The 72,089-nt window shown below is 45.9% G+C and overlaps 1 protein-coding gene and 1 pseudogene across 1 annotated transcript; both read left to right on the top strand.

Moving 5' to 3' along the window:
- Positions 29,386–30,584, top strand: Gm12033 (predicted gene 12033; annotated as a pseudogene).
- On the top strand, positions 32,704–63,237 carry Slc1a4 (solute carrier family 1 (glutamate/neutral amino acid transporter), member 4). Its single transcript, NM_018861.3, has 8 exons — positions 32,704–33,471; positions 45,183–45,225; positions 46,695–46,757; positions 51,335–51,501; positions 56,780–57,013; positions 57,331–57,525; positions 58,817–58,951; positions 60,917–63,237. Exons 1-8 carry the CDS (start codon positions 32,945–32,947, stop codon positions 61,149–61,151), a joined length of 1,599 nt encoding a protein of 532 aa, NP_061349.3. The 5' UTR covers positions 32,704–32,944; the 3' UTR covers positions 61,152–63,237.
- The last annotated feature ends 8,852 nt before the right edge of the window (positions 63,238–72,089 follow it).

Genomic DNA, 72,089 nt, shown 5'->3' with positions numbered 1-72,089 from the left:
GCAGGCACAGAGACCAGGCTGCAGGCACAGAGACCAGGCTGCAGGCACAGAGACCAGGCTGCAGGCACAGAGACCAGGCTGCAGGCACAGAGACCAGGCTGCAGGCACAGAGACCAGGCTGCAGGCACAGAGATCAGGCTGCAGGCACTGAGACCAGGATGCAGGCACAGAGACCAGGCTGCAGGCACAGAGACCAGGCTACAGGCACAGAGACCAGGCTGCAGGCAGAATGAGAAGGAAGTAGAATTGCAGAGACAGGCAGAGACCAGGAAGCATAAACATGGCCTTCAAGTCCCTGATGCTGGTCCTTTCTGAGACCTCTGATCATTCCTGCCCTGGGGTTCTGGGGGACACACCCCAGAATCTTTAAATTTGTCCACTTTTGTTACAAGGAGCTCCCACTGGTAATTTGCAACCGGCAAGTGTTCATTATACACAAGTAATTATACACTTGTAATGACACACTCAGAATCAACAAAGCAAGTGACTCACCGTATTCTTCCACATGTGGTAAAGTGAGCACACCCCAAAACTTAACGTTTTCACCACTGTAAGTGCTCAGCATCGTAACGTTCAGCATTCACACTGCTGTGATCAAAACATCCACAGACCACCTCGCCCGTTCTCCCTCTCATCCTCCAGGCTGATGGTCAGCAGCGCTGGATAGCTCCAGCCTCGTTTAGCTTATGTTTAGTCCTAATGTGAACTTAGTCTTCACAACTTGCTTCTTTCTCACAGTATTTGAGTTAGGCACATATCATGGTCACTCGAAGGTTCCTGTTAACCCAGTGCCCAGGATGAAGTATTTGGTTCTCGTCTCATAAACTGTTGCTTTGATTTAATATTCGTTTACAAATCCCCACAAACAGCTTTATTCCCGGATCTACAACCCTAGGTCCCCATTTTACATTTTTAATGATTTTTCAAATTCATTTTATATGTAAGGGTGTTTTGGCTGCACGAATGTCTGTGCACCACTTACATGCAGTGTCCACAAAAACCAAAAGAGGGCATCAGATCCCTGGGACTGGAGGTTCAAAAGACTGTGAGCTATCACGTGGGTGCTGAGAACTGAACCCAGGTCCTCTGTAAGAGCAGCCAATGCTCTGAACCACTGATCCTCCCTATTTTACATTTGACAAGAAAACAAAACAAAACAAAACACAATTAGGCATTTATCTGTCTAAGCAAAGAGAAGTTTCTTTCAAGATTACATGGCCCTACATCCTAAATGGCCTATCAGGAGGCTTTAGTCAGGTAAGTTGTAATGTAGTCATTCACATATCCCCAGTCTGGGCGACTTAAATCAAAGGTTTATTTCACAAGTATCCTCCTGTTCCTCAGGGCCAGTTCAACTCTGTGACAGTCACCTGACTCAAGCAGTTTGTATCTGAACATTGCCATCTCAAAGCCATGGGAAAAAGATGGGGTGAGAGAGAAGTCCCCTTCCAAAGGTATAAATCACTTCCACCCACTTATTGGCTGAAGGATGTCACATTCAGGGTATCCAATTGGGTGTCCCGTCTGTTGGCCTTCAGACTTACACTGCAGATGTTGGACCCTTGAGCTGCCACATCTCAGCAAGGCAACTCCTTAGGCTAAATCTCTGCTGTTCTCTCCGTTATTGTACACAGCCATTGGTCTGTTTCTCTGGGGAGCCCTGAGGGGTACACCACTTTGTGCTTTGCCCTTGTGCTTTTCTTCACAAACACAAAAATCAGCTGCCATTTGAGACATCCAAGTCTCACCCCCTCCACCCCGATCCAGCACACATGAGGATTCCATATCTACCTCAACTGGAGTAACTGGAAAGAGAACTCACGGCCATGCTCCTGCCTCGGCTTCCAAGTGCTAGGATGTGCACAATCATGACCACATGTGTTATGGGACCAAGATGAACATTTTTATTTTCTAGCTTAAGTGTTGGCAAGGTGGCACAGCAGGTGCCTGCCACTAAACCCAACAGCCTGAGTTCAATTCCCAGAACCCATGGAAAGGAAGGAAGAGACCAAGTTCCACAAAGTTGTCCTTTGACTTTGCATGTGCACACACACACACACACACACACACACACACACACACACGTACACACACACACAGAGCATATATGTATATGTATATGCATATATACATACACACATATGTATATATAAAACAAGATAACAATAAATTGAAGTTTAAAGTTTTTTTCTACAAATGTAATAAAATACATCAGTGGTAAAAGTGGCACAATTGTATCACAGGGAGGTGGCTGGCAAGCGCTTCTGCTGTGCCCTAGCAGGAAGTTTTGTCAGCTCATTCTTGGAAAATGGCACTCATTTTAGCATATCAGCTTAGAACATGCAAAAGAATTTGGAATGGTATTATCTACTTAAATTATTATCATTCTTATTCTTAGTTAGGGTTCCTATTGGTAAAAATACCATGACCAAAAGCAACGTGGGGAGGAAAGGGTTCATTTGACTTACTGGTGACTACATTATCACAAGGCAGGAACTCAAGGTGGGAACCTGGAGACAGGAACTGAAGCAGAGACCATGGAGGAGTGTTTGCTCCTCCTGCCTTGCTCATCCTGCTTTCCTATACAACTCAAGACCATGTGCCCAAGGATGGCAGCACCCATAGTGATCTGAGCCATTCCACAACAATCATTAACCAAGAAAACCTCCCACAGACTTGCCTATAGGCCAATCAGATAGGGGCATATTCTCAATTGAGGTTCCCTCTACCCATGTGACCCTGCCTTGTGTCAAGGTGACATCAAACCTAGCTAGCACATTATTATCATATTTTCAGTAGTAAGAATGAAAGCTGGGGACTTACACATACAGATAAGCAAGGCACTCTACCCATGAGCTAGGTTAAAGCCATGTATGAGATTCAATGTGAGTGCTAGGATTGAACCCATGACTTCTGAAAGAGTAGTCAGTGCTCTTAACCTGAGCCACCTCTCTAGCCCTACTGGGCTTTTTTTTTTTTTTTTTAGAAACCCAGTCATCACAATCAAAGACGATCTATGACATGTGATAGAGAGGGGCAGTAAGTATACAGAGAACTTGGAAGCTAGACTCAATAAGTGTCTGAGAAAGTGCAGAGAGGGTCCTAGGTGCCTGGAGCCCATGTCTGCTCTCAGAGAAGAGTATCAAGGAGGGAAATTGGTCTGGGTCTAAAGGGTTAGAAAAAATATTTGAAGCATAGATAAGACTTCTAGAGCATTCTCAAGTCAAAGACATCACATGCTCTTTCCCTCCCCCAAGTTTTAAATCAACAAGAACTCTAAAAGCTGGAAACTAAAATCTTGACCATTGTCTATAAAGCTGTACAGGAACAAGCCCACAGCCAGGCGTGGTTGTTGCACGCATTTAATCCCAGCACTCAGGAGGCAGAGGCAGGCGGATTTCTGAGTTCAGGGCCAGCCTGGTCTACAAAGTGAGTTCCAAGACAGCCAGAGCTATACAGAGAAACCCTGTCTCAAAGCAAAACAAAACAAAACAAAACAAACAAAAAACAAAAAACAAAAAACAAGCCCAAGGCCTGTAGCCAAGTGGGCTTCTAGAGCCCATCTTCTGACTTGGATGTTTTCTGGTTCAAGCTCTGTTGGGTAAATGATTTACTCTACACAGTAGTGATATCAGAGGCTCTCTGACCAGAACACAGGACATTCCCAAAGGTGAGCTGGGTGTTACCTGCTTGGCCTCTCTGACTAGCCTGCCAGATGCCAGAAGAAGGGCTGGGGGAGGGGCAGAGGGGAGGGCGACAGGTGACGCTTTCACATGAAACCCTAGGATAAGAACAATTGTGTCCTGTAACAGATCCCATCTCTTTGTTCTCCCATTGAATTAGATTTCTCTGCAAACTATGGAAGAGATGGCAAACAGCCTAGAGGGTGTGGCTCCTCCTTCTAAAAACAGGTTTCCTCTGGAGCTACTTCTAGCCTGTATAAACTTTAGCCCAAGAAGTGACATAGGTGACCCCAAGAATTAGTAAATCACATGACAACATTAAATCATTTTGTTCCCTCCCGAGAGAGAGAGAGAGAGAGAGAGAGAGAGAGAGAGAGAGAGAGAGAGAGAGAGAGAAAGATACTAGATTCTCTATTTGGAGTAGCCTGTGGTCTGGAGCCTGTGATCTTGCTACTCTGTAAATAATTTTTCCTAGTAAGACCTTGGATCAGCCAACATCCAACCCAGAGAGAATAACAATCTATTATTATTTTTGCTCTCAGTCTGGGCTTGCCTGGGCTCAGTTTGTAGCTTGCCCTTGGCATCTCTTCACTCTGGCTCTGGCACTGGCTACTTGGACTCACATCTGGCAACTAAAGCCAGGCTCCCAGGCAGCCCCCTCCACCTCTCTCTGAGAGCTCTCTCTACCTGGCCTTCCTAATGTGTCTTTGCCAGAGCTCAGGGGTCTCTAGGTGCACATTGTGATGAGGGCAGAGCCAGCCAGTCTGCATTTTCCTTCTGCCTGAGTCTCAAAATTCACAGCACATTCACTCTGTCCTCTATAGGAACAGAAACTTCAGCTCTTGATGAGACAGTAGCAAGGCTTGGAAGAGCATATGGGACTGGGGATAGTGGTTTGGGGCCACCCCTTGCTACCTTCTTATTGTAGTATATTTTTAACATGAGCTAGGAGTGGTAGCACACACCTGCAGTCCCAGCACTTGAAATGTAAGAGGATTGCTGTGAGTTGAAGGCCAACCTGCGCAGCATAGCAGGTGATACATAGAGAGAACTTGCCTCAAAACTCAGTGTGGGGAGAGGGCTCAATGGGCAAAGTGTTTGCAGTGCCGATTCAAGGGTAAGGGGCACAGGGCTGGAGAGATAGCTCCGTGGATAAGAGCACTAACTGCTCTTCCAAAGAAACACAGTTCAACCCCCAGCACCTACATGGTGGCTCACAACTGTCCATGATTCCAGTTCTAAGGGGACCTGACACCTTTTCTAGCTCCTGTGGACACTGCACAGACATGGTACCTAGACACAGTACAAAGGTATCCATGCAGCCAAAACACCCAAGTACATCAAATAAAAATAAATATTTTGTAAAAATGGGAGAGAGTGACTAAGAAAGACACTAAATGTTGACCTAAACACACAAGCACATGCACACGCGTGCACACACATATACACACACATACACAAGCACATTACAGACACATGCACACAAGCTAAAAACTTAAAAATTACCATTGAGCCATTTTGCTTGCTTTTGCAATAGGGTCTTGTTTATCTCAGCCCCAAATGGCAGGAATTACAGTAGGTACCACAGTGCACAAACAAATCATAACTCCTTTTAGGTGTGCCCTTCAGTACCATCAGAACCTTCCCCTCTCACTCATACTCTGTGCCCACTAAGCAGGAATTCCCAGTTCTCTCCTCCTCAGCCTGGCAGCCCCACTGCCTTCTGTCCGAGTCTGACTAGTTTATGTAGTTCATAAACTCAGCAGCTGTTCTTTGGGGGCTGATTTTATGAAACACAATGGCCACATTGCAAGGTCAAGGTCAGACAAAGCTAATTCTATTTCCCATCTAAAATCACATTCAGCTACATTCAAAGCATGCTGACTAACAGAGACCACAACTTGTTTCTCCAAACAACTAGACGATAAGATACTCTAGCAATAAAATTCTAACAGAAAGGAGGGAGGGGGAGGGGGGGAAGGGGAGGGGGAGGGAGAGGGAGAGGGAGAGGGGGAGGGGGAGGGGGAGGGAGAGGGAGAGAGGAAGAAGTCAATACCTAAAGGAATTAAAGCCTGAAATGAAATGATCTGGGCCAGGAGTTTGTCTGGTTTGTAGAACCAGAGCTTGAACTTGGCTCCTTGTACATGCTGGCTCATCCTCATACAACTGAGCTGAACCTAAGACCTCTATCTTGCTTTTTATTTCAAGCCGGTCTCAAAGTTGCCTTGAATCTATTCTGTAGCCTAGGCAGTCCTCAGCCTTTCGATCATCTTGCCTCAGCCTCATGAGCAGCTTCAATTACAAGCTGCTCTGTCAGGCCTGGCTTACCCTATCAGTTAATATTTAATCTGCTAAGTCTTAGCATGATGATACACACTTCTAATCCCAGCACTTGGGAGGCAGAGGCAGGAGGATCAAGAGCTCAAGGCTAGCCTCAGCTACATATTGAGTTAGAGGCAGTTACCCAGAGAGAGCCCTCAGGGCCTGCGTAAGGCCGGGGTCCTTTCTTGAATAGTTCAGGCTCAGACGTGCCCTCTAGGACCTTGGGAATCAACCAGAAGCAGAAGACAATTTTAGTACCGCCTATGCCTATGAACACTTTTGACTTGTATAAAGAAAACCAGCTTTGAGACCACATAGACTCTCTAGAACCCCAAATTTTGTAGAATGGGTTTGGACCCATTTGTCAGAGCCCAGTGTTGTTCTGAAAAGGGCAGATAACCAAGAAAAGCTTTTGGAGGATCAGCTGTTTGAGAACGACAGTCTACACCGTGGTGGGATGAGCTGTCTTTGAATTGAAACTCAAGTGAGAGAAACCTTCCACTAAGAAAGACCTTACAGTTCAGAAACATTGAATGGTTCTAAAGGAGCAAAAATCTCCCAAGAATACATCTAGATTTTCTAGAGTTGGCTTTTTGTTGAATTAGGTTTACAGGCATGAATTTTTCAGAGGTAAAGTAGGATCTGACATTGCGTGGCAATATAATTCTGGCAAGATAGTTCTGGAAACCACTAATAAACCAGTAATAATGTGCTTTAAGCACCGGTCACGGTCACCGGTGAGCAAGTGTTTGGTGCTGTGAATGATCATCAGGGAAACACAGAGAACCTGCTTCTCTCTTGGTGGAGAACGGAGGGGAAGTAATGGTGATCTTGGCTTTTCAGCTCAAGGTCAGTATCAGGAACTTGGAAGTTTGGAGGACAGCCCTCATAGCAGCTCTGGGCCCATGTAGCCACAGGAAATAACATCCAAAGGCTGATCCTGGGACGAACTATGGTGTAAATCCAATTAGCCACAGTGAAGTGCATCTTTTGTTCAAGTTTGAGTACTGGTCCAGGAGTGGGGCTCTGAGAACGGGGTGAGGATATAACAGCAAGATTTCAATAAAGCAGGGGGGCGGGGCGTGTAACCCCACAACTTTGGGGCACCCTGCCAGTAGAAGCTGCCTTCCACCATCTCAGGTTAGTTCTCCGACTGTCTGGAAATCACATAATGATCCTCTAAAGCCCCTACCCTACCCTCTCCTTCCGAGCTCTGTAACTCAACCCAAGCCCTCAAAGCCCCAAGGGGCACGAACACCTGAGATGTTGTACACATCGAGCAAGTTACAGTTTGCCAAGTCATACCTGCCCATTTTTGCCAGGTCAGTGTATGCAGGCAGTCTTTGGAGGAGTGACTCATGGCCACTGGGGTAAATAGCCTGGCAATGGGAAGGGTCTGAGGGTGTTACCTTGTCAGCATGATTCAGCTCCAGAAACATCCAGATTCCTGCCTCTCATACAACCTGGGCTATCACCAAAGGTCACTTCATTCCCTAGACTGGAGGAAACTTGCTTAGTCACCAACTCCTGGAGTGGGATATTACATCTCAGGGCTCAACAGCTGCCAGAAGTCAAGTATACAAGCCTCTGTGCTGATCAGCAGGCGCCAGAGAGCATCAGGAGGCGTGGCTACTGGCTGTCTAGGCAACTGAGTGCAGAGGACCAGGGGGCAGAGGGATGTGAGGCTGATTGCAGCTGTTTCCACTGGATGGTGGGAAGGCAAGCTATAGCCTACATCTCAGTTTATTGAGATGAACTAGCTCCAGGTTGGTTCTGATGCTGGCAGGCTGCTGCTTGTATCTGCAATCACGCGGCTTCATTGTCTGATTGGGAGAAATTACCGAACTTCTTCAACGCTCCATTTTTCTCATTCACAAAACTGTTTTATTTTTTAAATTGTATGTATCGTATTGTATGTGTGTGTGAGTATACTTGTTCACATGTGTGTGGGCACATGTGTGAAGGCCAAAATTTGACGCTAGTGTTTCCCCTGACGGCTTCCTGCTGTATATCAGAGGCAGAGTCCCTTCCTGAACCCAGAGTTCACAGAATCAGCAAGTCTATCCAGACAGCTTGTCCGAGGGATCTTCCGTCTCCACCTCCCACACTCTGGGATGGCTGTGAGCTGCCATGTGAGCTGGCTTTTATGTGGGCTCTGGGAATCTGAACTCCCTCCTCCCTCATGCTTCCACGGCATACAGATCCCCTGACTCTACAAAACTATCGGGTTCTCAATAGTGTTTTAGATTTATCTATAATTTCTTTATTTTTATTTTATGCATATGAATATTGTGCCTGTGTGTATATCTCTATACCATATACAGTGTCTGCAGAAGCCAGAAAAGAACATCAGATCTCCAGGAACTTGAGCTATAGACAGTTGTGAGCTGCCATGTGGGTGCTGGGAATCGAACCTAGGTTCTCTGGAAGTCCCCCAAACTACTGAGCCATCTCTTCAGGCCCCAGAAAAAAAAAATCTCTTAAAAGGTATATGTTATCTAACATTTCTGGGGAAGCTAAGTCATGTAGAAATTGCCTTCCACACAGCGAAGTCCTGTGTAAAAGCTAATCATGGTTGGCTTTGATAATAAATGAGCCCTTCTAGAAGTTCCTTAGGGGTTTGCTGTCCCAGGGGAAAGTGTCCACAGTGAATGATGGATGTGGTCAGGTAAGGAAATAACGTGACAACACGGCTCAACAGCTCCTTATTCAAATCCTCTTAATTCTAATGGACAGTCACGGGATAACAGTCGAAAAGGCTTACAGATGGTCTTGTAGAGAGACTCCTTAGAGGGGCTGGAAACCAAAATATCAACAGCAAAACACAGAAACTTAATGGAAAAGAGCCCGTTGGTGTAGTGTGTGACTTCTAAAACCCCATTTTAAGCTCTGGCCTGCCCAGGCTCCCTTGGATCCTCGGATGAAAGCCACACACATTAGCTGATTTAGAATACGCTTTAGCTCAATGGCTGGACTCTTCCTCAGCTAGCATGCTCTTCCCTTCATTCCCAGCCTGCACCTCTAACTCTGCCCTCAGCGTCAGTTGCTCAGTTACCTTTAGTCCTAGCTCAACACCCCAAATCTGCCCTCAGCTTAGTCTGCCAATGGCTACTCCACCTGAGGTCTCACATGGCTGGTGGCCCTTTCTCTCCAAAGCATGGTAAATCTCTTTCCTCCTGCATCTGCGGGAACCTGGAAGTTCTGCCTCTTCTACCCAGCCATTGGCTGCTAGCATCTTTACTGATCAATCAAGAACCAATCCCCCACTAAAGCATCAGAACCACTCCCTACACATTGACATGCTAGAATTGCTAAGTAAGAACACAAGGTCTACTTAACCTCACTCTAGGAATCACATCCAATTACTAAAGAAGTGTCTTGTTATTATTTCTATTACAGGGCCTCACTGCTGTAGGATGGGCTCTCATTCGGTGGCCCAGGCAGACTTTGAACTTGCAAAATTCATGTCTTAGTCTCCTGAGTTCTGGAATTATAGGTATGTACCATGCCAAGCATTATTGATATTAAGAGTAAATTTTGTATTAAGGCAACAAAATAAGGGTTGTTTTGTTTTGTTTTGTATTTTTTACAAAAAGTCCCATACCACCACACAGGGCTCTGTCTCCCTGGGTCAGTAGCTGGTGTTTGGAAGTCTCCAGAGTACTGAGACTAAAACAAAGAGGGACCAAACCTGGGCTCTGAGCCAGACTGAACCAGTTTCACTGAGGGTTCTCTAGAAGTATAGAACCAAGGGATATATATATATATATATATATATATATATATATATATATATATATATATATATATATCACGTATTGTGTGTGTGTGTGTTTGTGTGTACTTTAAAATAGCAATAACAGCAGAATCTCATTCAAGAGCTGAGAATCTAGTAGTTATTTGATCCTTGAGGTTGTCCCACAATAGCTGACTCTCAATGGGAAGCAACAATCTATACTTATTCAGTCTACAAGGTGGGATGCTTCAGTGAAACCAATCTGGCACCTGAGACATGGGAGGTTCTGGAAGTGCTACTTATATCTGGTGCATGATGAAAATTTGGAAAGGCTGGTTCTGCTATCATTGACGTCATCATCATCGTCACCATCATCGACATCATCATCATCCTCTTCAGCGGCAGCAGCAGCAGGAGGAGGAGGAACAGGGCAAATCAAGTTCTTTCTGCCAAATCCTTTGATATGTGAAGGACCCCCACAATTGGGGTGGGCTTTACCACATCAATCAAGGCAATCAGGACAGTTCTTCAGGTGGGACTCCCTACGCAGGGGATCTCATTTGAGGCCAACTGACATTAAAGCCAGCCATAGTTACCACTGATATCCAGAGCTACAACACTGCTGTGCTTCATTTCTTTCTCATTTGGGAAGCAGATGTGATATGAAATATAAAAGAAACAAATAAAAAATCAGTAAAACAGGGCAAACAAATAAATCCAAAACAAAAAAATTAAATTAAAAAAACAAAACACTCTGACCAAAAGCAACTTAAGGAAGGCAAGACCTTAGACATCCTCTGTTTTTCAAAATAGGAGGAAGAGATGGCCAATGCCCTTGAGAGTCACATTGTTGGGAGTAAGAGCCCATAGAGAGAGAGGACCTCACAGATGCAAACTGGACAGCCTATGGCAGCTTCCAGCTCGAGAGAATGACCCCTATGAATTGGCAGGTCGCCGTGGGTGGGCAGTAAGGCGCTCATCACATAGAAAGCTTCCAAGCAAGCAGTGGTGACGATGTCCTTGGAATTGATGCTGGGAAGGAGAATGGAAGGGATCCCTGGGTCTTCAACACGGTTGAAGGACGAGACACATCCCCACTTCTTATCCTTCCTTACGTCTCTCATCACAGATCGAGTCTCAGATCCATGGTCTCCTGGGCTCGATTTCACCCCGATAAAAGCTCTGCCAAATCATTTGAGCTCTGCGATATTTGTCTTTCTGTTTGGCAAAGTTTAATGTGTCAGGGCACCTGAGACTCGTAAATGCCATTTTTGCCTGGGCTGAAATCACATTCTTTTTCTATTCTGTGGCTGCTATTGCAGATCACCGCTAACTTAGTGGCTACAACAACAGTTCTGGATGCCAGAAGCCAAATGAGCCTCACTGGGTGAAAATCAAAGTGTGGGCAAGACTGCACTCCTTCTGGAGGCCCTGGGGGAGAACAGTTCCCCACCTTTGGTGGTTTTCAATGGTGCTGCCATTTCTTGGTGTATGGATCTCTTCCAGCTATGAAGTCAGAACTATGGCCTTTAAGTTGCAGACGAGGGGCCAAAGCCTCAGGGTCACAGGGATATGCTGTTCTGAAGACTCCACTCTGGAGATTACATACTCTGTGCAGGTTAAAACAAGCTAACCAGTGATCCGAATTCATCTCCAGTCTCTAGTCTGCTCTTAATAGAAGGGCTTGGGAGTCAAACATATTTGGGGTACTGTTATTTAGCCCACAATAGTTACACTTTAAGTGTAACACTTCTGAGCATGATTTTTTATTTGTTTATTTTTGAGACAGGGTTTCTCTGGCTGTCCAAGACCTTGCTCTGTAGACCAGGTGTTGTAACCCCTGTTGTGTTGTGTACAGTTTGCCTCTGCATCCCCCACCCCACCCCACCAGAAGCTCCCATCATTCCTCCAGCCCTCAGCAAACACAATAGGCAGACAGCTGGTTTCTGTGCTTCATCCTCCTGCAGCAGCCCGGGGCTCCCTCCCCCTTAATGAGGACATTCTAAAGAGACAGCAAGAGACATTCTCCCCTCCCTGCCTTTGTGTCTCCAAAAACCAACACTCCTGCTGATAACTCTCCAGGTGCCTGTCCTTGAGACCTTAGAGAAATAACAAGCTCAAGGGAGACCATGGAAAAAGTAAACAGAGGTCAGGACAGACAGTTAAGACTGGGTATAAAATTAGTCCTTGAACAGACACCCATTAATGCCCCCCCCCCCCCGCCCACCTGCTTCAGTACTATTCCACACCTCTGGTCCCCTTTTCTGTAGATGCACACTCTTCCTAACTATACTGTATATAAACCCAATGTTTTCAGGACTCAGGTTTGCTTGCCACCATTCACGCAGTAGGCGAACTGAGTTCAAACTTGAAACAATAAAAGAGTTGCGGGGGACTTTGCAATTCTTGGGCTCATCTGGGTTTCCGTGATCTCAGCGCACAACACAGGTTGGCCTTGAACTCAGAGATCTGCCTGCCTCTGTCTCCTGAGATTAAAAGTGGGTATTACCACCTCCCAGCCATCTTTTAGTTCTAAGACACAGCCATACATGGTGGTGTGTATCTGTAATTATAGCACTGAGGAAACTAAGGCAGGAGAATCAAGGGTTCAAGGCCTTGTCTGACCCCCAGTTTCTAAATTTTGGAAAAGAGAGCACAGGCCTATCGTTTAGGAGGCCGAGGAAGTAGGATTTTGAGTCCTAAGCCAGCCTGGGCTACATAAAAAGCAGAGGGTCATGTCACGGAACTCTGCTCAGGCCAAGGATGCACTTGTTCTTTTAGACGTCTGGGAAATGGCGTGGGTTCCCATGATGTATGCTCTCAATCCTTTCAGAGTGAACCTTAAAGAAACAAGATGTTGGTCGTCCACTTGAACACTTTCTGACTTGCTATTTCTACCTAATCTTTGTACTCAAATGTTAGGAAACCAGAAAGACTTATCTTGGAATTGCATCGAAACTTAGAATGACAAATATTTACATGTACTCACTAAGTACCAGGCCCTGTTCCAAGCCCCCTCTGCATCACTCTCAGTCTTCCAAGAAATGTTGTTGGAAGGTTGCTTGGCGTCACTGAGAGTGACATAAAGAAACACATTTGCTACCAGCACACAGGGCCATAACTTGCATCTTAGTTTCCCTCAGACCCTCAGAAGGAAATAATACAATAGAAATTGCTATAAAAAAAAAAAAGAAAGAAAGAAAGAAAGTGGACATACTTATAGTTTGGCCAAAGTGTGGAAAGAAAATCTGCTCTTCTCTTCCCTGAGACTATAGTGGTCTTACAGGTTATAGACAGCAGACGATCTGTAGTTAGCTGTGAGACAGTTTAGAAAGTTCTCTCTTGGGCACGGGGCCTTGGCTCCTTTGCTGCCTCCACTCTCCAAACCAGTGTCTCTTTAGACTATCTCCTCTGCCTTCCACTCACTGAGGGATCTCCACTATGTGTGCAGTCCAGATAGGAAGGTGCTGGCTGACAGCTCTGTGGACCAATAAGTTTATGGGGAGGGGGTGTTTATTTACAGGTGCATTAATGATGGGCAGCTGTGCTATAAAATCTTACATGCAAAGAGATAAAAAGAAATGAGACATTGATGTTTATAAAATTCTTCTTTAAAACCAATGGAGAATGGTCTAGAGAGATCATTCAGTGGCTCAGAGGTCCTGAGTTCAATTCCCAGCACACACATGGTGACTGACAACTACCTGAAGTGGAATCTGATTCCCTCTTCTGGTGTGCATGAAAACAGAACAATCCTGTACATAAAATAATTAATAAATCTTTTAAAATGGGAAACAATGTAGCTGTCAGAAAGCATAGACTAGATTAATTAAATGTATATCAGAGAGGGCCACTGAGATGGCTCAATGGGTGAAGGCATTTGCTGCATATTACTGGTGAACCAACTCCACAAACTCTTGTCTTCTGCCCTATTCATGGGCTCCATGACACTTGCACCCACACTCACACACATCGTGCACACGTGTGTTGTGCCATTAACACATTTGTGAACCCAAAAGACCACCAAGGAGCTGATTCCAATGTAATCACACTAGGGTCTCTTTATTCAAGCTTGAGCTTGGACCACACCACCATCTCTGATGCAGGAGAATGGGAGGGGGCATTGAGCTCAGTTTCAGTCAAGCATTTATAGAGGCAAGAAGTAGGTATCTAGCCTGGTACACATCTGACTGGGGAGCCATTATGGCTCATATTGGGAGCCAAACCATAAACTTAACTTCTGTTTTCCTCCGGATTCCTCTGTTATTAGGAAGTGAAGTGTCAGGGGCAGGCTTGTAACCTGGGGGTGCAGATTTGTTGGGGAATAGCCTGGAAACTGGTGCTAGGTACCGGCCTGTTAGTTAACTTGAATTTAACCTTAGGTCAGGTTCTCTAAGATGGAGTCTGAACACAAAAGATTTGGTCTCTGACTTGCATGCACACATATTAATAAATGAAAAATTTAAACCTGTACTAGTGAGATGACTCAGCCAAAGAAATTATTATTGCAAATCAGCAAAATATAAGCCCTTATATGTTAATATGGGAAGATATGAAAGATAAACTAAGTGACTGATATTGCAGAAGACCTGTGGTAGGCATGTCTAGGGGCATGCCTAGGGATGGAAGAGTTATGGAATTGTCATGACAGGAGAAGAGAAATTATAAACAAGATATTTGTGTTAGCAGACTTTTGAAATAATGGCTCCCAAATCATTAAAATTAGGGAAATCTCATTCTGGGGGAAGGGAAAAGCAGAAGCCTTGTGCCAGGGAAAGAAGGAAAGGGAAGGAACAAGTCTCTCTGGGAGTTCTAACAATTTATCAGACCACCTCACTGGAGAGAGTTAAGGATCAGTGACAGGCAGGACCACATCATGGCCCGAACTACTTAGTAATGCACGCCTCTCACCCTTTATTAACAGGATAGAGTTTAACAATCTTACTACCCTTTTTTTCCTCCCTCACTCATTCATTCACTCATTATTGTGTGTCCTGTGTATGTGGACGCCCGACTGGCCAGCAAGGAAGACGCCACAACAGGATTCTTCTGCACACGTTTATTGGAAGAGCTTGATAGCGAAGGCGAAAGACCCCGAGCCCCAAAACTGGTACTGCTTATATAGGCCTAGGAGTGGCGTGTCTATACCTGATTGGTTGTGCTTTCAGTGCCTCATTTACATTCCCCGGGATGGGCTGTGACTTGGTGGGAAACCCTTATGCACATGCGCACATTGGTTGTTTACCCAAACTTACGGGCGGTGGCCAGCGGTAGCCAGCGCCATCTTGTAATGGCCTATGTGGCTTCCCACATGTGTATACATGTATAATGTTTGTGTGGATGTATGACACGTATGTTTGTGAGTGCTAGCCCACCATGACAACTTTGAGGAGTCTGTTTTCTCCTTCCACAGTGGGTTCTGGGGACTGAACTCAGGTCCTCAGGCTTGAGTCATCTCCTTGACCCTTGCCCTTTATTTAAACTTAAACCTCAGGCCAGTAACCCACAGATGATCTTAGTGGGTATAGGGGGTGAGTCATGTACCAAGTGAATGTGTATTGTCTGACATAGGCCAGCCATGTTGAGGAGTCCTGTAGAGAGAATCTCTTATAAACATCACCTGTTAATTAAAAAGCTGAAGGCCTATGAGCTGAGGCAGGAAATAGGAGGTGGGACACTGGCAGGAAGAGAGAAGGTTCTGGGAAATAGTCAAAGATAAAAGAGAGATGCGAGAGAAACAGACTAAGAGATGGAATGAGGAGATGGGTGTAAACCAGCAGGAAGATGAACTTAGAGAGACACTGATGGAGATGCTGAGGAGAGAAGGAAGAAGCGGCAGGGACAAAGGGAGGGGTAACTAGTCAAGTGGTATACATAAAATAGTTCTAATGGGTTAAACAAGTTACAAGCTAGTCAGGGAATGGCTAAAGCTCATGGCCTAGGCATTTATTAATAAATATTTAGTCTCAGAGTCGTCATTCTGGGAGCAGGACTGGGAAAGGAAAAATGGTTTCTTAATTTTTATAAACAACCCAGTACCTCAGACCCATGGGAAAGCTTTTTCCCATTATTATTTTGTATATAATGAATATACTGAGCTTCTGGGGTGCTGTGGCTTCTCCCCCTGGGAGCCCAGACTCCTGATCCACCCCAGTTATGTTGATCCCTGGAGCCTTCCCGTAGCACATGATAAGGGGTCACAGGGCCTGTTTATTTGTTTCTTTTCCCAATGAGGCTGCATTGATAAATCTCCATTCTCTGTTTCTAGATATTGTTTGCCTTTTTAATTGGCAAATTGGTATGGGTAGGCAAATCCAATGTGCTACAATAGCTATAACCCTAACATTCACCCATCCTGGAGTGTTCAGTTTTAGGAACTGGAAATCTCCGTTCAAAAAGGAGCAAAGCAATCAACCTAGGAAATGAGATTCAACTTCAAATACAACAGCCAAACACACACACACACACACACACACACACACACACACACGAGAGAGAGAGAGAGAGAGAGAGAGAGAGAGAGAGAGAGAGAGAGAGAGAGAGAGGGAGAGGGAGAGGGAGAGGGAGAGAGAGAGAGAGAGGAGTCTCAGCTGCAGAACTGAGAAAACTGCTGCTTATTGACAAGAACAAACCATCTCCAACCATGTCCTTAAACAGAAGTCTGTGATCTACAAGTCAGCTAGTTTCCCATATGTCTTAATTAGGGTTTCATTGGTATGAAGAGATACCATGACCAAGGCAAGTCTTATAAAGTCAAACATTTAATTGGGGCTGGCTTACGAGTTCAGAGGTTCCATCCATTATCATCAAGGCAGGAAGCGTGGCAGCATTCCAGGCAGGCATGGTGCAGGAGGAGCTGAGAGTTGTACATCTTGCTTTGAAGGCAAACTAGAGGAAACTCTATCTTCCAGGCAGCTAGGAGGAGGGTATCAAAGCCCATCCCCACAGTGACACACCTGCTCCAACAAGAACATACCTCCTAATAGTGTCACTCCCTGGGCCACAGCCAAATATAGTGGAAGCATTCCTACCACTTCCTGCAGGGCTGAGCCTGTCTTTTCCAGTTCTGTCCCACACCCAGTAGGGGCTCAGTGGGTCAGCTCTCAACCCTTACCTCTTTTCTGCTCCCAGAGACAACCACAGTCAGTGGGCCAAGGTGCTGCACTGTCGATTTCTCCTGCATAGTTTTGAAAATAAGCATTTCTTCTTTAGGATGTTTTTGGATTCATTAAACATTTGCCAAAACAATACAAAGAATCACCACACACGCACAGCCATTTCCCTGTCACCAGCTCTATCTCCTCAGGTCCCCTTTAGCTATAGCAGTTTCTCAGGCTTTCCATGGTTTTGGTGTCTTTGGGCACTGATTTTGCATTTTGTAAAATGCACCTCTTCTGGGATATGTCTGCTGTTGAACTCATGATGCCACAGGAGATATATAGGTTTAAAGAGGAAACTATGGGAGGAAAGGCCATCCTTAGCATAGTGGATTAAGGATACACATTATCACCATGACTCCACATTACTCATGCGGAGTTTCACTCCTATTTAGATGTATTGCTCTTTGCATACTGCCAAATGAGTTCCCTGGACTTTCCATGTCCACATAAGGATCTGGGGGCCTGGGTGTGGCCCTTCATTTGAGGCTCAACAAATATACCACCCATCATCTGTGTACATGCATACATATATGCATGAATAGAAACAAGGATTTTGTTTCTGTTCATAATAGAATCTTAGTCAGTGTGCCTTTGGAAGTCTAAACGTGACAGTGATTCAAAAGAGAAACGTGACCTTCATGCCAGCTATGGGTGTGGGCGGAGGATGTAAGGTAGAGAGAAATCAAGAGAACTTGCCTATTTCTGCCACATGCCAAAATCACAAGGGATGCTTGCCAGGGGCCAAGGTCAGCTGCCAATTGGGCTACATGCCCAGTCCTCTTTCTGCTGAACATCAATAGCCGTCCACGATGCAGCTTGAATTTTTGAGCTCCTGTCTCCTGCAAGTGTCTGCCTGTGCCCGGTGACTCATATCTGGCAGTGAGAGTTCAGGAAGGCTCAGCTAGAACACAAGGGATTAGACAAAGAAAACACACACAGACTGGATCTGAAAATTTCCCCATTACATAGTAAAGCTTGCTTGGATTCTTTCTTGCCTTATTCAAATGTATTGTGAACCAGAATTCAAATTAGCTTTCCTTGAATAGAATCAGGATATTGACTCCCCCAACTCCTTATGTTGGCATATCAGCCAATTTGAAGTAACTCAAATAGACCACACACAATAATAATAATAATAATAATAATAATAATAATAATAATATTAATATTAATATTAATATTAATATTATATATAATTGTTTGTTATTTATTAAGCATTTTACAATGCTATAGAAACATTGCCTGGGGCTGGAGAGATGGGATGGCTCACTGACTGTTCTTTCGAAGGTCCTGAGTTCAAATACCAGCAATCACATGATGGCTCACAACTATCAGTAATGAGATCTGATACCCTCTTCAAGGGTGTCTGAAGTCAGCTTCAGTGTACTTACAAATAAATAAATCTTTGGGCCAGAGCAAGCAGGGTTGGAGAGACAAGAAAAAGTGTCTGAAGACAGCTACAGTGTACTTACATATAATAAATAAATAAATCTGAAGAAGAAGAAGAAGAAGAAGAAGGAGGAGGAGGAGGAGGAGGAGGAGGAGAAGAAGAAGAAGAAGAAGAAGAAGAAGAAGAAGAAGAAGAAGAAGAAGAAGAAGAAGAAGAAGAAGAAGAAGAAGAAGAAGAAGAAGAAGAAGAAGAAGAAGAAGAAGAAGCATTACCTGAGGCTATCCTGGACCATGTAGCTACTCAGCCAGACCACAACAAGACCCTGGTTCATAAGAAGAAAAGTATGGTAATAGTTTGTGTGCCTGCCTCAACAATACCATGAGGTAGAAGATAAAACAAAGCACCCAATGATTAAGTGAGCCGACAAAGATCACAGAGCACAGCTATAACACAAAGGAACAAACACATCTCCATGCTTACTCAAGACTGCTGCACCGTTCAAAACCCAGCTCCACAGGTCAGTAAACCACCACACACCCTCTAGGTACACAAGCTACCATGGTCACCACACTATTTGTACAGAGGGTGGGACAGGAAGCATTACTCAGCACTGCTCCACTGCCCAATCATATAGTAGAGTCAAGTATGCTCCCAAAAGCTTTGCTAAGTGCTGAGAACTGGAGGGTGGACAGCTCAGGGTCCCAGCAAAAGGACTCACTGTTGGCTCACTGGTCCCCAGAAGGATGGGGATTCAGGTCTCACTTGAATGTGAACAGACTGAGGGCTACTGGGAGAACACTGTTAAAAGAAGGCCTCTCTGACAAAGGTCATAATCGCCTCAAATGAATGGTGATTTGAAGCTAAGGACACAGCATGGAGAATGACCATGATCCCAAATAACCAATAGTATTCAAAATGCTTAATTAGTTCCATCTCAGTTCATCAGGAAAAGGTCTGCCATCATGACGACAGACAGGCCTATAGGAACAGTGACTGACAAGCGAGAGGAGTTGAACAGCAACTCAGAGCTAGTCCCCGAGGTAGAGTAGCAAGGGCCCAAGGGCCACAGGGTTGGCTAGGTGCTCTTCTAAAGCTATCATGGTGGGGACAGAGGCACTGGGCGAACTTTCAGGATCCATGGAGTGCTCTCCATAGAGGAGAAAACTGGACACATTCAACCTACAGAGTTTATTTACTTATAGACCTAGTAATGTCTTGTGCTAAAATAAAACACACTTCTACTTTATTTTTAGCTTACTTTTTTATTGGTTATTTTATTTATTTACATTTCAAATGTTACCCCCTTCCCGATTTCCCCTCTGCAAAACCCCTATCCCATTCGCCCTCCCCCTCACCTCTATGAGGATGCTCCCCCACCCATCCACCCATTCCCACCTCACTGCCCTAGCATTCCCCTACACTGGGGCATCCAGCCTTTACAGGGCCAGGTAAGACAGTCCTCTGCTACACATATGGCTCCAGCTATGGGTTCCTCCATGTGCACTCTTCAGTTGATGATTTAGTCCTTGGGAGCTCTAGGGGGTCTGGTTGATTGATATTGTTGTTCTTATGGGGTTGAAAACCCCTTCACCTCCTTCAGTCCTTCCCCTAACTCTTCCATTGGCAGTCCGATGGTTGGCTGCAAGCATCGACATCTGTACTGGTCAGGCTCTGGCAGAGGCTTTCAGGAGACAGCTATATCAGGCTCCTGTCAGCAAGCAGTTCTTGGCATCAGTGGTTTATTCTTTGTTGTTGTTGTTGTTGTTATTTTGTTTTGTTTTGTTTTTTGAGATAGGGTTTCTCTATGTAGCCCTGGCTGTCCTGGAACTCACTCTGTAGACCAGGCTGGCCTCGAACTCAGAAATCTGCCGGCCTCTGCCTCCCGAGTGCTGGGATTAAAGGCGTGCACCACCACTGCCTGGCCCAGTGGTTTATTCCTGATAAGCTTAGATATTTGGTAGATTGTGTTTCTAAAACATTCAACACATTTACAAGCTTGGTTAAATTCCTTTAGCAATTTCAAACCACAGGAACAATATAACATAACTGAGGTCTCTGAAGAACTTCAAACATCAAAAGCAGACTTCTATATATAGTGAGAAAAACTTTGTGAATCTAGGAAAGCGGATTTACAAATTGTAGAAGTAAATCAGGTTATCTTAATAATTTAAAGCACTATTTAAAAAAACAACTAAGAACTGGAAAAGTGGGTCAGTGGTTAAGAGCACTTGCCATGAAACTGTGCAGACCTGGTTCAGATCTCAGTACCTACATAACAAAGGCATATGGTCTTTCACAACCCTATATCCACAGAGCTGTGGGGAGCAGACAGGCTTGCCAGCTGCCAGCTTAGCAAAACCCACGAGAGATCCTGCTTCAAATGAACAGGGTGGAGAGTAACAGAGGATGCCCAGTATCCCTTCCCTGGCTTCTGCACATACACAGAAACACATGCCTGTGCACACACATGTATGTGTGTACCATGAAGCAGAGCTCTGTATGAAAACACAAGGATTAAAATGTTATACGCACACAGTTTGTCAGTGGTTTTGGCTCATTACTCCATTCTAGAGTTATGATCATTTGTGTAACCAAGGGAAACAGAATGCTTATTTTAAGCTTGTCATGTCAACTGAATTGAGGAACGCTAGATATCAACATTCCTAGGCCCTCTGTCCTTGAACTTCCTATCGTGTCTACACTTCCCGGTCATTCCCACCAGTCCCACAGCTTTAAGCTTTTTGTGCTGGTGATTCACTATCATATATCTCCATATCCAGTAGGTGTTAGTGTTGTTCAGCCATATTTCTGGTCCTTCTTTCCCAAACACCTAACAGGACAACCCTTTCTCACCCTCTTGAAATGCACCTTGACCAAGTGACTGACTTTGACTAAGAAATGTTATTTTATTGCCCGTGTGAGACTCCACCTCTTTTCTTCTTCTTGCTGTAGCAAAGTCCAGGTAATCAAACCTATTCGTCCACCTCCTAGAGGGGAATCACCACAAAGCAGGACCTACTATGAGAAGCAGTTGATCCAGTGAGACCCAGGTGTAGCATGTAGTTTTGTCTACACTGTTCTGTGTTCCTAGCTGGTTGCACACACATACCTGCCCAGAAGCTATCTCGGGTCCTCGGATAAAAGACACACTGCATTAACTCATTTTTAAACTGGCTTATTGGCTCTGTGACTGAGCTCTTCTAACCTTCCCCGGCTAGCCTGCCCTTACCTTCACTCCTTGCTTAACACCTCTAACTCTGCCCTCACCTTAGTTGCTCAGTTACCTTTACTCCTAGCTCAACACTTCCAAATATGCCCTCAACTTAGTTGCCCAGTTACCTTCTGTGAAGTTCATGGAATGCTTTCCCTTGCTGCCTACGTTTTGTAAGCCCTCCTCTGCAGCTCCAAGTATGTTCTGACACTGCCCCACCTCCCAGCCCCCCAGTATCTCAATTCTCTTCCTCTCCTAGCCTTTGGGAACCTGGAAGTCCTGCCTCTTTCTTTTCACCCAGCCATTGGCCACTGACATCTTTATTGATAGATCAAAAACCAATTGGGGGTGAGGACCTTCAGTGTCAGTCCACACAGATTCCTATTAAACCAAAGCATCAGAACCGCCCCTCTACACCCAGTGAAGACCTTCTTCCTCTCTCTAGAAAGACTTCAAGTGCTGGCTCACCATTTCTAGCAAGATGACTAGGTCGACAGTTTAGATCTAATAAATTCATACCTCAATTTCTATTTTCTTCTCCCACCCTCCAAAAATTCCTACACCACCTAGCCTCCCTGCATCATCTAGCTGTTGTGTCCATCCTTCTAAGGGCCATGTTCCCAACCCTTATCACTGGACTTTCACTCACATCCGATATCCAACCTTTTAGCAAGTCCTGGTGGCTCTAACTCACAAGTACAGTCTGCAGTGAATTGAGTGTCACTGTGTTCTATGCTCCACCCTAACCCTGGGCTCCTCTCTCTTTGATCACAATGGCTTCCTGGCAGGTTTCCCTGTTTCTACTCTCATGTCTCTTGTAGTGTAGGTCTTCAAGATCAACCAAAAAGACCCCAAACTCTCAAGTAGATCTCTATTTCACAGTAAAAATCAGAGTTCTTTTGAGACTTCTGAAGTCCTATCCATAGATTTCTGACCACAGACATTTCCAAAATGCCTCCTAGAAGGCAAAACTCCCCATATGAAAAGTGGTCGCTGTATTATAAGTAGACATGTTCCCATATGTTGAACAGCATTGCTCTCTGAGATTAAAGATTAATAGAAGTTTAAGGCACAGAATGTTAAGGGGGAAGTGAAACATTGCATCCTTACAGGAAACTCACTAAGATCAAGAGGTAAATAACTCTGTGGTTTCAGGAAGACCCTAAAACTGACCAAATTCATTAGGCTCCTCCCTCCCAACCGTATATGAACAGTAAGGACTGTGGAGAGACATTCTCAGACAAACTGAGCTGTGTAGAAAAGGCTCAGACCAACTAGGCCACCAGGAAAGAACACTTTTCAACCTGTTGAGCTGCCTGTAGGCTGTTCAGTAAGCTTCAGGCTTCCAGCTTTTGCTTTCATCCATGCTGGTTGGGGTGGGCTTTGGTGATGCAGCTGTCTTTGAGTCAGTCATTCTTGCTCCTATGAGTAACCCCCACTCATATTCCTGTAAGTAACCCCAATAAAACCTGTTGGGTATTGATGGTATCCATCCTTTGGTCTGTCATCAGCGCACTCTCTGGGGTGAGGAGACATTTGTTTGTGTTCTCCCAGGAATAGTGTCACATGATACCATGCCAGTGAAACCTTACCTCAGAAATGCTATCAACTACAGCTACCTCAAGAAAGTCAGTTAAGCTGACCAAGTAATGTCTCTGAGATCCACTGTCATGTGTGTGCTACCACCATGCTTCCCACAAGCTACACTTAATCAATAGCTAAGCAAGAAGGTGCTAAGTCTATGTGGCAGGTACCTTCATGTTGTGTAACCAAAATACCTGATGGAAACAAGTGAAGAAAGAAGAGAGTTATTCTCTTTTTTTTTTAGATTAAAAAATATATGTGTGTGGAAGGGGTGGTGAGGGTAAAGAGGGAGGGGAGTGTATATATGTGTGTATAGGTGTCCCTAGAGGCCAGAAGAGGGCATCAGATCCCTTAGAGCTAGAGTTGCAGGTAGATGTGAGCTGCCCAATGTGGGTACTGGGAACCAACTCTGGCCCCCTGAAAGAACAACAAGCACTCCCAACTGCTGAGCCATCTCTCCAACCCTGGGGAGGATTTTTCTTGACTAATGGTTTCAGGTTTCACTTCACCACTTTGAGGAAGCATGGTGAGGTAGCTCAGAGCAGTTCCTGGCAAGTGTGGTGGAGGCTGTTCATATCACAGCCTCCAGGGAGGCAGAAAGCAAGGGCAAAACCAGAGGCAGGAAGAACCTTCAAAGGCCTGCTTGTAGCATCCTGCTTCTAACAAATAGGCATCACCTCAAATGGTCCACAGCCACGAGAGATGGGAGGAGCAGGGGGAGTAGGCAGCTTTGCCGATCTCAGCATTCTTGCCCCACATCTGGGGGACAGGGGTGGACTGACTGACATCTGGCCTAGGAGGATCCATACTATAATGACTGGGGAACTTGTGTTCCATGTGAGCAGGTGAGCCCAAGTCTGGTCTCATGGAATTGGCAAGGACTCAGAGTGCAGGCAATGTATAAACCTATCGGAGACTTCTGCCTCTCTCAAGTGAACTCTACTCATGGTTTGAAAAAAAAAATCTTGTGGCTGGGATCAGATACAAAACTGGATTTAGGAAAAACCATAACCACATATCACATCATGCCATCATTGACTCATTGTTTCATAGCATCTGAAATTACCAAAAGACTGAATCACACACCATTTAAACCAGGAAGGATTTCCATCATATTTGCTCATGAGTGAAAGCCAGTTTTTACCTCTGTATAGTGACCCAGGACCCTGGCTGCCCATGGCAAAGATTAGATGTGTTACAGACAACAAAGAGTCTATATTTCATTGGTATATCAAAATTATTTCTTGACTCTTCAAAACCATTCCACACAAGATTTAGGACACTCATATTTTAAAAAGATCCAAATGGATTCAGTCACCCTAGATAACGTCACTTATTTTCAGGCTAACATTCTTTAGTAAGGGCAAGGTCCATCAGCTGTGTTTCAGGTTGGTAGCCAGGAATTGTCCTGTCTGCAACCACCTGTGGCTGGGAGAACTGTGGACAAGCCTCAGTTTTCACACCCAGCCTAGCAGAGGAGAGGTGGAAAGGCATTTAGAAGCAGCAGTGACCTCTCTACAGTTGTAATTTGTGTCTCTCTGCTAAGGATCAAGCCTGAAGCCTACCACTGCATCTGTTGTTGTTGTTGTTGTTGTTGTTGTTGTTGTTGTTGTTGCTGCTGCTGCTGGTTTTGATTTTTGTCGTTCAAGACAGGGTTTCTTTGTGTAGCCTTGGCTGTCCTAAAAGTCGCTCTGTAGACCAGGTTGGCCTCGAACTCACAGAGACCCACTTGCCTCTGCCTCCCAAGTGCTGGGAAGCCACCATAGCCAGGCTCATTTGTTCTTTCTTATAAACTACTATTTCATAAGTTTGAAAGTTTTTAATGTACAGACAAGTTTCCAAAATAAAGTAGTGGCCATCTACACACTTGTAAGCTAGTTTCATAGATTTTTAACACTTGTCTTTCCAACCCAGCTCTCGACACGTACCACTCCTTGCTAAACATCTGGGACTGGTGGGCATATGCCTTGAACTTCACCCCCAATGACCCCTCCAGCTTCTCAAGAGCAAGGCCACTGCTCTGCTCTCTGGAGCACTGCCAGCACATCTGAGACTTCACTTGAATTCATATCTAGTCCATAAAGTTTCCCAACGGTGTCATGACTATGCTCTTGTTGCAGGATTTTCCCTGTCCAATCACATTAGGGCAGTGGGAGGCCTGTGACTGGACAGGGAAAAGGGAGGCAGAGCTAAGAGTTGCAGAGAGACAGAGAACATCTCAGGGGAGAGGAGAGGATGATGGCTGCAGATGTCAGCCACGTGGTGTTACCAGTCACAAGTAGTTGTGGTATCATAAGGTTAGATTATTGGGATAAAGCTTTTATCATTATCAATTGGCTCTGAAATTATTGTATTGGCATCTTGTAAATTTTGATATTGATGATACATAAATCTGATTGGTTAATTAAACTTTAAGAGTCTTGATTCTACTGGGTAATTAGGTGTTGAGATGGCTGGCCATAGGGTATGGGGGGCATTGCATGGTAGCAAGAGGAACTTGCCCCCCCCACACACACACACCCCATACCCTGCTGGAGAGATGGCCTGGCAAGAGCTCTGTGGTTCATTGTGGCCAGAGAGTTGATGGGCCAGCAGGGATGTGGGAGTATGGTCTGGCCCCACAGAAAGTTGGTGAGTTCACTTATAATATTTTCCACAACATGTTTAGTTTCCCTTCAGTTAGATTCCACTGCCTTTGACTATTATAGCTCATTCATCTATTAAATGAAAGACTATGAGCATGTAGATGCAAGTAATTGCAGGGCTACTGATAGCACAAGACCATGTTGGCCAAAATCCTTGCATAAATGGGATAGATCTCACGGCCTTGCCCTTATAGAGAAGCTATGGACAGTTAATAGTTTTGGGAAAAGAATTATTCCTTGTAGGAGGTGTCGCCAACGATAGAATTCCCATGCTCCAGTAGATGCTCTTATACCATGTATGTACCATGTATGTATGGGCAGCACTAGCTGGATTTAATGATTATTTTTTTTTAAATGTGAGATTTACTGTGGGACATGTTGGGGGATATACAAAGGAAGTTGTAGGAAATGAGGAGTATATATAATCACATTTCACTGTAGACATGTATGAAATTCTTAGAAATAAAGATTACATTTACTTACTGATTTTATGCATATGGATGTTCTGTGTGCACGTCTGTCTGTGCATCATACTGACAGTGTGAACACGTATGATTGTTCACAAAGGATTGAAGATACTCCAGCCTGAAGGACTGCTGCCTAAGGAGACCTCCTTCCTAGACTGGCCAACTCTTCTGCCTGTGCTGTACAGACACACTGGGGTTCTAGGCTGCTTCACAGCCAGCCCAGCTCCATGACACTGTGCACAGCCCACCTGGTCTCAGCTCTTCTGTGCTTGCTTGTTCTTTCTTCATTCCTTCCGTTTTCTTAGGTCACGTCTCAGTCAAGCAGGGCAAGGTCAGAAGCCAGTGCTCTAACCTGCTGAGTCATCTCTCCAGCCCCAAGCAGGGGAAAATGAGAAGAAAAAGTGGTTGGGTCCTATGGCAGAATCACACAAATATTGATAACATTTGCTTTTCAGGTTGTTTTTAAACAGGCTCTCATAAAGCCTAGGCTGGCCACCTTAGGCTTGCAGTGTAGCTAACGCTAGCCTTGAACTCCTGATTCTCCTGCCTCCATCTCCCAAGTGCTGGGAATACAGGTGTGCAGTACTATACCTGCCTTTCTTCATTTGTAATCTGTCCTTTTCAAATTCTGCAGTCAGGTTGGGGACCATAGGTTGTAGCTGGTTAAAGGTATCCATGCATATCTCTCCCACTAGAGTTTAATCTACTTCAATGAATTATTGTGCCAAAATTCTAATAAGATCTTTGATACTCTCTAATAGAAATTCTCTACTTTTCTACTCTATCTCCCCAAGCTTCTCCCCTTGTAGCCTTGCACTTAGAAAGAAGGACTCAAAGAGAGAGAGAGAGAGAGAGAGAGAGAGAGAGAGAGAGAGAGAGAGAGAGAGAGAGAGAGAAGAGAGACAGACAGACAGACAGACAGACAGACAGACAGACAGACTCGATTAACAGGCTTTGTACAGCTAGTGCTAAATCTTACCTGGGGCTTTACCTTAATTCTGAGTTGTTAACTCACAACCCTTATACATACGTCATAATTAAATAATGGAATGTGGAGGGAGGAAAGGGTCCTTTGCTGAGATTTAGACCCCTCAACTGTTCTAGCCTCAGGAATATGCATCTTAGGTAACCATGGAAACCATCTTCACCACCACTCCCTGTAGGTGGGAGGTAGAGGCAAGGTCTTCCCCCATAGGCCAAGCAAACCTGGCACTCTGAATATCCAGGCTGCCCTCAAACCCTCAGTCCCTTGTCTTAGCCTCCCAAGTCTTGGCTCACAGATCTGAGCCATTATGCCCTACTCCAATTAAAAGGTGTGTAGGGGGGCGGTGGGGGGCAGTTTGTTGGCTCTGTTGTTCTGGATTTTGGCTTGGCTTGTGGTTTTGAGACAGGGTCTCACTCTGTAGAGAAGGCTAGACCAGAACTTACTGTGTAAGTTCAGTTGGCCTTGAACTTAGTATCTAGCCCAGCCTGCTGTTGAACATTCCTCCTGCCTCAGACTCCTGAATGCTGGGATTTCGGGCATGAGCCACTATGCTTAGCTTTAACTCTTCCTCTCTCCCTCTATGGGCCTTGCACAGGGATTTGCTCTCAGTATCTCTTTAAACATCTGACATATCATCAAATGAAATCTCCAACTCAAAGTTTCTCCCCACGAGTCCTAGAAACCAGATTACTTACGTCCCCGCTGGCCAGCTCATCTCTCCAATACTTCTGCTTCACCAGTCTTCTTGAAGAAAAAGAAAATTTCTGCTGACATACTTTAGCTGTTTCCTAAAACTAGGGACAAGTCTTCTGTTTCTGTCTCATCCTGCCTCTTGCTCCATCCTGGCCAAATTCTTAGCCTCTGAATCATGCTTTTAAAAAACAAAAAACAAAACAAAACAAAAAAAACCTGCATATACAAGTGAGATCATGCAGTGTTTGTTTCATTTAATAATGTCCTTCAGGTTCGTATAGATTTAGCTTTTGGAATGGTCTCCTTTATCTATGCATCCACTGATAAACATCTAATTTGGTTCTGTCTCGTGGGTATTGTGCCTAGAAGCACAGATGTCCAGCTGGTGACATGGTTTATTGAGTAAAGGCACCTGCCACTGACAATCCAAGACCCATCCCTGGAATCATCATGATGGAAGGAGAGAACAGACTTTTACAAGTTGTTTGGTATCCACAGAAGCACTCAAAGTGCCCACACACATACTCAATAAATGTAAAATATTAAATTCCGATATCTTTTCAATATGCTGATTTCACTTCCTTTGACCATACCTAGAATCCCTGGATCAAAGAAATGGCTTTTGATTTTTAAGGACCTGCCATGTTGATTTGCATTTTCTGTAACGCTATACTAATCTGAATACCAACAAAGTATAAGGCTCCCTTCTCCACCCACCCTCACCAGCACGTGCTTCTCAGCCCGCTCTTTCTGTAACTGCCATCCTATTCTTTCTCTTTATTCTAGACATTAGTCTAGGCTCCATAACAAGGCTCTCTCTCTCTCTCTCTGAAAGGGATGAGGGGGCTGGAGAGATGGTTCAGCGGTTAAAAGCAGTTACTGTATGACGTGTAAGTCCAGCGTGTGTGTGGTACAGTCAGGAGGATTAGGAATTCAAGGCTATCTGTAGTTACATAGAGAGTTCAACACCAACTCGAAGTTCATGAAACTCTGCTTCAAAACAAACAAGACAAAATTTCAAAAGCCAAAATAAGGAGGTTAGAAAGATGATTCTGTTGGGTAAGAGTTCAGATCCCAGCACTTGCTCAAAAAGTTAAGTGTGGCCAAGCACTTGTATAACCCCGTGCTGTGGTGCAAAAACAAGAGGATCACCAGCCGAGCTCCAGGTTCAGTGAGAGGCCATCTCAAAGGAGTAAGACAGACAATGATAGAGCAGAAAACCCAATGCTCTCCTCTGGTCAGACATAGACACCAGAAAATAAATACCCCAAACCAGTAATTGTTTAACACCTAGATAGAGAAGTATGGAAATAAACAAGGTGCAGTGACATATACCTGCGATCAGAAAGTAGAGGTATTGTGGTAAATAATATTACTTGGGAGTTTCTACTCTGCCTGGATCATTCAGTTCCCAGATAAAAGACACACACCAATATATTTATAAGAAGCCTTTAGGCTCTCTGCTCCTCCCTGTTCCAGAGACAGCCGCATCTTCTTGTGCAGTGCCAGCCTCGTCCCGTAGACAAAATGGTGAAGGTCGGTGTGAACGGATTTGGCCGTATTGGGCGCCTGGTCACCAGGGCTGCCATTTGCAGTGGCAAAGTGGAGATTGTTGCCATCAACGACCCCTTCATTGACCTCAACTACATGGTCTACATGTTCCAGTATGACTCCACTCACGGCAAATTCAACGGCACAGTCAAGGCCGAGAATGGGAAGCTTGTCATCAACGGGAAGCCCATCACCATCTTCCAGGAGCGAGACCCCACTAACATCAAATGGGGTGAGGCCGGTGCTGAGTATGTCGTGGAGTCTACTGGTGTCTTCACCACCATGGAGAAGGCCGGGGCCCACTTGAAGGGTGGAGCCAAAAGGGTCATCATCTCCGCCCCTTCTGCCGATGCCCCCATGTTTGTGATGGGTGTGAACCACGAGAAATATGACAACTCACTCAAGATTGTCAGCAATGCATCCTGCACCACCAACTGCTTAGCCCCCCTGGCCAAGGTCATCCATGACAACTTTGGCATCGTGGAAGGGCTCATGACCACAGTCCATGCCATCACTGCCACCCAGAAGACTGTGGATGGCCCCTCTGGAAAGCTGTGGCGTGATGGCCGTGGGGCTGCCCAGAACATCATCCCTGCATCCACTGGTGCTGCCAAGGCTGTGGGCAAGGTCATCCCAGAGCTGAACGGGAAGCTCACTGGCATGGCCTTCCGTGTTCCTACCCCCAATGTGTCCGTCGTGGATCTGACGTGCCGCCTGGAGAAACCTGCCAAGTATGATGACATCAAGAAGGTGGTGAAGCAGGCATCTGAGGGCCCACTGAAGGGCATCTTGGGCTACACTGAGGACCAGGTTGTCTCCTGCGACTTCAACAGCAACTCCCACTCTTCCACCTTCGATGCCGGGGCTGGCATTGCTCTCAATGACAACTTTGTCAAGCTCATTTCCTGGTATGACAATGAATACGGCTACAGCAACAGGGTGGTGGACCTCATGGCCTACATGGCCTCCAAGGAGTAAGAAACCCTGGACCACCCACCCCAGCAAGGACACTGAGCAAGAGAGGCCCTATCCCAACTCGGCCCCCAACACTGAGCATCTCCCTCACAATTTCCATCCCAGACCCCCATAATAACAGGAGGGGCCTAGGGAGCCCTCCCTACTCTCTTGAATACCATCAATAAAGTTCGCTGCACCCAAAAAAAAAAAAAAAAAAAAAAAGAAGCCTTTAAAGCACTAGAGCTGGGCAGATGTCGCCCCTCTAAGCTATTTTGCCTACTTCCCTATCAATGACCCCGAGATATAACTTGCCACGTTCTGCCTAGGCTGCTCTTACTTGAACTGGCTAGCCTTTATGGCCATGTTTTCATGATTTACCTATCCCCTGGTGTCTCCTCTCTCCACCTTCTTTCCTCCCTCTCATGGTCCTGCCTCAGACCCCAAGCCCAGGAACTGAAACCTCACCTGCCTCTCTTCTGCCCAGCTATAGGCTGTCTGCATCTTTATTGACCAATCAGGGATAACTTGAGGGGCAAGGTTACATAGTATCACGTTGATGTACTGTGAGGATCTTCTAGTCCCCTAGGCAACAAGGGCCAGTATTTAGCATTACAATACATAGCAACAAACCAAATCTCTACATAGAGGCAGGGGAGATTCTGAGTTCAAGGCCTGCTTGGGCCACAAAGGAAGAATTTGTCAAGCACTAGCATGCAGTCAACAGCATGGCTAGTGGAAGTAGAGGAGAGAAAGGACATTTCAACATGAGTCATGGGGCTTAACAACAGATCAGACTAGAGAAAACTTAAACATGAAGGTTCACAGAGGCAGATCATAATGATAGCAGTAACAGGCTGGAGGAGACAATCACAAATCTGATTCGGAATATGCTGAGCTGAGATGCTGCAGAATGTCTGGGTGGAGCTGTAAAGCAGGCAATTGGAAACCCACTTCTGGAACATGACTTCAGTCTTTTGCATAAAAGCAGCAGCTTAGGAAAAAGGAGGCAGAGCTACCTGGAAATGAGGAACATGGGTCTGTAGGAATCATCCATCCTTGCACAGAGAGGTAAACCATGTTCTGGGAAACAAGATAAAAATATGTATAGGTCCTCATCTAATGAACACACCTCCCTCCCACCAATAAGCTCCTATTTCAACAAGCTGTACATGACAGCTAAATGGCTTCATGTAAGGAACTCTTTGCTGTCTCAACAATTGGACGTTTTACACCTCGACAGGACATATTGATTTGCACAGGTTTCTGTTATGGTATACTTCAAAATTACTTTACTTCACATTGTCTTCCTCTTTAACTCAGCTACACCTAACTAGGGCTTTCTTGGAGGTCTGGGGAGGTAGTTCTTTTCAAAAGCAGAATAGGGAAAAATAAATAAATAAATAAATAAATAACACAATAAACGACTGCCAAGGTTTCCCTTTTTATCTGCTGTGGCCCGGGAAGATAGTAAATAAATGGCATTTTTAAAAAATCCATTGAACCATCTTTCAGACTGGCCAAACACTTGACTGAACTGTTGGCGTGCCAAGTCTGGAGACCCGGAAGGGGGTGGTTAAAATCCCGCTTGTGTTTCAGCTTAAGTTACATGGCAGACACGCCACCGAAAGTGGTGGCGTTAGAGCTCTGTTTCTCTGGGAGAGTTTTACGTCTTCAGCCTGCACACACCAGGCTTCTCCCCAGAGTCCAATGGACTCGCCCCAGAGGGCGCTAGTGCACGCAGTGGCTCACCCTTGGCACTGTGCATAGTGCCACCCGGACTCGCTGGTCACCTAAGGGTAAAGCTCTGCTAGAGTCTTGTACGTGCACGCAATGAGACTTTCCCCCATCCACCCACTCCTTTGTCTCTGTACCAGGAAAGCCTACAGAGCCCTTAGAAGAAAGGATTTCCCGCAGGATGGAGGTTGGGTCGTTCCGGACTCCCTAGCGGAGGGCGGGCACCAACCTCCGAGGGCTCCCCTCCTCCACCAGCTGAGGAGAAGAACTGCCGAGGCGTTCCAGACGCTCCCCTCCCTCTCTCCCCGAGGCCTGGACAGTAGGACTGAAAGCTGCCAGGAGACAGGATTGGCCGATGGCCTCACGCCCCGTCGGGAGAGCCCAGCCTGCCTGTCTCTCACTCTCTTTGCTGTGCCTCCCGGAGGGTGGGAGAAGGGCGGGACCTGGGAAACGTCAGGGAGGTGGGGAACGGATATTCAGGGTTCTAATTGGTCGTAACATCGGAGGTGCGCCTACATGGGCGGGGCGAGCTCAAGCCCCGCCCTCCTTCCTAGGCTGCAGCCTCCAGCGTGCCTCCTGCGTTGCATCATCTCCAGCCTGCAGCGGCTCTGAAAGAAGGCTGGGCGCGGCGCGGTCTGCTCTGCCTGGGCTCCAACCCACAACCCACGTCTCTCTTTTATCTTTCTGAAAAGTGTTCCTGTAGGGACTCACAGAGCTCGGAAGCCGCAGCTGGCACAGGCCACTGTCTCCGCCTGATCCATTCATTCGAAACCGGTCTTTTCTCCAAGTTCCTTGAGTGTTACCGCTTAGAGCGGTGGGCAACGACATGGAGAAGAGCGGCGAGACCAACGGCTACCTCGACGGCACCCAGGCAGAGCCTGCGGCCGGGCCCCGAACGCCCGAGACGGCGATGGGCAAATCGCAGCGCTGTGCTAGCTTTTTTCGGCGCCACGCGCTGGTGCTGCTCACCGTGTCGGGAGTGTTGGTGGGTGCCGGCATGGGCGCGGCGCTGAGGGGGCTGCAGCTCACCCGCACCCAGATCACTTACCTGGCCTTCCCGGGCGAGATGCTGCTCCGCATGCTGCGCATGATCATCCTGCCGCTGGTGGTTTGCAGCCTGGTGTCGGGAGCCGCCTCCCTGGATGCCAGCTCCCTCGGGCGTCTGGGTGGCATCGCTGTTGCTTACTTCGGCCTCACCACGCTGAGCGCCTCGGCTCTCGCCGTTGCTCTGGCGTTCATCATCAAGCCAGGGGCGGGCGCGCAGACCCTCCAGTCCAGCAGCCTGGGGCTGGAGAACTCAGGGCCTCCTCCGGTCTCCAAAGAGACAGTGGACTCTTTCCTCGATTTACTCAGGTACTGCTCTCCACCCCGCCAAAGGCACGGCGGGAGACGCCACGTGCACTCATATCACCTAGAGTTAATTCAGTTACTGTTGGCCCTTAACACTAAATTTCATATTTACGTCTGGGCTACGTGCTGGCCACACCTTTAAAGACTGGAGGCCACAGCTTTTTGCTGGAACCGATTTTCCGTTAGGTGGGATGTTAAGTGTATACCTTCTCAGTTGTGCTTTACTCCTTACACTGGGCTCTCTCAGTTTTGTTTGTTTGTTTTGTTTCGTTTTTTTAATTGTTCCTGTTTTCTCCCCTACATCACCCCAAAGCTTCCAGGACATTGAGTGACTTTCACCAGAGGAGCTATCCAGCTTGTAGTCTGAGGTTTTCTCTGATTCAGCCTTTGGTCTGGAAGGAAGTTGGCAATTTTCAGCAGAATTATGGATGTGTCCAAGAATAATAAAACTGGAGTTAGTTATGTGGAGCCCGTTGCCCAGCTACGTGACTGCCTCTCAGGCTTAGGACAGGTTGTGGACGTTCTTGGTCAGGATCATGGGGCCTAGCGTTATTTCTTTGTAGAAAGCGGGGAGATCCAGAGAGTTGAGATACACACACCTTTCTTTGCTTGTTTTTTTTTTTTTTTTTTTTTTTTTTTTCTCCACTCAGGAGTTGTATTTCATCCCCTGGGATGATAGAGTGTAGTTTTCAAAGCTTCACCTCTCCATTTGAACTAATCCAAAGTTCACAGATGGGAAAACATTAGTCTGCAGGCGTTTACTAATGTAACCAGGTTCGTCTGAACGAGGAGTCCAGCTGGCTTGCCTTCCAGCTTTCTGAGCCTTAGTGGTATATTTTGTCTTGAGTCATTGGGCAAAGCTCCTCATTGCTGAGGTGGTGAAAACCAGAGAACTCTGGGCAAGTGACTTGTCTTTCTCCTGTCTCCATTTCTTCATGTGGAAAATGTGACAGCTGTCTTGCCACTTCAAGAGTTTGTTCATCTAAAACAAAACAAAAAACCGAGACATGGTATTGGACGGGGGGTGGGGGTGGGGGGGTGGGGGGGTGGGGGAATCTGCTGAAAAAGACCAAAAGTTCCTGCAAACAGAGCAAGTGGAGGTAGCCTACGGGAACTTCGATGGAACTGTAGGCTTTGGCGCCTGCCAGGTGGCCTGGTAGTCCAAGAGTCTTAAGGTTTGAGACATAACTGTAGATGTGTTCAGAGATAGAGAACTCTACTGAAGCCCAGAGTAGCTTTGGTTTGTTCTGTCCTCAGGGAGAGAAATATGGGGTTTCAGGGTTCTTTTTGTAGAGCCATCTGTGGCCCAAATGGGAGTATGATGTTCATCTGTGCCTCTCTATGGTAACACAGGAGCCTTAATGGTGTTCTTCCATCATTGAAAAAGGAACTGACCAGTAATTGGGGGTAGGAGGAGTGAGAACCACTTTATGGCCATCACCCCAAGAAAGGACTTACAACTTACTGTTTTATGGCCGTGGTTTTAGACCCAAGCCCTTCTAGCTCCTGCTTTTAAAGTGAATGGTGACCCAGTGTCATGTCTCAAGAATCAGTATAGGTGTCATTTCTCAGAGACTAGGGCAACCCTTGTTGCATCTCCCCAGAAGAGCTTTCCCTGGCCTGTTAGGATGGGGTAGTATTTTCTAATGCTTCTACTAGCTAGCTGCACTTGACCTAGAAGTTCGTGATAAGGGCAGGGCAAGTCGTGCAATCCTGCTTCCAACCCAGGAAATGTAGGCAAAGATTAGGGCTGAGCGTGTTTGGGACACTTACTTAGGAGGCAGGGTTTGAGTCCAGCCTGAGCTACTAGTGAAATCTTAACCAAGGGCGGGGTTTACGCTTTAATGGTAGAGTGATTTTATGGCCCTAAGTTTGACTCTCATGGGGCAGGGTGGACTAGGAGATCCATAGGTCTTCTGCTCCATGGTTTACGGTTTGCTCATTCTCCAAGACAAAATGTATAGTAATGGCAGTATATCCTGGTCTAATGTCACTGTCTCAGAAATGTTTGCCGAGAGCCAAAAGGAGAACCAAGAAGAGGAACTACCATAAGCCAGGTCGGTGCCCTTTCACTCGAGCTGGGCATTTGGATGAAGCACTTAAGTGAAGGAAAGTATGCCTGTACTGCTCAGAGTAGCTTATGACAGGAAACACGCCCAAGCCTCCTGGAAATGCTACCTGGATCAAGGGGATCTCTGGGTCAATTGTCTTTCTTTTGTTTTTTGTTTTTCTTAAATGAGATTCTGTCAGGTAGTGGTGGTGCATGCCTTTAATCCCAGCACTTGAGAGGCAGAGGCAGGCGGATTTCTGAGTTCAAGGCCAGCCTGATCTACAGAGTGAATTTCAGGACAGCGAGGGCTACACAGAGAAACCCTGTCTCAAACCCCTTTCCTCACCACCATCCCCCTCCCCCCCCCCCAAAAAAAATGAGATTTCACATTCTGGCCCTGGCTGCCCTGGATCTAGCTCAGGCTGGCCTTAAGCTTAAAAACATACATATACACAATATCATGATGAACACCAGCTGTGCAAGCCTACCATCCCCCAGGCCTTCCTCAGCTCCCATCCTTATAGGGGGTACCGAGATCTGAAAGGAGAACCCTTTGTTAACTAGCTCTGAGACAATAAACACCGGGGCTGATAAATACTTAGCAGGTATACATACTATGCCTTATCCTGTTCTGGAGTCTTTGAAGTTCCTGCAGACTTAGTAAAGAATTTTTGAACTTAAATAAAAGGAAACACTTCTGAAGCAACAGCAACAAAACAGAGCAAAAGTTCACTATTTTATATTCTTATATAGGATGGGGAAACACACACCACCTTGACAATAGATCAGAAGGACAAACCACACCAAATGTATACAGAAGAAACATTTTTGAAGTTTTCCACACTGAGCTGTTGTGTGTGTGCAGCACAGCTGAGCTCTCCATTTGCCAGTCCAGATAAGCGTCACACCTGTTTGCCTGTGTAAGTCGTGTATCCAAGTGATGTGTTGCCACACTGAGCAGGCGTGTCCATTCACTCCACATTTGGCCCGAGGGACTAGATCTCTGGGTTGAACAGCACACTCCGTATTTTTGTGATTTCACTTTAGCCCATAGTAAGAGACACTTTTTATATTATGACATCTCATATACACACACACACACACCTCAGGCCCGCATTCTCAAACCACAGCAAGTTACAATGGGGTTTTAAGTGTGGTAGATGATTGCTTCTAACATGCTGATAAAGCCAGTGAGTTGGTTTTGTGGCCAGCTCACGTGCGGAACACTTTAGCCTAGTGCATGTCTGGTGTTCTGTATGTAATTCAGGTAACACTGGGATGCGTGTAGATCTGGATGCCATGAAGAGTCACATCCCAGGGTCAGAAACACAACCCAGCCGGGCATGATGGGGCAGCCTGTGGAAGGCAGAGGCAGGAGGACTGGCTGTGAGAAAGTGTATCTCAGAAAAGCAAGAAACACCTTATGCAGAAGGGCGATTTGGTATTTCAGGTCTCAGAAGAGCGTGTGTGTGCTGCACAGTAGGGCTATGCACTGGTCGTGTGTAGTTATTTAAATGAAGTTAAGGTCGGTTAGAGGAGGGCTCTCCAGGACGCACAACCCCAGCACTGCAGAAAGGAGACAAAGAAGCACTCGCCTGTGATCCTTGCACTTGAGAAGAGCAAAGGTTCTAGGCCATCCTTAGCTACATAGCCACAGGCTAGCCTAGGATACATGAGACCCTGTCTCAAAATAGAATAATAATACATTTACTTTAAAAGTATGTAAAACTCCCCCTCTAGCCCCTCTCTTTGTCCTCTCTTCTCTTTCCTTTCTTTGTCTTCTCCTCTTCTCCTCTCTCTCTCTCTCTCCCTCTCTCTCTCTTTCCTACCTTCTCTCTTTCCCTCTGCATTTCTATAATAAAGCTCTTAAACCATAAAAAAAAAGTGTGTAAAACTTTAATTTCCTTGGTTGTATTGTTAGCTGATTATCAATGTCTAATCTGGGTGTTTCCAGGCTATTGGCCTCTTATTTGAGGATTTAAAATAAGGGCTTACAAAATAGCAAGGACTCAAAAAAAAAAAAAAAAAAAAAAAAAAAACCCCAAAAAACAAACAAACAAACAAAATAGCAAGGGGAATGTTATACAAAAGCTAAGTGATAGTAGCAGTCAGAAAGGAAATATGCTGCCAAGTATGACAGGGGGCCACATGAACAAGTTTAAATATATATATATATATATATATATATATATATATATATTCCCTATACAGCAAGGCCCTCAGCTACTGCCTGAGTAATCCTTTGGTGGGGTTCAAGAGGAAGAAGGGGGTACTGAAAAAATAGCTCAGCAGTTCAGAGCACATGCTGAACTCTTGAAGAGTACCCAAGTTTAGCTCCCAGCATCTAAATGATAGGCTCCAGCCAGCCATCTGTAACTCTGGGTTCAGGGTATCCAACACCTTCTTCTGGCCTCTTTAGGCACTAGGCACACATATGGTGCACACACATATACATGCAGACAAAAACTCATGCATGTAAAACAATAAATAAAAGGAGAAGAAATTTGAAGTACATGCTTGCTAAGGTGCATAGTGTGGGTGGCTCTGTTTTACCTGACAGTCTTTTGGTTGGCATTGATGGGTGGTGCTGGGGGCTATTATGAATGATGCTATGTAAACCTTTGTTCAGTGTGCATATTCTTTTCTATAACGTATCTAACTTTAATCATATCTGTTCCCAATTAAGCATAGATATAAGATGGTAAGCAGTTTTACCCTAAGAGTTCATGCAGAGGCCACAGTTTGTCTTAACGCTCATGCACAGAAGAGAGATTGGGCCTCTTACCCTCCTACAGGATATATTGAGAATACATTTGAATAGACCTTGATTGTGTTTGATGTTCATTGAGGGGAAGAGAAACTTAATCTGTTTTTTGTAGTGGAATGTGCTGTGGCTTGATGCAAGTGGAGAAGGACTTACGTTGCTAACAGATTGCTGGGTGCCCCATTCAGAGGCGTGTGTGTACACAGGATATGTATGCGAAGGGCCTACATTGTCAAGTGCATCCGTAGAAGACAGACGTGTGCATAGCCCAAAGCGAGTGGAGCCCCAGGTTGCAAAGCTATGCTTGTCTGCCTCTGGAGGTGCTGAGTAGCCAGTCACCACTGGGCAATACACATACAAGTGCTGCTCTTGAGCAGGGCTTGTCCAGATTAAGCACAAAGGGAAGCAGATGGACGTCATGGCTCTGGGCCTTGGGAGGGTGAAAACTCACCTCCAGCGTCTTTTCCAGCTCAGTGTCCTCTGTGTTGAAAGCTTACTAAGAGAAAGTGCTTGGAGACAAAGCTGTAAAGGAAAGAAACTTCTTGCCTGGCAAGCAGCTGTTGCTGCGGTGCAGGGGTGCTCGGGCTAAGACGAGCATCTGTGTTGGAAAATCTGAGTGGAGAGTTGTGCTCTTCCCCTGTAGCCCTGGCCCTGGGAGCCAGCCAGGGGGAGGCCCTCCCAGCCCCTGATATACAGCATGCAGGACACTGGAGGAAAGGAGTTTTAGATGAGCCCTGTGATAGTTAATCTTGATTGTCAACTTAATCAGATTAAGAAAAAACTAGGAAATTATTGAGGTGTGCTCCTAAGTGTGGCTGTAAGGGAGTCTCCATAGATGAGTTTCCAGATCATGAGTTTTCTGATGTAAGGAATGGTCTAGTTCACTGATGGATTCAAAATCCGAATGGACTGTTAGGGGCTCTGGGAGTGTGGACACTGCAGACAGTGTTCTAAGGAGTTGTATCTCACCCCGTGCTGGACCTCTTCCACGTTCCCTGACTGCTGTGATGCGAGTAGCTCCCTTTGCTATGCTACACTGAACCTTAGAAATCATGGAATCAGTAAACAACCCCTCCCTTCATGTTGAAACACAGCTACAAGGAAGCTAGCATACCTCCCGAGGGCTTGAGATCTGTGTTGTAAGCTAATTTTGGTTATCCAGTTGGGTGTATGTATTTGGAATCTTCTTTGCAGTTATCACCGTACCTTTCTGACTTGGTTTAAGGTGGGGCCCAGTGTAGCCCAGGATAGTTTTGAATTCCTGATCCTCCTATACTACCTCCCAAGTACTAGGAGTACAGGCCTGTCTCTCTCTCTCTCTCTCTCTCTCTCTCTCTCTCTCTCTCTCCCTCCCTCTCTCTCTTCCTCCCTCCCTCCCTTTCTTCCTTCCTTTCTTTCTTTCTTTCCTTTTTTTTTTTTTTTTTTTTTGGTTTTTTTCAAGACAGGGTTTCTCTGTGTAGCCCTGGCTGTCCTGGAACTCACTTTGTAGACCAGGCTGGCCTCGAACTCAGAAATCCGCCTGCCTCTGCCTCCCAAGTGCTGGGGTTAAAGGCGTACGCCACCACGCCGGGCTCTTTTTCTTTCTTCCTTCCTTCCTTTCTTTCATTGGCTTGGCTTGCTGGAGTGTTATCTCCTTGTGCTTATTCAGCATGTATTTACTTTGGCTTCTTTTGCTCAGGACAGTGCTACTGAGATGCTCTGTGCTGCTGTTGGTCCTTTTATTGCCGACTGGTGCTCCACTGTGTTGATTTATCCCTGTCTCCTTATTCATCTGTGATGGGCATGGTACTTGGGGCCATTATGAGTAATGCTGTCATGCATACAGATCCTCCTGCAGATACATATTTTTGTTTCTCTTGAGCAGACATCTGGGCGTAGAAGTGCTGAATCATGGTGAATGTATTTTAACTTTATCTTGGACTGCCAAAGTACACTATATTCTTTTGAACTTTACCTTTTTTTTTTTTTTTTTTTTTTTCCTTCGTCAGGAGTTATTCTTTGGTTTGTAGTATTGTCTATACCCCTTTGTTTCTGTTGAATCTCATTGTTGGTCTTAAAATGCACTCTGTTAGGATTCATTCTGGATAAGATGGTACAGGGTTAGGACTCATGATTGAGAGATTAGTTAGGCAGGGCAGAAAAGGATTTCAACCAAGAGCTGTACTCCTTGTAAGAGGGTCTATTTCTAAGATATGAATGAAAGACTCCTCAAACCCACCCAGGAAGCAGTTACCCCTGGAGGATATGAAGCATTTGCAGGGAAAATTATTCCCAGTGGGGAAGGTTTTCCTAGTTAGGGTTACTATTGCGCCATGACCAAAGCAAACTGAGGAGGAAGGGGTTTATTTGGCTTATGCTTCGAATCACTGTTTACCCTTAAAGGAATTCAGGACAGGGACTCAAACAGTGGAGGAACCTAGGGGCAGAAACTAATGCAGAGGCCATGGAAGAGTTTCCTGGCCTACCAGCCCAGGGTTGGCACCACCTACAGTGGGCTAGGCCCTCCCCCATCAAGCCCTAATTACAAACATGCTCTACAGCTAGATGGATTGAGGTTCCTTCCTTCCAGATGACTCTAGCTCAGTGGTTTACAACCCTCCTAATGTTGTGATTCTTTTTTCTTCCATGTTGTAGTGACCCCCACACACATGAAAACACTTCTTCATAACTGTAGTTTTGCTACTGTTATTGTAATGTACATATGTGTTTTCCAATGATCTTAGGCAACCTCCACCTGTGAAGGTGTTGTTTGATCCCCAAAGGGATCTCGACCCACCTGTTGAGAACTGCTGGTCTAGTTTGTGTCAAGCCGACATAAAACTAGTCAGACAGAAGATGCACATTTTCTAACTTGGCAGTTTCCATAACTTCCCTTTCCTCACAGAAGGAGAACCCTCTGGCCAACTGGGTCTGGGAACCAAGAATTGGCAAGTAGTAGGTAAAGACCGGGAAAGCTGGCACAGGCTCTCTTTCTGCTTCTGAGGAGATTAGCAAATAGAAGGAGATGCAGGACCTAGACACATGGAGATGGGATAGGAAGTTGGTTTTTGTAATGGAAGGAAGGTAAATATATTGCTCTTCTCAGATAGACCAAAGACTACCCAATATAAATTGCTAGTTTATCTTTCAGAAAACTAAAAATAAAATGGGATTTTTATGAACCTCAGGCCAGTCCTAAATGCACTCTATAGCCAAAGATGACTTTGAACTTCCTATCTGCCCTTAGCCCCTAGGGGCTCAGCTATAGGTTTAAGTGGTGCTGGGGACCAAATCCATTTCACACATGCAATCAGCTGAGCTTCATCCGCAGCCCACATCTGCTTGTTTAAAGAAAATGTGCCTATGATAAGAACTTCTCATGATCGTCAACAGTTAGTTCAGCGAAGCATCCCTGTTTTCTGCTCTCGTGCAGGTGTACACTTGCTGGTTGTTCTTAAGGATGCCAAAAGCAATTCAGGTTTCATAGACCAGTGAGTGTGTGGAGGCTGTGAACGCTGGCTGTCTGCTGGGAGCACAGTGAGAGTCCTAAACAAGGTTCCGGTTTGATCTTCATCTCATTTAGATTGTTGACTTGTGTCTTAGCTATCTAGTAACAAATAGCTGCAGTACAGCAGCTTAAACTCCCACGTAGGTATAATCCCAGAGATCTGCGGGGGTGGGATTCTTGGCGTTCAGCTTCTATCTGTTAGAGGACAGCAGTCAAGGCATCCGCTAGCTCTCATCTGAAAGGTCATCGAGGGAAGACTTTGGAGGTCATGTGGCTATTGGCAGAATGTAGCTTGCTGAGGTTTTGACTTGGAGCCATGGTTCCTACTCCGCTGTTGACTGGAGGCCAACCTCAGTTCCTCATCAAGTGGAGCTTTCTAGAATAGCTGCTTCCTTTATCCAAGTGTGTAAGCCCAGAAAGACCGACAGGAGAGTGTGCTAACTAGACAGAATGCTACAATTTTAGGTGACCAAACCTCGGAAGGAATGACCCATTCATTGCTTTCGGTGCGTTGTACCGATTTTGAGCAAGTCATAGACTCCATCACCTCAAGGAAAGTGGATTGTGTAGTAATGAACACCAGGAGGCTATCAGATTGCCCACCACTGGGTCATCACACCTGCCTACCTCAGAGCCCCAGCACCACATATTCTGCATGTGTGCATGTGTGTTTGTAGGTTTCTTTGCTGGTTGAACAGCCTGTCTGACCTTCTTTTCCTGTTGCTGTGATAAAATACCCTAACAAAAAGAAACTTATGGGAGAAAGGGTTTATTTGGGTCGCAGACAAGGTATAGTCCGACAAGGTGACAGGAGCTTGAAGCAGCTGGTCACAGGGCAGCCACATCAGAAGACAGAGTGGCATAGGAATGTGTGAAACTCACTTTCTCTTCCTACTCACCCCAGAAACCCAAGCCCAGGGAATGGTTCTACCAACTTTTAGTCTGTGTCTTCCCACCTCAGTTAGCCAAATTAAGATAATCCCTGACAGGAATGGCCAGAGGCTCATCTCCCAGTGTTCCCAGATCCCTCGCAGTTCGTAATTAATTCTGCAGCTCAGCTTGCCCACAGGAGCAGGAATTGGTGGGAAGGCCGCCAGCACAGGGTCTTTTATTCTTCCAATTTGTTGTTCCTGCTGGAAGTGTATAGCTGGAATATGGTAGTTTATATGTCAAGACCAGCATTCTACACAGAGCCTTGCTCCAAAAAGGATATTCCCAGCACTTGGGAGAAAGAGGCAGGTGGATCTCTGTGATTTCAAGGTTAGCCTAGTTTATATAGTAAATTGTCTCAAAAAAAAAAAAAAAAAAAAAAAAAAGAATAGGTTTTGGACTTGGTTGGTTTTCTGAAAACTCATTTTTTTTTAGTTATTTGTTTGTTTAATCTCTCTTCTGTCTCTGTCTCTCTGTCTCTCTCTCTCTCACTCACTCGCTCTCGCTCTGTGTGTGTGTGTGTGTGTGTGTGTGTGTGTGTGTGTGTGTGTGGTGCTTGCATGTGCAGTACATGAACCCCAGAGATCAATGCTAGGCATCTTCCTCCACAATCATGTTCCATTTGCTTGCTTGTCTGTCTGTCTGTCTGTCTGTCTTGAGACAGGGTCCCTCTGTGTATCCCTGGCTGTGCTGGAACTAGATCTGTAGACTGGGCTGGCCTCTAGCTCACAGAGATCCACCTGCCTCTGCCTCCGAAGGGCTGAGCACTACACGCCCATCTCCTTCAGTCTTGGGATTCCCAGCACTGGGATTTTAGACTCACATTCCTGCTTCTGGCTTTCCATGGAATTTATTTTAGGTCCTCATGCTTGAGCCAAAAGCACTTTACTAACTGAGCCAGTTTTCCCAACCCCTATTGTCTTTAAACAAAACAAAACAAGTGCTTTCATCCAAACATAAAATCCATTCCTATACGTGTATTTCAGGACATCACAATGACTTTATTAATATAAAAGGAAAAAAGGGAAATATTATAATAAGATGTGTTTATTTTATGTGTATTAATGCTTTGCATATGTGTACTGATGTATCTATGCACCACATGTGTGAGTTACAGAAGGTTGTGAACTGCCATGTAGGTGCTGAGAATTAAATGTGGGTCCTTTGGAAGAGCAGCCAGTGCTCCTAACTGCTAAGCCACCTCTCCAGTCTTCCAAAAATGTGCTTTAATCTATAAATGCAGGGCTCTATCCATGGGCAGTGGTTAAAGTGACTGCACATCCTGAGGCTCTCAGCACCCATGGAAAACCAGGCATCCTACATAAGCCTCTAACCCCAGCTCTGAGGAGGAGGAGGAAGAGGAGGAGGAGGAGGAGGAGAGATGGGATTGCTGGGGTTGGCTTGCTCCCAAGGCAGTGGGAAACTTAATCTTTCAAAAATAAGGTAGTGGATGTCTGACTTCGTGCATAACCACACAGTGTCCATTTGTACAAACACATGCATCCATGTACACACACACACACACAAATAAGTAAATAAGTCTTTAAAAATATGTAAATTCTCTAAAAGAGGTTGGATCCTTATTTCTGGTTTAGAATTGCTGCTGACTAGTAATGGTGGTGCACAAGGAGGGAAGGAGAAACCCCTGCTAAGGAGCCAGCTGAGTGCAGACTGAGTCCAGCTCAGTGCAAAAGGAAGGGCTTCAATTTCTTAGCAAGATGAGTAGTTCCTGGAAACTTTCAAAACAAAACAAACTGTTATCCCATAATTTACATAGTAGCTGTATTCCTGGAAGGTGCGTCCAAGGTGTGAAAGGAAAAACAAAATCTCTTGGTTGGAGTTAGTCCAGGCTCAGGCAGGCAGGTTTAAATGAAGCTATTGTCATGCTGAACACTGGGGACTCTACAGGCTTTGAGACAGTTAGTTGTATAGGATTTTGTTGAACTTGCCAGGATGAATTTCTGGACGCTGGTACCCTCCCTTCCAAGATCTCTCAATTCTATAAATGGATCTCAATTATTGTAAAACAAACCAGGCCTGTTGGTTAAACAGGTGCGGTGATGTACGCCTATAATTCCAGCACTCCGGGAGCAGTGGGAGGAAGATGAAGGGTTTAAAGTCAGCTGGGACTTGCTTCAGCATTAACTAAATAACAATTGCTGAGGCTGGAGAAATGGCTCAACAGTTGGAGTGCTTGCCACTCTTGCAGAGGACTATCCCGCAGTTCCCAGCACCCACATCAGATGACTCAACTGTCATTGGTATGTCTGTACACATGTAAGTGCGCACACACACATACACAATTAAATAATAAAAGTACATCTTAAAACAAACAAGCAAAACAGCTGGTGATGCATAGGAGGATCCACAGTTTAACATTGTCTCTGCTACACAGTGAGTTTCAAGGCTGTTTAAATGTTTAAAGAGTGAGCTGGGCTTAAAACCCACGACCCTGACAAAACGCTTGCTTTCTTTTTCCATAGAAACCTGTTCCCTTCCAATCTTGTGGTTGCCGCATTCACTACGGTAAGGTTTGATACTTTGTCGATTATATGAAACCTTGGTGGAGGAAGTGTATAAATTAATGCACCAGAGTTTGGTAAAGTACAGGAAAGAGGGATCCTAGGGTAGTCCCTCCCCAAACCCTTCACGAATGAGGCTTATTAGGAGAAATGACCCTGAAATCATCATCAGGCCTCGAAGCCGGAGGGAGAGCAGAAAATGGTCGGTATATGTTTGGGTCAAATGACTGACGGGGTCATGGAGGAAAAGAGAGGCTTCCCTTTGAAACCTGGAGAGGAGCTTCATTAACAGTGAGAATATGAGAGTTGGGGGGAGGGGGACCTCCATGAGGAAGATGGAGGGGGAGGTCAGAGGAGCATTTGTTTTTAGATATGCCAGAGCAATCCAGAGGGATCCTGTTATAAACAAAACTTAGTAACACTAGGGTCAGTTTTTGTAGAAGGAGATTTGAAACAACAACAAAACCCTGTAGGATGTAGAAAGGGTGCCCCAAGATCCTTTGTATCACTTAGAAAATGCCTTCAAACCATTATCTGGAGACTGTTTGAAACATTATAGATTTTTCAGAAATCATACTTTTATTCTGACTATAAAGGTAGTATGTACATTTTGCTAAAAGTGGGGGTGGATAACTTGTATATATAATGTGAAGTTAAAAAAAAAAAAACAACAAACCATTTAGAGCTTTGGGTGTTTGTCACAGAAGGGATGGGTGGGGTTGGTCTCCCTGCCACCCCAATCACGGGGCAGCTGAGTACATCTGCCTCTCTGAAACTATGATAAAGCAGAGAGAAATCAAAGCTTTTGAAACATGGTCTCAAGCAGGCGCTCAGGTCTATAGCTCTCTGGGTGTCTGGCAGTTCTGTAGCCACGAGACCACCGTAGCGGGGCGGAGAGAGAGATGCATTGCACACCATGAAAAGGTGTGTGTCTTCCCAACTCACAGTAGGACCAAGGTCTGGGAAACTTGGCCAAAGACACTGCCTTACCTCATGCCCCTTTCTCTGGAGGTGGGCAGCTCAAGCCTGATTAGAAACAGACGCCAAAGAGCAGCCACACTTAGGTCATTCTGGAACACTGTGGAACATAATAGATAAATGAAAAAGAGAAATGTGATGAACTTTGTCTTTCTGGAATTTGTGCCAAACTTCTTAAACAATATGAAACATGAGCTGTTGAAGGATCAAACTGTCAGCAGGAAAAAGTTTACCCTATTGCCCAAGGAACACATGAAAATTCTCCATTCCCTCGGTCCCTAAATAACCCGACAGCTTATCAGGGGCTCGCTGCCTGAGTGTTAACGTAACTCATGCAGGATGCAGAGGTCAGCATCAGGCCAGTCAAGTGCAGCTTGCTCAGCACACCCACTACGAATAGTAGCAGCAGTAGACCAGGACCTTGCCATGCCCTTAGTGCCTCTGGTGGGTCTTTACGCCTGTTCACTAATGATGGGTTTTCCTCCTCTTTATTAGTCTGCAACCGATTACACAGTGGTGACCCATAACACCAGCTCGGGGAACGTGACCAAAGAGAAGGTAAGGCTCTTCAGAAGATGGCTTCTGGAAATGTATGGAAAGCAAACCAGCATCCTTAATGACAGACAGGCACATGTGCCTGTTACTTACTGGGATTGGAAGTTGGGGATCTGAATGGAATATTTAAAACTTCCAGGGTAGATTTGTTCCTTACAGCGCAGTTGAACACCAGAGTCAGGAGCCCAGGAATCTCCATAACAGCCCTTCTAGCTAAAATGCAACGGAGGTGTGTCTCAGCATAACCTACAGTCGGAACTCAAAAAACTAACATGATATATGGGAGAAAAAAAAATCACATAACCCCAAACATATGTCACCATGCAAATAGACAATTATAGAACATATAACAACAGTTTTGTATATTTGCATATACTTGGAATTAGTAAATTACGACTTAAAAACAGTGAGACCCTGTATTGATAGAGCACATCTGTAATCCCAGCACTTTGGAGTCTGAGGCAGGAGAATCATTGTGAGTTTTATGATAGTCTACGCTATACAAGAAGATTCTCCCTCAAAAATAAAGTTCAGTAATAAAGTAAAGCCAGAGTGGGCTGAGCATGGTGGCGTGTGCCTGTAGTTCCAGCTATTGAGCTGAGGCAAGAGAATCACTCGAACCCAGGGATGCAGGCCAGCTAGGGCAGCTAATAAAGATGTGTCTGCCGTAGAGTCCTACAGTTTCAGCAGCAGGGAAGCTGAGACGTGGGTTTCAAGTCAGCTTGAAATTAGGGTTAAAGAGCTGAAGTGCCTGTTCCAGAATAACAGAAGTTCAGAATAAAAAGGGGGTAAGACAGAATTCAGCCTAATATTGTTAGTACATTTTTGCATATGGGGGGTGTGCTAAGTAAATACTTCTATCTATATAATAACCCAGAATGCTACAGCTGAGTCTTCAGGTTGCTGTGTTGTACCAGTGATCTGAATTTTAGTGTTTTGTCTGTCAACACACTTTTCTTTCTCTAAGATGTGTTTATTTATTTTATGTATGAGCACACTGTAGCTGTTTTCAGACACACAGGGCATTGTATCCCATTACAGATGTTTGTGAGCCACCGTGTGCTTGCTGGGAATTGAACTCAGGATGTCTGCAAGAGCAGTCAGTGCTCTTAACTGCCGAGCCATCTCTCCAGCTCCCCAAATCATATGTGAATGCATGTTTTGTCTGCTTATGTGTCTATGCACTAAATGCATGCATTTGCCCATGGAGCCCAGGAAAGGGCATTTGGTCTCCTGGAACTAGAATTCCAGGCTATTGTTAGTTGTCATGTGGGTACTAGGACTTGAACCCAGGCCCTCTGAAAGAACAGCCAATATTCTTAACCACTGAGCCATTTCTCTAGCCCCATACACCTTTCTAAAATGGTAACTGACACCTGGTAAAGTTAGAACAAAACGACGTTTTCCTTGACTTTACACTAAACTTTGGAAAGTTTGCGTTCTTTGAATATATAGAACAGAGTCACGCCATTGCACATGCCTTTAATTACAGCACTGGGGAGGCCCAGGAAGAAGGATCTTTGGGAGTCTAAGGCCAGCTTTGTCTACAGAGTGAGTTCCAGTCAGTGAAACATAGTGAAATCTTTTCTCAAAACCATTAAACAGAGTCGTGCTATTTGAACCTCGGGACAGCCTGATCCCCACTGCAAATAGCTTGAAGTGGTGTGCTGAGGGTCATCTGGGACTGTCTGAGGCCTCAAGTAATGCAGGCATCCTAGAACCTACCTGACTCTGTAACATCTTCGTCTAACTTGGTACTTCTGACTGTTCTGACTTCCCCAATGGAAGTGCTAGTGACCCCCAGGTACCCCCCAGATGATGTCCCCTGCTCTCCCGGATAAACTCAAGAATGTTAGCTCTTCAACAGAGGAACAGTGTGGCCTGGCCAATTCCAGGCTTCTTTTTTAAAGACACAAGTAGAATTACCCTTATTCCCAAGGATGGAATGCTACTGGCAGAATTAACCAGGAGAACCCAGCCTAAGGACACATGAGCGGTTCCAGCCCTCACCTGTGGCTCTCCTCCATGCCTACTTTGATCTCCTGTGAACACTTGCCACAGGTAAAGACCTAACCTTTTATTGAATCGTTAATTCAGTAAACAGTGACATTTGGCAGCCCCTGGGTGCCACCCTTGGGTGATGCTCGCCCTAGACAGAGCCCTGCCCTTGTGCTCTGGTCTACTCTGTGCTCCCGACCAAGGTGAGCTTAAAATATCCGCAACTGTAAAGTGAGATAAACCTTTGCTCCACAAAAACAAAACAAACAACAGAACTTCTGGGGATCTAACTCCATTGGTAGAACTGCCTTACATACAGAGGCTCTGGGTTCATCCCCCAGACCAATAAAAACCAAGCATGGTGGTGCATGACTGTAATTCTGACACCCGGGATATAGAAGCAGCTGAATCAGTGAAGGTCATCTTGAACTTCATAAGTTGAAGACCAGCCTGGGCCTGTTTCCCCAAAACAACACAAAAACCAAATTATTGATTTTCTAGAAATAATCTGAGTACTTCACACGTATAACATATGCAAGCTTCCTAACTGCTGCATAGCAGCTACTGTTTTTATCCTTATTCTGAAGGCGTAGAACAGAGAGATTGAATTGCTCACCCAAACTCACTCAGGCTCCCCCGGGGCTTCCTTACCTGTCACCACTACTAGAACTGTTCCTGGTAAATTTGTTTATTAGTGTAAACAAAGCCGACGTGACTGTGAGTGTCTCCCTGCGTCACCGTTAGATCTGAGATGTTTCTTAATGGTGAATCAGAAGCAAATGACACCGCTACCCATCGGTCTTCGATGCGTTTGCTTGGTCATCCGAGAGCTTCATGGGAGTCAGACCTTTCACTGGAATGCATCTAGTTAACCTGGACATTAGTGAACTCTATTGAGAGTATATTTGTGGTTAAATTTAAGGGTCTGTTTATCAGCTACTGGGCCATGGCCTAGATTTTGTGACAGAGCTGGAAGGGATGAGGGACCTTGGAACTATCCAACCCAATAATTTTTTACTGCTCTGGGCTGTCACAGGAAAGAGGGGTGACTCTGCCCTCCACCCAGCCGACATGCCTTGTCATACAAGGACTGAAGGGCTCAAAATTCTACCAACCTTTTTTTTTTTTAAAGAGAAAACATGTATTAAAAAATTAGTTGAGGAGCTGGTGACCTGACTAGCAGGTTAAGTCACACACTGCTAGGTTCTTGTGATTCACATTTGATCCATGGGATCCACTGTGCAGGAGAGCTGACTCCAAAGCATTGTCCTCTCTGATTCCCATGTGTGTGTGCATCAACACACAGGTGCCATGTCATGAGTGCGCACACAACCGGGCTTATAGTAAGTAAGTAAAAAACAGTGGCTGAGAGCTAGAACCCAAGGTTCATAGGAGGTGGTGAATCCCAGAGCCAGAACAGCGATCTGGGGCTTTTACCATGTTTCTTATACATCACTTTATGAAGGTTTTTCTAGAATTATCTTATTTATTCTAAATTATTCTAATTTATTAGAATTATTTTAGTTATTATGTGTCCATGTGTGGGTTCTATGCCTGAGTACAGCCATCTATGGAGACTGGAAGAGGGCATTAGACCCCCTCAGGGGTGGAGTGTCATGTGGTTGTGAGCTGTCTCTTGTAGATTCTGAGAACTGAATTCCAGTCCTCACTCCTTAAGAGCACCGGGCTGTCTCCCCAGCCCCTGTTTGTTTGTGAGAAGGAGTCTCAGTGGCCTTGAGTTAGAATCCTGCTGCCCTGGCCTCCTAAGGACTAAGTTCCAGCATCAGATCATGCCTGGTGGCGATGTTTTGACAGGCTGAGATGCCTGTGTACTCTAAACAGCTGCAGCCGTGGAAGCCAGCATTGCTGGGGACACACTGTTATATCTACACATCTTTTTTCTTTTCTTTTTGTTTTATTTTTTCTCTCTCTTTTTTCCCTTCTTAGTTATGGTTTTTAGTTTTTCATGACAGAGATTCCCAGCTTTCCTGGAACACTCTGTAGACCAGGCTGGCCTCAAAGTCACAGAGCTTGGCCTGCCTCTGCCTTCCCTAGTCGCCCAGTTATGTCTACACATCTTCAGTGGGTGACTTACTGAAGACACTTGGGGAAAGCCCACATGGCTCCTGAAAATCTCATGAGACTTATACAAGTCTCACGGGAGGTCAGTATAAGATCCAAACCGCAAAAGACGAGCTGACGTGGGAGATGGCAGTTATGGTCCTTGGGTCTCTGAAGGAATGTTCTAACAGCCAGCTTTTCTGTTTCTGTTTGTTTCTGTTTCTGTTTTGTTCTTTTGAGGCAATGTCTTACTTTATAGCCCAGGCTAGCCTCGAAACCTCAGTGCTTCTCCCTCTGAACCTCCTGAGTGCTATGATTGCAGGCGTGAGCAGTCATTCCTGGCTGTGTACCCTCCGACTCTGTCTCCTGCGGCTTTCTGCTCCTTTGTTTATAACTCACTAAAAGTTAGAAAGAGCACAATTATTTGATTATTCTGCAGTGTTTCAGACACTGCACAGATCCACTCTCACGTCACGCTCGCTTCCCTGCTGAATCTGACTCCTCTTTCTTCTGATCTGCAGATCCCCGTTGTAACAGATGTGGAAGGGATGAACATTTTAGGTCTCGTCCTTTTTGCCCTGGTGTTAGGAGTGGCTCTAAAGAAGCTAGGCCCCGAGGGAGAAGACCTCATCCGATTCTTCAATTCCTTCAATGAGGCCACAATGGTGCTGGTGTCATGGATCATGTGGTGAGTTTCGTTCTGCCATCTCTTCTTCTAACTGGCCCCTGGCATCTCTAAGTTACCCTCTGGGAACCTGCCCCCATGCCCAGTGTTAGGTTGATGAAGCATAGCTTGTCATGGTACAAAAAGCAGTGGACCAGGGAGATGGCTCAGTGGGCAGCAAGCCTAACCAGAGTTTGATCTCTGGAACTCACGGTGGGAGGAGAAAACATGCTCAAAAGTTGTCTTGCAACCTTCCCATGTACCCACATAACACTCTCCCTCTCTCTCTCTCCTCTTCCTCTCTAATGATGATGATGATGACGACGACGATGACGATGTTTTAAATCTTTAAAGAAGTGATTCGACAGTTTCTCTTCTTGTTTGGGTGTCCTAGAGAACTGGGAGCACATAGTTACTGTTACCAAACAGTAACTACACTGACCCCTGGACTCACATCAACACGATCCATGTATGAGTTCAAGTGTCATTTCACATATTTACCATGCCCAGTTTGCTGTCTCCTGCATAAAATAAGGTTCTTTTATCTCAAAATGATAAACTTTAAACTTCAAGGAGATCATTGGTAAGACCTTTTACAACAAGGAGGAAAAACGTATCTCTCCCCTGCTTAGGTAAAGCTTGAAATGGTCTTTTATGAAAGCCTTTAATTTATAAGGAATATTAAGGAAAGGATGGTTGCTCAATAAAAACCATTAGTTTGAGTCCTGGCTAAAATTTAACAATCTGACCACCTCCTTCAGAGCAACTTCTGAGAAATCAGACTAGTTCCAGCCCTCATATCTTAAAAGCTTTTCCTGGCATTTCACCTGTCTTGGTTAGGGTTTCTATTGCTATGATAAAACACCTTGACCTTAAACAGCGTGGGGAGGAAGGGGTTATTTTAGCTTACATTTTCACATCCCATCCCATCATAGCAGGACATCAGGGCAGGACCAGGAGCCAGAAGGGAATGTAGAGGCCATGGAAGGGTGCTGCTTACTGGCTTGTCCTCATGGCCTGCTCAGCCTGCTTTTTTTTATAGCACCCACGACCACCTGCCTCAGGGTAGTGCTGGCCAAGGTCAGCTGGGCCCTCTCATATCAACCATCAACCAGGAAAATACACTACACCACAGGCCAATCAGATGGGGCATTTTCTCAATAATGTTCTCTCTTCCCAAGGACTGAGCTAACCTAGGACAAGTTGACATAAGAACTAGCTAGCACATCACCTAGGCAGACCTCTGAATTTTAGTTGTTATCCAAACTGTTGCTATCCAATAGTTGTTAAAAACTAGTTTATGAAGCTGGGCATGGTGGTGCATGCCTTTAATCCCAGCACTTGGGAGGCAAAAGCAGGTGGAGTTCAAGGTATGAGTTCAAGAACAGCCTGGTCTACAAAGAGAGTTCTAGGAAAGCAATGGCTACACAGAGAGACCCTGTCTCAAGAAACAAACCAAACAAACAAACAATCAAATAAGCTAGTTTATTCCTTCACATACAAAGTATCTCTTATTGTCAACCACTAATGATCGCAGAACCTCTCTCTTCGATGACTTAGGTACCAACTGGACTGCTTTTAGGAGAAATTTGAATCTGACAAGCCAAACCCTGACCCCATGAGTAGCATTTCTCTTTCTCAGTGAAAAAAAAAAAAAAAATCACATAAACCAGCTCTCACTGCATACATGCCTCTTTAACTGTTGTTCTTCTGGGGGAAAGAACTGACATTTGGCTTGGTTTGGCTTGGTTCTGTGAGACACTGTCTCATGAAGCCCAGGCTGGCCTTGAACTTGCTATGCAGGCAAGGATGATCTAGAACTCTATCCTGTGCCTGGATCCCCCAAGCACTGGCAGACCAGCTTTCCCACATCCCACGTTAGAGTGCTTATGACTGAAAACAGTGTGTTTACCCTGTTAGAGTGTGGGCTGGTGTGCAAGCAGGCAGTTCACTGATGAGAACGCTTCCACGAGCAGTACACAGCCTAAGGGCTGCCTCCCCCAGTTGACGGTGTCAAGTTGGTTATTCAGTTGATGAACGTGAGACTTCTTATCCCTGGGACTTTCGGCCTCTAGAGCTGCCCTTCAGAGTTGTGACAATGAAACTGTCTTCCTGACATCTCCAAAAGTCTTCCCTGGGTTGCCGTTGGTTGCGGAGCAGGGATGGTGGCTTCCCGCTAGACGTTGCGTGGGAACAGGAATTGGTACAGCCACTTCAAAGAGCAACTTGGCACCATTTCCTAATGTCTAAAATGCACACACCTCCAAATCAGCAGGGCCCACTTGATGTCCTGACGTAGAGCACACAGACATGTGGGCACACACAGACATGTGACCTAGAGCACACAGGCATGTGGGCACACACAGACATGTGACCTAGAGCACACAGGCATGTGGGCACACACAGACATGTGACCTAGAGCACACAGGCATGTGGGCACACACAGACATGTGACCTAGAGCACACAGGCATGTGGGCACACACAGACATGTGACCTAGAGCACACAGGCATGTGGGCACACACAGACATGTGACCTAGAGCACACAGGCATGTGGGCACACACAGACATGTGACCTAGAGCACACAGGCATGTGGGCACACACAGACATGTGACCTAGAGCACACAGGCATGTGGGCACACACAGACATGTGACCTAGAGCACACAGGCATGTGGGCACACACAGACATGTGACCTAGAGCACACAGGCATGTGGGCACACACAGACATGTGACCTAGAGCACACAGGCATGTGGGCACACACAGACATGTGACCTAGAGCACACAGGCATGTGGGCACACACAGACATGTGACCTAGAGCACACAGGCATGTGGGCACACACAGACATGTGACCTAGAGCACACAGGCATGTGGGCACACACAGACATGTGACCTAGAGCACACAGGCATGTGGGCACACACAGACATGTGACCTAGAGCACACAGGCATGTGGGCACACACAGACATGTGACCTAGAACACACAGGCATGTGGGCACACACAGACATGTGACCTAGAGCACACAGGCATGTGGGCACACACAGACATGTGACCTAGAGCACACAGGCATGTGGGCACACACAGACATGTGACCTAGAGCACACAGGCATGTGGGCACACACAGACATGTGACCTAGAGCACACAGGCATGTGGGCACACACAGACATGTGACCTAGAGCACACAGGCATGTGGGCACACACAGACATGTGACCTAGAGCACACAGGCATGTGGGCACACACAGACATGTGACCTAGAGCACACAGGCATGTGGGCACACACAGACATGTGACCTAGAGCACACAGGCATGTGGGCACACACAGACATGTGACCTAGAGCACGCAGGCATGTGGGCACACACAGACATGTGACCTAGAGCACACAGGCATGTGGGCACACACAGACATGTGACCTAGAGCACGCAGGCATGTGGGCACACACAGACATGTGACCTAGAGCACACAGGCATGTGGGCACACACAGACAGTCCTGCTTCCAAAGATGAGAGCTTGGGAGGACACCCAGGTGCTTCCACGGAGGAAATACTCACCACATGGCCCTGAAGCTGCACAAGCTGTAATCCCACCCCCAGGAGGTGGAGGTGAGAGGATCAGGTCAACAACAGCCTAGGCTACTTGTGACCCTGTCTCAAACCCAACAGTAACAACAGCACAATAGTGTGTCGAGGGCAGAAACAACCCAAATGTCTATCAGTAGTAGGCGGGTGGAGAAACAAAATGTGGTATGTAGAGAAATGGAGTGTTACTCAGCCTTACAAAAGTGATATTCTGACATATACCACAACATGATATAACGACACAGAACTACAACACGAAGGCATGAGGCTACTGAAACAAGCCACAGATAGACAAGCATGTCTGTTCTGCTTTTTGTATGGCTACAGCATTAGTTCCCCAAGGCTGGCTGGGGCAGAGGGCTTGGGAGCTGCTGTATATGAGAGCAGAGCTTTACTCTGGAGTGACGGAGACACTTCTGGGCTGGGTGGTGGGAATGGCTGCCCAACAATTCAAATGTACTCAGTGGTGACCAACTCTGCATGTAGTGAATGTTTTGATGCTAAATTTTATGTGTGTTCTGTCATCATTATTTTTAAAGGTAAATTTCTAAATACTGATACAAAGGTCTCATAAGCATGCTGTGGGATGTGAGCCAACTCAGACTGAAATGCAGTCCTGTGTCTCTAGGCACCCAGGGGTTTCTCGGTACTCGGGGTGCTTGTCTGAGGGCCTGGCTTAAGGATGATGCCTGAAGAGCAGTGTTTGGTCCTCAAGAGGGGATGTATTCTTATTTGAAGATGAGACTTAAAAATTCCTAATACTCCCTAGAATGTCCCTAGAAAGAAAACTCAAGAAGCCAGTCACACTGGTCCCCTCCCCCGGGGTGCTCAGGGCTGATGTGCGAGACCTCACACTCCTCACAATTCTGCTCCCCTTGAAATCTGAACTAGGAGGTATCGTTAAATATAAATTAAAATTTATAAGTTAAAAGACAATTGTGGAATTACTACTAGATTGATATTAGATTTACAGCACCTGACTTTTGTTCTTTGTAGTTTCTACAATTTATTCCTTTTCTCCCTTTAAAAAGAAAAAAAATTTTTCCTCTTCTGGCTGTGCTCCCAGAATATCATTGTTAATGACTTTTTCCCACGGGATCTTGTCTTCCAAGACACAAAGAATGCAAAGCTTCACAGAAGCCCTGGGCTGTGTTGGTTTCGTATCACAGCAGCTCTGTGAGATTCTTGTATTTCTGAGTTCTCAGGACAAGTCTCAGCAAAGCTAAAAGCCAAGCTCATAGTCGCTCGCACAAAGCCTTTCTTTTTCAGTTCTTTGCCTTTTGCCATGTAGTTAGTGGCAGTCCGTCAGTTAGGAACAATGCAGAGCTAGGTATAATGGCACTCAGCCTAGCACTCAGGAAGCTGAGGCAGGAGGATCACAAGTTCCAGGCTAACTTGGTCGGTATAGTGAGACTTTGTGTAAAAGGAAGGAACGGGGAAGAAGGAGAGGAAGGAGAAAAGAAAAGCTAAAAGGAAGGTCTGTGTACACCAGAGGGAGGACATCTAAGTGTGTGGGAGCACTCACCCAGAGGATGATCATCTTCATTTTTCTCAGTCACACAAACGGTTTATTTAAAATGAAGTCACCCCACCTCATCTTTCTTTGTGTGTGTTTAGAGTTCCTCTATGGAGAAACAGAGAAGATCCAGTTGAAAGTCCCTGGGAGGCTCAGTACCTCCCAGTCTCACCACCTTCCTGATGAGCATCTATGCTTGTTCCTAGGTATGTTCCTATAGGCATCATGTTCCTGATCGGAAGCAAGATTGTAGAAATGAAGGACATCGTCATGCTGGTGACCAGTCTCGGGAAATACATCTTCGCATCTATGCTGGGCCATGTCATCCACGGAGGAATTGTCCTGCCTCTTGTGTATTTTGCTTTCACAAGGAAAAACCCGTTCACGTTCCTCCTGGGCCTCCTCACCCCATTTGCGACAGCTTTTGCGACCTGTTCCAGGTGAGTGGGCTTGGGAACCAACCGAATGGGTACAGAGTGAGGTGAGCCCAGTGATTCTCTTGGGAACACTGTGTACTGAGGCAAGATGTGGCCCTTAGGGGAATCCACTGGAGTAATGTAGCAAGTGAATCCTGGAAGTCATGTTTGAGTCCCGTGGGACTTGAAGTTACACTGACAACTTTGAAAGAGACCTAGCTAGCTTCCCTATTTGGAGGGAAGGCAGCAGGACACTGGCTGAGCCGCCATACCGATGTGTTCTGGTGTTCACCTGGCTGGGGACCATTTCCATGCCTGGTTGCTTCCCTCCCCATCTCTAGCTCAGCAACCCTTCCGTCTATGATGAAGTGCATTGAGGAGAACAATGGTGTAGACAAGAGGATCAGCAGGTTCATCCTCCCCATTGGGGCCACGGTCAACATGGACGGAGCAGCCATCTTCCAGTGTGTGGCCGCAGTGTTCATTGCCCAGCTCAACAACGTAGACCTGAACGCAGGACAGATTTTCACCATTCTGTGAGCCCGTTACTCTTCCCTACATTGTTAGGCCTGGCTTAAAACTTCAATGTGTGTGTGTCTGCGATTTCCTTTGAAAAAAGATCCAATGCTCAGTGTCTCCTCTGTAAAGGTGAGCTGGTGAGAATTCATCACAGTCGTCCCTCAGGATCCGGAGGCTGTCAGTTTTCTTGCTGCTGGGACAGAATGCCTGACTAGAAAGCAACTTAAGGGAGGAAAGCTGTGTGTTGGCTTATGCTCTGAGAGGATGCAGTCTGCTGTTGTGGGAAAGGCAAGGGAGTGGGAGGCTGTTTGCCTACATCTGGGCCAACCAGGGCACAGAAAGATGAGTGCAGGCGTTCAGCTGGCTTCCTCCTCTTTCCATTTTTATACAGTCTAGAACTCTAGCTATGGTATGGTGCTACCTACATTTAGGGTAAGTCTTCCCATCCCAGTTAACTTTCTTTGGAAATGTCCCCACAAACACACCCAAAAGCATGCCTCACTAAAGCTCTAGGGCTTTCCCACTTCAATCAAACTGAAAATCCAAGTTATCTGTCACAGGGGCTTCCGTTCCAGGACCATCTTACTCCAATGGATAATAGGTAGTTGGAGTAGTTGATTTTTGCATTGCTATGACAAGATATTTGGCAGAAACAGCTTAAAAGATGAAAAGTTTATTGGGTCTCATACATAATTCAGAGGAATTTTGGTCTATCGGGAAGGATAATGTCTTGTTTACGTGGTGATAGACAGGAAGCTGAGGATGCAGGTCAGGACAGGGCGAAGGCATAATCTCCAAAGCCCATCCCTTGTGAGCTACAGCCAAGCCCCACCTCCCAAAGACTCCACAGCCTTCAAGTACAGCTGCTAGCTCAGAATCAAGTGTTAAAAACAGCCTGTAGGAGACATTTCAGCTTCAAACCATATCCATACTGCCTTATATATAATTTGCACATATTTTCCTCAAAACTTTAAATCCTTTCTAGATGATGTACTTATGTACTTAGTATGATATAAGTGATAGGGTAGTTGTTGCTATATTGTATCATTAAGGTACTAAGAAAAAAAATGATCTGTAGATGTTCAGTAGTTACAGTTTGTTTTTGGTATTTTGGGTCAGCGGTTGGTTTAATTTGTGAGCACAGAACTGGAGAGTGTGAAGTCTGAGTGTACTTGGAAGGATGTATCTTCTCTCACGCTCCTAGAGTGTGTGGTTGTTATTTATAAGTCATGACTGCAATGCTCTGTAATTCCCTGGGCCCCCTCCATCCTCCGTCTTCAAGGCTGCCTTTGCTTTGCTGTACCCTAGAGTGACTGCCACGGCATCCAGTGTTGGAGCAGCAGGTGTGCCGGCTGGGGGTGTCCTCACAATTGCCATCATCTTGGAGGCCATTGGATTGCCCACACATGACCTCTCTCTGATCCTGGCTGTGGACTGGATTGTGTAAGTAGCCGATACCAAAGACCCTAGAATAAAGTCTGTTGAGGCCTCTGAGTACTTGATGCTCCAGTAGACCTGGTGCATGCAGAAAGACTTAAAACTATCTTTGCTTTGGAAGGCATCTGTTGTTAAGCTGGCAAAGCCAGATTTCTAACTGTGAAAAGTCAACAATATAGCAGACAAGAGCCCATGAACATTCACAAATAGTACGAGAGCCAACCATCCAGGACTTGCCTGTAGTATTCTGTAGTTCAAGGGGCTGTGCAAATGATGGCAGAGTAGAGTGTCAGTAAGTAGAGCAGTTAGGAATGGTTGTCATGCAAGGAGAGCATGCACACACCGTGTGCTTGGACTCAGGAGAAGTTAGGCAAGAAGGTGACCAGGCTAGGCTGTCCCTGCAGTTCCTTACAGACACAGGAATGTCTGGAGGTTGATCACCTGAGCCTTCTGATACCTCATGCAGGTATAAATTATACTGTTCTTTAAGAAAGTTGACTAAGGCAGTGATGTGGGAATAGCAAGGCTCAAGGGTAAGAAATATGTGTATCTGTGTATCTTGCTATAATAGTAGAAGTCTTACTAGTCATGGTAGAGATTAAATGAGTCACCATTCTGTACAGTGCAGATAACATGGGGCACGTGGGACAGCATTCAGCAAACATCAATCCTGCTGGGCTGGTCACAACCAGGCACAGAGACACTGGCCTCAGGTACCTGGCACTGGTCTGCTATGCTGGTCTCAAGCCTGAGGGCTTATCACAGAAATGGGGTAAAATGTCTAACAGAGACTCCTAAGCTTCAGGTGCCTCATGAGAGGGAGCTCCATTCATGTGCTAAACAGGCCAGAGCCAGTCAGGGATCACCTGTCTCCTCCTCCTACCAGCTGCCTCCAGTGCCCAGAGAAGGTATCTTAGGATTCTGTGAGGAAAATAGCACCCCTGCAGAGGGCACCAGTCCTCCAGCACCCTTGGGGAAGATCACACCATTTCCGCAGTCTTCAAAATGACTACAGATACTTCTCTGAGTTTCAGTGATGCGTGGATGTTGAGCTAACCTGTGCTAAGTAGGCTGTGGGGAAAGCAAGACTGTTTTCAAAGACATGCTTGCCCACAGCCACGGAATGCTCATACTGTTGGTACCCAGGACTGAAGTTCAAGTATGCTGTAACACTGAAGGGAAGAACAGCTGAACCCAAAATCATGCCTACTCTTTTCTCCCAAATGTGCGTGGTGTTCTCTCTAGCAGGGCCATTGCACATAGCAGAAGTCTGTGGAAAGGTGGCTGGCAGGAACTAGATTGCATATCCACTCCCAGAGGTGTCGAACATGCTCGGGTAACTTGTTTGCTACCTTCAACTGTTCTTTTTCCGACATTTTTTACAATGAGCATCTGTTACTTTCCTAAGAGTAGATGCTGCTCAGAGAAAATGAATTCAGCACAGATCTCTTGGAGGTATGCCCTCCAGTTTCACGGCCATATCCAGCCGGGCTCCTGACTGGGCTTCTGAGAAAATGAAGAACAGGAAAGATACTGAAGAAAGGCCAGGCATACAGGCACAGGGAGGCTGGGGTAGGACGGAGAAGCCACAGCCCCCAGGAAGGGTTATTGTATATAACTGAGTCAGGAACACAGCTGAGTGTGGAGGCACGTTTGGCTCACCTCAGAAGGAACAGTCTCTGTAAGACAGCAGACTTCAGGCCATAAATGTCAACATCCTCACACGGTAAGGGAAGGAAAGCTTTGCCATCCTTGCTGAACCTCACTCACCTGGCTTTTCCACCCCCATGAGTCTGAAGCATTGGGGTCCTTCACATGGTCATTCACGTGTCAGACAATACACATTTACTCAGAACTTCCACTGCTCCCTACAAGTCAATTTCCCTGTGGCCACCAGCCTGCTTGTGATAGCGCCCTCCCCTGGTGATTCTGGGTATAGCATTAGTCCTTTTTGCTTTCTGTTTCCACCAGGGACCGGACCACCACTGTGGTGAATGTGGAAGGGGATGCCCTGGGAGCGGGGATCCTCAACCACCTGAATCAGAAGGTAGTGAAGAAAGGTGAGCAGGAGCTACAAGAAGTGAAGGTGGAAGCCATTCCCAATTCCAAGTCTGAGGAGGAGACGTCGCCTCTGGTGACACACCAGAACCCAGCAGGCCCTGTGGCCATTGCTCCTGAACTTGAATCCAAGGAGTCAGTGCTGTGATTGGGCTGGGTCTGGGCCAGCCTGCCAGTACCAGCAACCCACCCTGGTAGCCTGCCCCATTGATGTGGGCATGGCCCTCATACACTTTTCATCTCCCAAGGAATGCTTTGCCCAATCACCAGTTTGAGAGTGGCCTCTCAGCACTGGCATGAATGCCTCCTGAGCTAGAACACTCTGCCGTTTGTCTTGATCCATGTCTCCATGGAGCTCTGGATACACCTTGAGTCTATACCCCTTGAGCTGCCAGGCCTGAGGGATTCCAAGTTCATGGAGGCCTGGGGACCAAGGTTGGGGGGCGATGCAGATGGATTCTTCACTTTCCCCTGGGAGCGTTGCATCTGGTGCTTTCTGGGCCAACCAGAAGGGTTGATAGTTGTCTGTCACGTTGTCTCTGCAGCAGCAGACACTGAAGAGCTTCCCAGAGTCTTAGACTGAGCTGGAATCTGCTGGGCTGCCGCTGGGTTAAAGGATTATGCTCCACTTGTGTGGGAGGCTTCTAAGGGGCCAGAGGTAAAACAGGTTTAGAGAGACCCCCTGTGACGGTTAGCACAGCTAGGGGCTCAGTTTGAGTAAACCATAAACTCTGAGGTCAGGAACAGACTGGGGAGCACCCTAAAGAAGATGAGACAGAATTGTTCCCACTCTAGACTGAGGCTCCTGCCAACTTCCCCTCCATTTCCATTTGGACTTAGCCGCAGACCATAGGACCTCCTCCTCTGGGAAGGGTGATGTGGTCACTGCACTGTGGACTTGTATTGGTTGGTCAGTCTATTACTACAGTTTGACTAGGTCCTTCCTAAAATGCTGCTGAGCTACAAAGTCATATACTCCCCCAATAAACTCACGCGCTGGCGCAGCTCTGCCCCAGGCCCCTGTCTGGTTTCCACAGTATACTACTCGCTTGTGTGAGACCTATGGTTAGTCCTGGGTCTGATGTAACTTGCCTCTTGCCTACTTCACTGGAATCTGATAAGGCCAAGGATACGTCTGTGGAAATTATCGTTTTGCTCCTTGGAAGTCAAGTTCTAACACCCGTAAGTGCCCAGCTTATCTGAGAGACAGCTTTTTTCGTGAAGGGTGCCTACTGGCGTGAGCAACTCTCCTGAACTGTTACCCTCACACTTCCGAAGCTAAGCTCTGAAGAGTTGTGAAGACATTCAACGCAGCCTTTTCTTAATGAGCTACCCAACTTCTACCACATTCCTGGGTACCCAACTGTGTTGTTACTCTGAACCCACAGTTTCTGCCAATACCACCCTAACAGGAGATTAAGTCCCTAAGTCATTGGCTTCATGCTTTCGAAACCTTGCTTTCTCTGCTGTGTTGTCACCAGACCCACACATACTTGGGACAGAGTCCGTTTTAAAATGGGGCCTGTGCCTGAGTGAAGGGGTGGGCAAGGAGCAGAGCCCACAGCCAGGGTAAAGGACAGCTCTCTGAACCAGCTGTGCCACTGCACTCTCCTGTGGGGCCAGGAACTAAGCGGAGAGCGGTAAACCTTATTCCCAGCACTGTTTTTTAAAGGGGAATCAATCACATTGTTTGATTATGAGTGAGCATTTGGTATTTTTTCAGTTTCAGTGTATCTTTTCCTCTGTATTTACATATACTTTATGTATCAAGTGTGTGTGTGTATGTGTGTGCTTTTAGCTCCAAGCAAACCTGAGTTTGGATAAAGGGGAACTAAACTACAAATTATGTCTATGGTATCCTGATATTCCCATTTCTACAGAATCTTATTATGTAGGAACTGGAGCTGGACAGTGAAACCCCCTGGCTGGCACTCAGGTCTCAGCCTGGACCCACAGTAACAAATGCTGCTGTGGACAGAGGGAGATGTTTCTGTGTGACATGCGTGGGATCTCCCTCTTGGAGGCCAAAAGAGAAGGTGGCCCCGCACTTCCCTGAGTTCTGGCTCTCAGAGAAGTTGATGGAGTTTCGGAACAGGGAAGACACCACCACAACTGACTGAAATATCTCCTGGCTATTTTTCTAACATGTTCATGTATTGATGTTTTGTGTATGTGTGACATTTGCCTTAAAACGTAGCACAGCCATCAAGCCTGAGTAACGTGTTTTTCCTGGCACCTGCCTGTCTTTGAGTCCTGTCTTGTATTTGATGGAGCTGTTGCGCTTTTAGGGGTTGACCGAGGGTGTCTGAGTACAGTCTTCCTTTCCCTTCCAGCCAGCGTGAGACCCTGGGGTGAGAAGGGCGGTTCCTCAGAAGGGAAACCTCTCTGACAACTGGTGTCTCTGTCCTGCCTGCGGCTGCCTGCCTAGGACTCATGACCATTAAGCTGTGTGTCGGTTTCTCATTCTCTGATTAGGGCTCTGACATCCTGCCGTCTGGCAGAAGTTAGAGTTTGCCACAAACCTCCAACATTAAGTGTTGTCGGAACCACTAGGTTGACAGGAGTTATTTAAGCATCCGTGCAAAGCCGGGCACCGGCGCAGTAACAAGCACCAAACTTTTACGGGGAATGTCCCTATTACCAAAGCCCTCCAGGCAAGCGGGTACCCACCCATGCTTGCTGTACTTGGGTCACCACCACACCCAACTCACTCTCTTACATAATCTCGTCTTCCTTTTTTGAAAAAGATATGTTTTTGTTTTTAGAGACAGGGCATTACTGTATAGCCTAATTTGGCCTTGAGCTAGTGAGACCTCAAGAGCCTTCAGCTTCACTGGGGTGACAGGCATGCAGCATCTTACATCGCCCTGTTTTCAATGACATCACTTCCTGTACAACAGGGAACTCTAGAAGATCACACAGGAAGCTGTGGTTTCCAGACCCTGGGGTTTTAGGAAAATGGATTCCCGTTCTGACATATATCACCAGCTCTTCATATAGCGTGGAAATTGACTTTAATTTCTAGTAGAGTACAATGGCTGGAAAGGTTTGCCTAGATCAAAGGTGGGATGACAGCTGGGACAATTTAGACTTCTCCCTGGAGCTTTTTGAGGTGTTCCAAGGTTGAAATTAGTACCTGGTGATTCAGCTTTTCAAGGTAGCCAGAGCAAGGTCAACTGTCCCATTGGCTTAAGCCACCTCTGCCCCAGTGTTTGGGCAGGGTCTGTTAAAACTTGCCTGCTCAAAGGAAATTTCTGTTACCTCCATGAATGATCCAAAGCACACAGCCAGGAGGGTCGCGAACTGTCAGTTCATGATTCTGCTGTTTGCTTCTCCCATCAGGCCGCAGTCCCCTCCCATACCTCAGGCTCCTCAGACTGAAAGATCACAGCTGTAGCGGTAACAGGCCACTGTGAGGGTCAGATGAGTTTCAGGAGTGTTAGTCTTCAGGAAGTGGCTGGCACATTAAATGTGCTGTGCACCAAGCTGACTGTCACATCGAATAGTAGCTGGGAACGTTCCTCATCTGCAGGTGTCCCTTTGTGGCTGGGTCCATGTTTTGCAAACGTTTTTTTGTGAGGAGACCAACACCTATTTATCCAAATAGGACACCAATGGCAGACCAAAGATTCCACTTAAGTCTAGCTTGAGAGATAATAGGTTTATTAGGATTACATAAAGAATCATGGGCATCTTATGACAACTACACCATTAAAGAAAATAGAAATACCCCTCCTCCCACAAGTCCTAACTGCCTGTACATCTTGGGTTGGAGCATGCCACAGGAGCACTCTCCCCCTCCCCTGAAAATGAGTGGGCCCAACCTTGTGCAGGTCACCTTTAGGCAATCATAGCTGCTGACACAATGACCAAGTTATGCTTAGGAGTCTGTTCCACAACACTCCAGCCCTTTGTCCAGCTTACATTCTCTCCATTCCCTGTTCCCTGATGTTCCATTTACTGGGCCCTTGTCACTTCTTCTCAGAACTCTGATGACTTATGAGTCCCTTGCAGTAACTGCTACCCTTCTAAAAAGAAGCTCCTCTGACTAGAGACGAAGGCAACATCATCTATGGACATAAGCATAAATATTTAGAAGGCACCTTGACAGATATATCATATCCAGTCAGCAAAACAATAGCTATAGCTTCCTCACCCGAGCTTATGACCTCTTAGCCCCAGGCTTCTGACCAGTTGTGAAATCCCTTGCGCAGAATAGGCCTGAAATTCAGTCAGAAAGCAGCTGCCTACACTCATAACAGTCCATCACGACTGACCCAGTGGGCCCATCTTGCCTGGAATGTTGGTGGTATATATAGCACACAGGATCCACAGCTGAGTCGGATTGTTGACAGTTCTCCCAGGAGCCTACACAGTGCCTTCAACCACTGTGGAAGCTAGCTAGCAGGGAGGAGGTTTATGGCGCAGTCCCAGCTTGGTCACCCTACACAAAGCATGGGATGGCTGTGGGGCTTTACCACGGTGAGCAAGCAACAGCAGTAACAGAAGGTTGTGTTGTTCAGGAGGTCCTGGAACTCCTTGACCAACAACTAGGGAGTCAGGCTCCCCCAGCACTGGGACTTCCAGCTAATAACCTTCAGATTTCTGGAGGCATCTTTTTCAATGTCATGGGGGCACTTCCAATGTTACAGGCCTCATGTCATTCATGCCATACTATACCCAACTATAAAGTTCCCAAGAATTTCACAGGTTCCCTGGCAGCCTGTGTGACCTGATTCCTGAGTCTTGCTCCGTTAGGTTTCATACACATCTTCCAGAAACTTTTCTAAATCTGTTAAAACAAAACAAAACCTCAGAGTTAGCAGCCCATCATCTATGAAGTAACACAATTTTGCAAAGGGTATGCAGGGTTACTGAAGTCCCACTAAACACCACGCCGAACAAATGTCATTTGCTCTCAGAAGTAAGCAGCTAAGCAGGTACCGAAGAGAAATGCCAGCGGGGTCCAACAGCATGAGAAGACTCTGTCATTTGTAGCTACTGTTTATTCAACAGGCCAATGCTGGGTACCAGGGTGTGGCTTGGAGGCAGTACTTTAGCCCCCCACAATCCTCCGTGAGCTCTGTGAGCTGTCCTGATACTTTGTCATCATATAGGGATGCACACATGTATCTCCCAGCCTCCAGCAGGCTCTTTGGAGCCAGGGCTGGCTCTTGTTGTTTTCACTGGCTTCAGTAGTGACACTAGTGCACACACACACACACACACACACACACACACACACAATGCCTCCACAGGCTCCCTCAGTTTGACTGTCTCTGGGTCATGTTGTGGGTCCCTGCTGCCTCTCTATTGGCTGGGCCTGTTTACCATTTCTGTATTCTCTTGAAGAGAAACATGTGCAGCTTACTCCAGAGGGAATAAGTGCTCTCCTAAGACAAGCTTAGCCTTTCTTAACCTGAACTTCTCTATCTTTTATGTCACCACATTTTTCTCAGTCTTTAAAGCCTTCCAGAGGCTCACAAGCACTGAGTTGGTCACTCTGTCACTTTTTTTTTCCTTAGAAATTCTGGCTCAACACAAACTTTAGCAAATTCATCTTTGGCCCTGTTGAACTCCATGTTTGGAGACTGTCCTATTTATGTTGCTACTGCTGTGATAAACACCATGACCAAAAGCAACTTGGAGAGAAAAGGATTTATTTCAACTTACAATTGTAGTCCATCATGAAAACATGTTGGAAGCTGGGTGATGGTGGCGCACACCTTTAATTCCAGCACTTGGGAGGCAAAGGCAGGCGGATTTCTGAGTTCGAGGCCAGCCTGGTCTACAAACTGAGTTCCTAGACAGCCAGGGCTACACAGAGAAACCCTGTCTCGAAAAACAAAAACAAAAAACAAACAAACAAAAATACATGTTGGGACAGAAACATACGGCAGGAACCTGGAAGCAGGAACCAAAGCAGAGTCACGGAGGTCACTGCTTCCTGGCCTGCTTTCTTACAACAATGCAGAATCACCTCCCTGGGGTGGCACTGTCCCCAGGGGACTAGGACCTCTCCCAGCAATCATTAATCAAGGAGATGTTCTACAGGCCAGCTTTGGGAGCATTTTCTCAGTTGAGGATCCCAGATAACTCTAGCTTGTCTCAACTTGACAGGAAAACAAAACTATCAACCAGGACAGGTACCAAGTTTTGTGTACAGTTTTCCTGGGGAAAACCATAAGTGAATAAATGTCTACTCGCTTCAGATAGGCATCAACAAAAGATCAAAGGAAGCATTTGCTGAAAGGACCCTGATATAGCTGTCCCTTGTGAGACTAGGCCGGGGCCTAGCAAACACATAAGTGGATGCTCACAGTCAGCTATTGGATGGATCACAGGGCCCCCAATGGAGGAGCTAGAGAAAGTAACCAAAGAGCTAAAAAGATCTGCAACCCTGTAGGTGCAACAACATTATGAACTAACCAGTACCCCGGAGCTCTTGTCTCTAGCTGCATATGTATCAAAAGATGGCCTAGTCAGCCATCACTGGAAAGAGAGGCCCATTGGACACGCAAACTTTATATGCCCCAGTACAGGGGAATGCCAGGGCCAAAAAGTGGGAATGGGTGGGTAAGGGAGTGGGGGGGGGGGAGGGTATGGGGGACTTTTGGGATAGCATTGGAAATGTAATTGAGGAAAATACGTAATAAAAAAAATTTAAAAAAAAAAAAACTCCTTAGTCAAAAACTACACCTAGGTCCCAAATATGTGAGTATAGTCTCTGCCCACTGGAATAAAGATTTTTAACTGGCTGTAAAAAAAAAAAAAAAAAAAAAAAAAAGATCAAAGCAATAATTCCATTCCAGTCTAGTTTGGTGAAGCAATACATTTCATTAGGGTTATTTACAGAGGCTTAAGCAACTTAAGGGCATCCATACCAATGAAGAAAAACAGGTCAGAGGTGGTGGTGCACACTTTTAATCTCAGCACTCAGAAGGCAGAGCAGGTAAATTTCTGTGAGTATACAAGTTCATGGCCAGGCTAGTCTACTTAGTAAGTTTCAGGCCAGCCAGAAATATATAGTGAGACCCTGATTCAAAAAAAAAATTGGAGTGGTGGTGCACGCCTTTAATCCCAGCACTCAGGAGGCAGAGGCAGGCGGATTTCTGAGTTCAAGGCCAGCCTGGTCTACAGAGTGAGTTCCAGGACAGCCAGGGCTACACAGAGAAACCCTGTCTTGGAAAAAAAAAAAAAAAAAGACAAAAGATGTAGTCTCCCCTCCCCTAGCCTGAAACCTGCTTGCTCAGGGGTGGAGCTTCCTGCTCATTCGTTCTGCCACGCCCACTGCTGGAACCTGCGGAGCCACACACGTGCACCTTTCTACTGGACCAGAGATTATTCGGCGGGAATCGGGTCCCCTCCCCCTTCCTTCATAACTAGTGTCGCAACAATAAAATTTGAGCCTTGATCAGAGTAACTGTCTTGGCTACATTCTTTTCTCTCGCCACCTAGCCCCTCTTCTCTTCCAGGTTTCCAAATTGCCTTTCCAGGCTAGAACCCAGGTTGTGGTCTGCTGGCCGGACACAACAAAAAGACAAAAAAAGAAAGAAGAGAAAAACCTTTCTCTCTCCCTGCTCATTACTGAGGGATAGTGAGATAGGCTCTCGTGCTCTGTCCTGGTAAGCCCCAATCTCAGGGCCTTTGGCTCAGGCCCAGTGTGTGCAGGATAATGCAGAAAGGGAGAACTCATGAACCTCCTGGAATTTCTCAAGTCAGATTCTCAAACTTGAGTTATGTGTCGTAGGTGCTATCAGCCACTTTCTGTTGCTAATAGCATAGCACTCAAGACTAGGGGGGTTAGAAAGAAAATGGTTAATGGGTCTGGATGTCCAAGGTCGGAGGCTTGAATCTAATGATGAACTCACAGTCTGGAGTGGAACAGGGCAACATAGCAGCTACAACACTGCTAGTCCCTTCTAGTCTCTCTGCTGATGCAGGCATCAGGAGTCAACAATGACGGCTTTAATACTAATCATTTTAAAAAGGACACATCTCTAAAGATCGTAAAGATCACGAAGATGTTTGGATCATCTGCCTCTTACCTCACCATAGACATTAAATTCCAGCAGGTTGTTACAAATAAGTTTCCCAGGACTCAGTACAGCTGTGTCCCAGCTCTGCCCATAGCAGGAAGGGAATAGCTCAGAAGTCTTCTGTCATCAAAACTAGTTTCAGAGACGTTCTGAGCTCAGTGAAGAACCACTGTCTCAATGTTGTTTCTTGGGTGGCTGGGATATGATCCATATGCCTCAACATTCACCCCGTGCTCCAGAGGCTGGAGAGGTGGCTCAGTATTTTTAGAGCATTTGCTGCTTTTACAGAAGACCCAAGCTCATCTCCGAGCACCTTTATTGATCCATTTACAACCACCTGCAACTCCAACTCCAGGGGCCCAACACCTCTGGTCAGCTACACACATATGCAGATACACACAGAGATAGATACATATGCATATAATTTTTAAAAAAATGTAAGTGTGTGTGTGTGTTTTTGTGTGCGTGTGTGTGTGTGTGAGTATGTACAATTCAATACTTTCCAGTATTTTAGAAGCTTGGAGAAAACACCACAACAGTGATGAATAAAAGCCTCTCACCCTCACCCAAACAATAAACCTGCTTCTGTCTCTATGGCTACCTGACATGTGCCTACTCTGACATGTCATATACCTGGGATGGTAACATCATTTTTCTTTTATAGAGAAACCCCAGGTAACGGTGACTGATGTTAAATGTGACCCCTGCCCAGTTCCCACTCTTCTCACACATCAGAGGGAGCCTTACAAACCATGATCACTAAAACAACAAATTCAGCATAGAGCATGCGGCTCATTCTGTCTGCTCAGTAGGGTCTTTTCCATCGGGGATTGAGTTGGGGAAAGATGGACATCTGGATTCATAGATTAAACAGAACACACACTGATTAAAAGAGCCTTCAGACCCTTCCATGGTCTAGGTCCATGGATCTAGACCACATGCTAAGTTAAAATGTGGTGGAATCCTGGGAACGTATTCTGCTAATACTGGTCTGGCTGCGCGACACTGTGTTGCTCCATCAAGGCACAATGCATAGTGTATGCTGTGTGAATGACTCTCCCTACAGTTGTGAAGTGCACAGCTTTCATACTTGTACATGACAGCCCTGGGCTGCAAAGGTGAGTGATAGGTTAAAATTTTGACTCACACTCTGGTGGTGTTGTTTTGTTTTGTTTTATTTTGAGATAGTGTTCTTCTAGCTGTCCTGGAACTCACTTTGTTTACCAGGCTGGCCTCAAACTCAGAGATCCACCTGCCTCTGCTTCCTGAGTGCTGGGATTAAAGGCATGATCCAATTGCCTGGCTCGACTCACACTCTTAACATAAAGCATATTTCATCCTGTTTAAAAACAAAACAGATTTTTTGGTTTGGGCTTTTGTTTTTTACTTCTTTTCCTCCTAACAGGTGTGCATAATGAATGAGTCTTAGAGGCAGTAGGATTGTGGTCAAGAGGAGTCTCCTTATTCATATTTACCACTCACATGGCCTTTTCTCTTTCTCTGTGATGCCCATTTAGCAAGACACCTTGCTTCCTGCTAGGTACTTTGTAGTTGTGATGTACTATCTTTGTCTGAGATAGAGTCTGGCTACACAACCCAGCTTGCCTAGAACTGTGTAGCCCAGGTTATCTCAAATTCATGATCCTACTGCCTTAGCCTCTAGAATGCTGGGATTGTAGGCATATGTACCATGTCTGTCATTTGGTGGATCTTTGATCTCTGTTCCTCTGGTCACCTAGGCTGGTTGACCAGCTTACAGGCTCCTTCACCTGACATAAAAGTGACCACAAAGCCTAATGAATGGCCACAGGGTAGCCAGGACTAGGTGAGGCTACATTGCAAAGAGTGGAGTATTACCTGTAATATTATTCAATTTATTTCAGTTTCTTCCTAGGAGGTTAATGGAGCTACCCACAGTGTGGGTCTTCCCCTAATTAACCCAGTCTAGGAAATCCCTAAGAGATCTGCCCAGAGGCTTGCTTCCCTAGTAAATCTTGATCTGGTCAAGTATAATATACTATCTCTCCTTTCAGAGACCATGTCTTATTCTGTATCCCAGGCTGTCCTGGAACTCATTCTGTAGCCCTGGCTGGCCTCAAACTCAAGGCAATTCACCTGCCATCATCTGTTTAAGGGATAGGTTTGCAAGTATAAGTCAGTAGGCCTGGCTAATCTTTTCTCCCATAAGTGGTTTTTCTCAGACATTTTGTCACACATGGAAAGCTGACTGACACAGGATAATGTGCCACAACGCTACAGAGAAAATAGACAGCTTGATCGGAAAAGAAATAGAAACTCCAGACTATGCCCAGAACTATGAGAAACTAGAGAAAACTAATGTCTCGACTAAAAAAAAAAAAAAAAAAAAAAAAAAAAGTTTAACAACACCTAACTGTGGTTTTCCATACATTCTCTTGGGATATAAAAAATATTATCCTTGAGCTAAACCAGAGGTTAGTTGATAGATTGCTTACCAAACATGAACAAGGTCCATTCTACCTCATAACCAGTCATGTGCCATAATCCTGTTATCCCAGCACCCAGAAGGCCAAGGTCATCCAGAAATGCACAGTGAGTTTGAGACTTGCACTATAAGGGATGCTGCCTCACAAAAACATCATCTTCATCTTTTTTCTTTGTTCTGGCTGTATAACATTTGACACACAGGGAAAATCCATGAACTTCACAAGGATTGCTACTCAATTAGTTTTCATCCAAATATTTGAAAGGGATGGATTCTCACCGTGTTTCCTGAGTTGGTACCAAACTCCTGGACACAAACAGTCCTCCTGCCTCAGCTTTCTAAGTAGGTAAGACTAGAGAGATACACAACAACCCCTGATCTTCAGAGACTATATTTTGTGTGTATGAATGGGCATGTATGTCTATGTACCACTTGTGTGCCTGATGTTCACAGTAGCCAGGAGAAGGCATTTGATCCCCAGGTGTTGTGGATAGCCCAGGCGCTAATTATATTTGATGTTAATTCCATTCTCCTGTGAGGGGCTTTGAACAAGGAATGAGTCAGTACTCAGGTGATTTCCTGT

Source organism: Mus musculus, chromosome 11 (assembly GCF_000001635.26).
Source record: "Mus musculus strain C57BL/6J chromosome 11, GRCm38.p6 C57BL/6J".
Lineage (NCBI taxonomy): Eukaryota > Metazoa > Chordata > Mammalia > Rodentia > Muridae > Mus > Mus musculus.
The sequence above is the reverse complement of the archived record's forward strand: the minus strand, read 5'-3'. Positions and strand labels throughout refer to the sequence as shown.

Coding starts and splice junctions, on each gene's coding strand:
- Slc1a4 (NM_018861.3), top strand. CDS start 32,945: ATGGAGAAGAGCGGCGAGACCAACGGCTACCTCGACGGCACCCAGGCA. Junction 33,472..45,182: donor TCTTTCCTCGATTTACTCAG/GTACTGCTCTCC, acceptor CTTTTTCCATAG/AAACCTGTTCCCTTCCAATC. Junction 45,226..46,694: donor TGGTTGCCGCATTCACTACG/GTAAGGTTTGAT, acceptor CCTCTTTATTAG/TCTGCAACCGATTACACAGT.